Source organism: Lygodium microphyllum, chromosome 5 (assembly GCF_053477565.2).
Source record: "Lygodium microphyllum isolate KBCC chromosome 5, Lygodium_microphyllum_v1.1.10, whole genome shotgun sequence".
NCBI lineage: Eukaryota > Viridiplantae > Streptophyta > Polypodiopsida > Schizaeales > Lygodiaceae > Lygodium > Lygodium microphyllum.
The window spans coordinates 18,154,534-18,226,622 of record NC_141139.1 but is presented as its reverse complement, the minus strand read 5'-3'; the positions used below and the strand labels follow the sequence as shown (position 1 = coordinate 18,226,622).

At 38.3% G+C, this 72,089-nt stretch overlaps 1 protein-coding gene across 1 annotated transcript; it reads right to left on the bottom strand.

Annotated features, from left to right (window-relative positions):
- Window positions 1-30,920: 30,920 nt before the first annotated feature.
- Window positions 30,921-55,110, bottom strand: LOC148035553 (Glutathione S-transferase family protein). The gene is made up of 6 exons (XM_087677512.1): window positions 54,647-55,110; window positions 34,447-34,581; window positions 34,206-34,290; window positions 32,780-32,874; window positions 31,862-32,029; window positions 30,921-31,615 (listed from the first exon to the last, which is right to left on the bottom strand). The coding sequence occupies exons 1-6, from the start codon at window positions 55,092-55,094 to the stop codon at window positions 31,455-31,457; spliced, it is 1,092 nt and encodes a 363-aa protein (XP_087533638.1). The 5' UTR covers window positions 55,095-55,110; the 3' UTR covers window positions 30,921-31,454.
- Window positions 55,111-72,089: the final 16,979 nt, after the last annotated feature.

Here is a 72,089-nt window from a genome sequence, read left to right as displayed (position 1 = left end):
AAGACACACTTCATGTGACAAGAGGGTTCACACATAAGCATCATAATGGCTTTATGGCTCACACACTAAATCATGCTATATGCCCTCCTAGTTGTTACAAACTTTTCAATATTGCTTGGCAAGCATCTAAGAATAATCAATCATAGAGGCACAAATAAACCAACTTTGAGAGACTCCAAAGGTTTGCTCCAAGAATTATATGAATATCATAATCTTAATATTAGATACTAGTAAGTAGTCTAATATACTTAATAGTTGGAATAAGTATTAGTTTCAATATAAATGTTACTAATATTATTATCATATATTGTAATTTATGTTATAATCAACATACTTTATATTGACATATATTTGAAAAATAACTTAATAAGATTAATATTCATGATATTGATACTACAGTGTGAATAGCTTGATATTAAGTTTCTTATAATTTGATACTTTATTAATATTAACCAATTTAATATACTTACTCTACACACACACACACACACACAATTCCAAATAGAAACATAATATATTCATTAATGTATATAGAATATATTATGATTAACATATATTTTCAATTCACATGTAATATATATTGTGAATATATCTATATTAACATATATAATAATGTATGGCATGATGCTTACATATATTATGCAAATATAATAACATACCATTTTAATTATCAAATAACACTTAATGGTATAATTAATGTTAAAAGGTTTTATAAAACATCTTAAAATGTACACTATTCAAATGTTAGCTTTAAATTTGATTACAAAGTTCTAACTATTTTAATATTAGATTTATTATTAAATTTTTACTTAAATATTCAATATTGATAGTAATATATTTTAATTTTCTTTATAAATAGATTTAAATGTCAATATTATATTTATTGTAAATAGTTTAAGAAATGTTTTTTAAAGCATTAATAATAATGGTGAAACGTTTTGATGGTTTATACATAATACTTTGATTGAAACTTTTTAACTAATAAGTTATTTTTGAGACATTCATGATAAAGTATTTGAATTGTTAAAAAATAGTTATTAAATAATGATATAAAATTTTTAAATCATTTAAATAATAAAACATTAGATTATAATCTCTCTCTCTCTCTCTCTCTCTCTCTCTCTCTCTCTCTCTCTCTCTCTCTCTCTCTCTCTCTCTCTCTCTCTCTCTCTCTCTCTCTCTCTCTCTCTCTCTCTCTCTCTCTCTCTCTCTCTCTCTCTCTCTCTCTCTCTCTCTCTCTCTCTCTCTCTCTCTCTTTATCTACTCCTAGCAACCCACATCTATTCATAGATGCCCCATTCAGGCATTCCTACAAGATTAGATATTAGAGTTTAGAGATAGAGATAAGACATTGTAATAAAAATGATACTACAAGAAAAGATGACAACTTATAGTAAAAAATAAAAATTTCCATAATTAGGCTATACAATTGTTGTTCAAACATATACTTGGATGTGAGAGATCCATCAAAGATTGGATGTGGATTATTGTTATTTTCATGGATAAAACAATCTTCATTATTAAAACATTAACAAAGTTACAAAGGTACTTTTTTAAGACATGCAATTTCCCTATTGTTAAAAATCCGCTAATTCATCAAACTTGAGTTGGGTAGCTCGTAAGAAGTTTAGTACACTATTTTATGGAAACATCTTGCCTTATTCATTATTTGACATTGTTTTTGCACATTTTGTGATATGCATGCATGGATGGGTGAGATATTAGCTTTACGACTTCCCGTACCTTTTAATGCATTGGGTGATATGTTGAGTGTGTGTGTGTGTATCTAGGCATGTGCACATGAACATGCATGCATTCGTTCATTTGCTAAGCATTAACCAAATCTCAAGTCATACAATATCTATAGTGATAGAATATTTTGGCCTTTAAAGTCAAACTTGATCAAGTTCTCATATAGTATATCTCCTTCAAATTACATTGCTTCAAAAGTGATTTCTTAAACCTCAAGACATAGGGAATATCATTATAGCAAAAATTACAATGCCAAACATCCCTTGGATGTAATAAAAAGTAAGACATAGGGTATAGTGAGACAAAAAAATGATTAAGGGACTCCTACGCAAGGAAATAAATTGTGCATGCATTAATTATTGATCACTCTTAGAAGATCCACACTCAACTTAGTTAAATAGTATTTACTTATCCTATATTATCATACAATATAAAGCTTAGAGGATATCCTTGTGTCATAGATTTTTCCAAAGACCATGAGTAGTCAAATTATATCCTAGAATGTAGGAGGCATTGATGTCCTAGAAAATAAAATAAATGACATGTTGTAGTTTAGGGGGGTAAAGCCTAGTTGCACCATAATTTGGAGAATAAAGTCCCCAGAAACTAATTCACAACCTTTATCTATATTTATGTGAAACAATAAGATAGTTGGATTTGTATATTTGGCATATTCAATGGGTATACATTGGTAGTATTTATCCACAATTTGCCTTTGTGGAATAAAACTAGATCGTGCATGATGCAAGTGTCATGTTCAATGTGAGCTCAACAATGGCACATCAGATGGAGATGCTTATTCCTTCATGAGCTCAATATGCTAATGGAAAACTATCTCCCACACCTAATTGGATTGTACTCTAACTCCAAACCATCTAACTTCCTCTTACACTCCTCATGCAAGCAAGAAACCAAAGATTTGCATAGTGTAGTAGACTCATATAATAAGTCTCTTTCATTTTCTTATGCTTGATGCAAGTATGGTGAATGTGGGTGCATGTCTTCTTGATGGAAGTTTGGTAAATGTGGGTGCAGGGTGTCTTCTTGCACTCAAGAAAATTTAATCTTTTTGAGACCTAAGCAAGTATGAATGGTGTGGCAAATCAACTCCTTTTTGAGCACTCAACATTATTCAAGAAATTATGGGAGCTAAGGGTCTCTAAGTAGTTTGGGGATTGATTCTAGCAATTTGACTCAAGAATCTTGTATTGCTCGCTAGTAAGCATATACAAGAGTTGGCAATAGTGTCTTAATTTCTAGCAATTGTGTGCTCACTCTCGAGCAATTGTTTGCTAGCTCTCTATCAACCATATGCTACTCTATTGCTAATGGTTCTATGACCAATTAGTCAATCATGTGTGACCCAACAACAATTGTGTGCTATCTATCAATAATTGTGTGTTGATGACATGGCAATTGGAAGTAGGACAAGCACTTAAAACCTCAAAGAATCTATCAAACATTCAATCAAAAGGAGGAAAATAAGAAGTATCTCTATAGCTTGGTATATATTGGAGGAGGAGGATGGCTTGTTGACTCTCACTTCTCCTTCCCTCCAATGTGATGGGTGATGGGAGAGGTCTACTCCTTTTACATCAATGCACATCTCTCTCTCTCTCTCTCTCTCTCTCTCTCTCTCTCTCTCTCTCTCTCTCTCTCTCTCTCTCTCTCTCTCTCTCTCTCTCTCTCTCTCTCTCTCTCTCTCTCTCTCTCTCTCTCTCTCTCTCTCTCTCTCTCTCTCTCTCTCTCTCTCTCTCTCTCTCTCTCTACACACACACATACATTTACCCTAAACAATTCACCCCTTGCAAATATGTATCTTATAGCCCTATGTCTCATGGATGAGGTGAGTAGGATGTGGATGAGGATGAGGAAGGAAGCATGCTAGTTTAGATGGTTTAGGGAAAGGCACATGCTATGGTGTTGAAGTCAATGAGGAGGGTTGGGATAATGGATGCAAGGACTAACATGGTGATGAGGACAATTATGGAAAATGAGGGATGCTATAGGGTCAAGTGTGATGGTGAGATTGATGAGGAAGATGATGTCATAAAGATGCGGAGGGGGGACACCCTTTAATGAAGACAATAATGATGGTATAGTTGGTGTCAATTTGGTGGAGATGTGACCAAAAGCTAGAGGGGTGTTGATGAGGAAAATGATAGTATGAGAAGAAAGAACGTGTGATAAGGTAGGTCCTAGTGTTATAAATGCTATTGAAAATGTGACACAAGAGACTATGCATGATGCTAAGGGTATAAGAGGTATGGTGGGGATGAAGATGATGTAGTTGAGTGAGATATAAGCAAGGTTGATGGAGATAAAGGAGTTGGTTGCAACTTTTGGTGATGAAGGAGATGCACTAGTGATGCATCAAGACTACAGGGATGAATCTGAGGGGATGGTGATGGAGTGAATGGTGTTGATGTTGAGGATATGGTGATGGAGATGATGCACACGTGCATGTGGTTGAGAGGCTATTTGTGCTTACCTTCCATTATTAATATGCATACCCTTATGCTTTTTTGGCAATCTAATGCTTACTTTTAGTGCTTGCAAGATTTTGCTTTACTTGCAATCTAAGAACTCGGGAAATACACCATTGTGTGTGGTATTTCAAGTGGTGATACTTGTGTACAAAGTAATTAATCATGCAAGAGTGGTCCTATGATTGAGTAAAAGGTGATAGCACATGATAAGGCTAACTAATGCTCAAATCATGCTTGATGGGGGGCTCAAATCATGGTGGGAGTGGTGGTGAGATAAGATTGTTTCTTGCTATTATCTGGCACTGGTTGTATTGAGACTTGGATCTATTTGACAATGGTCACACACTTGTGGGGCAAACAAGGAATCTCTTTCCCACCTAAAGGTTCTTATGGCCCTCTAGGGTAGGATGTGAGTGCCCCATGTACATTGAATGACAAGGTGGTAAGTAGTTGTGAGGTGATTAGTGTTTGAATGGCAAGATGGTAATTGATTGTGTAGGAGAGGTTAGTTGGTCTAGTCATGGGGAGGGTGGCATTAGTGGCAATAGTATAAAGTAATGCATGAGTGAACAATAAATAAGGGTAATTGTGCTAGAGTTGGGGACAATCAAGCTGTGTGTGCATGATCACATGGCGTGATGGGTCATGTTAGGGCTACCAATTGTGTATTGATCTAAGTGGGATCCTAAGGTGGTTTTAAGGGGTAGGATTGTGCCTTATGGTTGATAGGATTGTGCCTTGCGGGGTGAGGGATAGAATCATGTGGTAAAGGTGATAAGAGGTGGGTTGTGCAAACTATGCAATATTGAGAAAAAAGATGGTGTAACAATGATATGTGGTTGATTGGATGAGGCTAGACGGTGAAGTGTGTGTTGGGTAAGGTAGTAGGTCTCTAAATGAAGCTAAACCATGTGAAAAAGAGATGTGATTGAAGGGTTTTCTTGTGAAGAGCATGAGTTGATGAGGGTGAAGCTAGCAATGGGTAGTGGTCATGTGCTAGATAGCTAGGTGGATTGGCAAGGTTGTTATGTCTAACGAGGATCGACTTGTGTGGAGGGCAAGGATTGCATGAGTGGTAGAGCTAATGGATCATGTGTAGATGATTCATGCTATGATCTAATGTATCGTGGATTTGTTGATGAGTGCTCTCTACTCTTGAATTGTGTGATGATGGGTGCATGAAAAGGGGTAGGCCTCTCATCCATACAATCCAACTACCTTATCCTTCTCTCAAACACACTCGAGCTCTTCAAGCCAATGAATACATGAAGCTCAATTGAGCTCAAGAAACCAATGCATCAATGCATCTTCAAGCATAATAGTTATCACACAAGATTGGGAGGTTGAAAAAAATTTGGTGCTTTTTTCAAGCTTTTTCCTTTCATGATACTTGTAATCTACTCTAATATATCCTAATCTACTTCCAATACCCAAATTGATTCCTCACAATTTGCTAGTTGTGCATATTTTAGAGTAAGTAAGGTAGGCAAGTGGGAAGTCGGTTCCTCAACATTCCATCATTCTGCACAAGCCTATTATTGATCCACATGATGAGACTAGGAGCACCTTATGTAGATTGATTCTGTCTTGGTCTTGACAATAGGACCAAAATGTTAGGCTCAATAAGAGCTCAACAATGGGATATTAAATGGATTGTCTTATTCCTTCAAGTTCTTTATATATTAATGGTCAACTATCTCTTACCTAGTTGGTTTGCACTCTAACTCTGAAACAAATGACTAAGATCAGGAAACCAAAAGGCTCAAAAAGTATAGTACACTTACCTACTTTGCCACATAGTGCAAATCTATAAAAGGTTTGTCGATGGCCTCATGATTCATGTGTTGTGCTCCAAGCTACCTCCTCTACTCCTTTGTATCTATGCTACATGTAGCTTCAATGTTGAGAAGAGGGTAGAGACGAGCAAGGAGAAGTAAAGAATGAAGAAGAGCTTCTCGTCACAATGGTCCTTAACACTCACACTTTTTCCTCACAAGCTACCTCTCACTTCACTCCTTACTTTTCAAGTTATAAAAGTAAGAGGGGAAGAAGAAATGGAAAGCAAGAGGTGAAGATGGGCTTCACTCTCATTAGTCCCTCAAGCTCACACACACTCTCTTCCTCACTCTCAAGAAATGTGGAAGAAGAAGATAGACAAGAAGGTAGAAGAGTAAAGACTCAAAATTAGCATAGACAAGAATGATCTTTCTATTCAATTTTACTTATTATATAGTTTATGGTTAAGGTTAAGATTTTCCATTTAAGTTGGGCACCCTCTATCTTTTTACTACTATACATTCCTTTTTTGCATCTATCTTTCCTTTGTGGATATGAATTAGATACAAATTAATAGGGATCTCTTGTGTTTAATTGTATTTCTATATTTAACCCCAAGAACACACTCTACCTTTGTGGTAAGACAATGCCATTCATGTTTACAAATGAGAATCCATGAGATTGCACCAACATATAAGATAAAGACACATATTGTGGTTGACTTTCTATCACCAAAATTCCCTACTTAGTCTACATCTATGTCCCAAAGTATGCCATTGTTGCTTCTCCCAAAACATATGCACATATCTTTTGCACCACTCAAGTATCTCAAGTTGTCCTTTAATGCTTTTTGACATGTATCTCCCACAACAACAAATGCAATGTCCAAGTGAGTAGCAATCATGGCACATATGAGACTTCCACACATGATGCATAAGGAACCTTTGCTATTTCAATCTTTTCCACATTAGATTTGAGACAATAATCAACATTAAGTTTTACATATGGAGGCATGAGAGTACTTATTTCCTTTTACTATTCCATATTGAAACATTGCAACCAAATCCTTCATCTTAAACATGCTATCATTATATTTTCTAGTATATAAGCAGTGATTTGTCTCATTTCTTTTGTATCCACTAGAGTGCATAAAGAGATCAAGATTATTATACCACCAAACTTATTATACCATTCCTATTGGGCTTGTTTCAAGCTATAAACACTCTTCTTTAGATTGGCAAAAAGTTTTTCTTTGCCACTTTTCACAAATCCCTATGGCTATTGCATGTATATGTCATCATGAAGGTCACCATGTAAGAATGCCATCTTTACATTCAATTGCATAAGATCCACATCATCTTTAGCCACCAAAGCAAGCATAGTATGAAGAGTAGTCATTTTCGCCACAAATGAAATCTCTAATCAAAGTCCACACCTTTCATGCTTGAAGATTTTGGCTACCAAATATGCATTGTACTTTGGCTTAGCATTATCAACCATAACCTTCAATTTGTAAATCCACTTACCTGGCAAAGTATTATTTTCCCTTTGGCAAATGAACTAATTTCCAAGTTTATTTCCTCATTATAGAAATAATTTTTGACTGCATAGCTAGTGTCCACCTATGTCTATCATACAGATCATGGCCATTTTATAGCAAGATGGCTCCCCACAATGTATCAACACCGCATAGTCAACCCCAAGCTAAAGTCTCTTATTGAGATGAGAGATACAAGTAGATTTGTGTAGCAAAATGGGCTAAATTGGAGTAGGAATTTTAGCCTCTACTCTTTCTTAATGAGGCACCATAGGGCTCTCAGCCCAGTACTCAATAGATCTCCCTGCTCGCATGCTCAATAGCATCACATGCCCTCTTTCTACATACTTGGCAAGCTAGTAGTTGTCCTACATGGTAAAAATATAGGTGGCGATATATCTAGAAAGTAACCTTTCTTATTTCCACTTCCTTAAGAGACTACTTATGCATCGTCTTCTTAGCGAAGTTCATGTCATTACTACGAATAATATTTCTACATTTTGGATCCCAAAGGTGATACTTCATCTTGCCACTCTATGCATAGCCCAAAAAGATGAATTTAGTGGATTTCGTTTCTAACTTGTTACACCTTTCCTTTGGTGCATACACATAAGCTTCATAGCCAAATACTCTTAAGTGATCACAAGAGGGCTTCTTGCCCAACTATGCCTCTTTAGAATGCCACTATCCATAGTACCATTTATCAAATCTATAGTTGTTGCCATAGTCATAGCCTAAAATCCTTGAGTAAGACTAGCATTAGATAGCATATTCAATATCCATTCATTTATCATTATATTTTTACACTTTGCAATACTATACTAGGCAAGATTACATAGTGAGTTTCCTTTTTATCCCACATGCTTCACAAAAATTTATAAACTCATAACAGACATATTCTCCACCGTTATCAATTTTGAGAATTTAATTTCTTGTTGAACTGGTTTTTTGCAAGTGCTAGGAGTTTTTAAAAATAAGACAAAGCTTCATCTTTCCTATCCATAATGCATGCTACACTTTCCTAGTTATATCCTCTATGAATATGACTTTGTAGGCATAGATCCACATATATCCTTGTGTACTAAGTTAAGCATCTTAGTTTAAAAAGAAAAAGGTTTTTCTTATGCGCTTAACTCCAAATATATCATGCTCACAAAAATAGAAAGGTCTAAAAAATCAAGAAAAAGCAAGCAATTCAAATGAGATAGAATTTCTATTCCTTTTTTGGACATATGTCCAACCTAATGGTGCTATAAAGATATATTTGGCTACTCAGTTTATTGTAATCACATGATTTTTAATACAATATACATGAAGGGGATATAAAGTGCATGCCACATTTGGCTCCTTAGCAATAAGAAATGGTTCCTTGTGGGCTTTCCATAACTAACTCCCAAAACTAGTAGAGTATCCCTAATCATCCAATTGACTAGTAGATATTGAGCTCTTAGTAAGCTTGGGTACATGGTGTACATTCCAAAGAGCAAAGGTAGATCCCTTCTGAAAAGTAAACTACATATCACCTATACCAACCATGTCATATAGTCATTACCAAGATGGACTATCCATGCATAATATAACCACTCATTATGAGGAGTCACATGAAAAGATGTGCTAGAATTAAATATCCAAGTGTCGATCTACCACAACTAGTATATGTGAAAGAAGAGTAGAAATAAGGAGTACTTCACCATCATCATTATGTATAATTGCTATATTTATTTATTTAATCTTCACCTTTTCTTTACCATCTTTTTTTATCAGCTTCCTTATCCTCCTTATATTTTTACTCTCTCTTCCATTTACAATCGTCCTTCTTGATATGGGATATTTTACCATAATGGAAGCATTCAATATCCTTCTTGGATCTAGATTTGTTGTATGACTATTCATGGACTTGATCCTTGTCTTTATACTATTTTTGGTCTCTTTCTTTCTAAGTTTCCAATGCCTAACTATTTCTATCTTGGTCCATGGATTCCCTTATCTCTTTAGCCAATAAATTGCCCACAATGTCAATTAACCTTTAGTTCACCATTTGGAGCTGAGTCACTAATGTCTATCCTAAATATGACCCACGATGCAAACAAGGAGTAAACAAAAGGATCACCTTAACTTCATCTTCAAATTTTAACTTCTAAGCTTGCATCTAATTGAATATGATGTTGAATTCATCAAGCTGGGAGATGTTAGTAGTACCCTCCTTTTCATGTAACTCTAACAACTTTTTCATGAGATACACTTTAATAAATGTAGTTTCCTTCTCATATGTCTCACATAGCTTTTTTCATAAATCATATGCAGTGGTCTCATTTTCAACGACAAAATACATACCTCTAATAAGTTTAGCCTAATATGGATTTTGCCAATGTATCAAGCTCTAATCAATCCTCTTTGCATATACCCATTGGTTTTACATATATGCTTCTTATGAGCCAATGCTTAACAATGCTACATATATTACTATTCAAATGCTGTGAAAGTCATTTTGCATAGTCAAAGCATTGCAGTAATTCATCACAAATATAGTAACATAACATCATCTAGCTGTTTAGAAGTACATTAGTAGACTGATCTCCTTGAAACCACTATAGTTGATCAAAGAACAATATTTTTGCTCATTCATGAGAAAATATATATGGATAATATTTTGTAGCTATGATAATATACATCTCAAGAATTGCTACAACATATACACCAATCTTTCTACTCTAATTATATTTGTTGTATATAATAGTAGAGCCAACAAACTCCAAAACTATGAAATCTACAAACTACAACATTGCAACTTGAAACACTCTATCATTGGTTCACATGAGACCTACTGGAGGTATCATGAATATAGCATCTCCTTGTGTGTATGTGTGTGTGCAATCTCCATTCTCCTTGTAGTTCCATCAATTGGTATTAGAGCAAGTGGGATTCTCCAACTAGCACCTCCCACTAAAATCTTCATGATCTCCATTTTGGATGAGATTCGACTTGCATTATGAGGTTAACAAATTCTCGAGGATTGCCTAAAAGGATTTAGTCTACTCCTTTTTTTTAATGAGGCTATTTCAAGGTCCATTTTTGGCTTAAAAGTGTTGCACATGCTATTTTGTCTTTTTCTCCAACCCTACACAAGCTAACACAAAATATGTAAAACATGTTACGGCTTACAATATTCATTGTATAGATATCGTATATAGGTTAACAATATATCCTTGATTCTTTTTGTATGTAGGCCCTCTACTCTAATGAAAGCCCTTATTCAAGCTACCTTGTTCTAGGTTAGAATCACTAGCTATGGTATCATATAATTTCTTGTGCTGGATATCATTAATGAAGTCCCTCTACACATACTTTTTAGTAAGTTGTACAATTCTAGATATCTTCCAAAGTCGCATCAAAATCTAGACATATAATCTTGGTTTGACTATTCATTTCCTACTTTATTTAAATGAGTTTGACTCTAAGGTTCTTCCCAAAGCAAGCTCGCAAAGGATGTTTGATAAAAGAGGTATTTCATTGTAGATAACCCTCCATAAGTGCACCTCAAAGATGTATGTGTACCACATTGTGCATGGGATTTATGAATGTGCACAAGATAGCATGGTGCTTGATTTTACGATGAATACTCACAACAATATGTGGAATTCAAAAATGATAAATAATAATAAATAAGCTCATGGTAGAAGTTGTGCTTCATGCATAGTGAAATGACACATATACTTCTTTTTCCTCATTTAATGAGCATGTTGAGCTTTTCTTTTTCCTTGGCACCTTTCCTTCATGTAGCTTCTCTTATGCAACTTCTTGTTTTGTTTTCTTTTGTTTGCCTAGTGTGAGAGAGTGGTAGAAGTACACTTTGAAGTGTATAATAAGGATTTATAGGAATTTAGAATGCATTGTTCAAGCTTTGATAGAGGTGGCGATTGTTGGTCAATTAGGGTTTGGTTGTGATTGGTGCTTGAGAAATAGAAAATATGAATCTTACTAGATTTGGAAGTTTGATTTTACTACCTTACTACCATAATCAATGCATATCAAGTTTGTCTCTACTTTGTTAATGTAACACTTCTATCTTTAATACTATTTACATTTACATTTAGAATGAATGTAAAGTTAATAATCATATTTCTCATATGACATGGCATGAATGACTAAACCTGCACATGTCAATATTCGAAAGCATGTACATATCCTTGTATATGAACCTTACATTATATATTCTAGGTTATAGAATTATTTTTTGAGTGTCATAAGGGTTGGTAACCTCAAACATTAGAACACGTCAAGAAATCTAATGAAAACTTAAAAGAATATGCTTTTACTTTTCATTGGTGAAGGCCATGGAGTCATTATAAAAAGGTATAGGAGGGTGGGGAGGGTGGGGAGTTGATTTTTAGAGAGTAGCCTTTAAAAAGAGGATTAAGAGAGAAAATACATACATGATCTCAACCTATTCACCATTGATATTAGAAAGATTCTAAACCTTTGAAACCACCACACCCTCCTCCAATATCTATTTTTCACCATGTTATGGTAGTATATCAATGTTTTTCATACTCTTAGGAGGGTGGGGAGTTGATTTTAGCCTTCAAAAAGAGGATTAAGAGGGAAAATCCATCCATGATTGCAACATCATTGATATTAGAATGATTCTAGACCTTTGAAACTACCACACCTTCCTCCAATATATATTTCCTACCATGTGATGGTAGTATATCGATGTTGTTAAGGCTCTCTTCAAATTCTCAAAACTAAATTTTGTGAAATTAAGACATGTATTGTCTTAATCAGCTACCTCAAGGTATTGAACTTTAATGTAATGAAGGGAAAATAGGCATGCATATTTGATAATATTCATAAAATACTTGGAGCCACATTGGCTTGGGTACATGAAGATGTAAGAGACTCGTTTCATCTTACCACATGAGGATACAAAAAAATCTCTTTATCATATGATTAATTTAGTCTATACTCAATATTTACAAGGGCCCATTTACTATTTTCAGTTGTATAAAACTCAAAATTTGTTAGATAGAAGTGAATCTAGTTATTTTCAATTTGGTAACATATTATCGTTAACTACAACTAGTCATGCCATTCATTGGTATAAACTACATGTTTAATGAAATCTTTGCCCAATCTTTGAAAAGGGCAATGGAATCCTTGCCCAATATTTGAAAAGGGCAATGTATTATTTTTCATTTGTTTAAAAAAACCAAAACTCGATTTCTAAATTTCTTTTGACTGGTCTAAATACATTGAAACATGGTAAAGCTTGCATTTGTTTCACTATGCCACCTAAGTATGGATAGTTGATAGCTTATTACCTCTCATGAGATAATGATCATAGATGGTACTTAGCTTAATCTTATGGCTATGCCTATTCACTCATGAATCTCCTTCAATCAATAACTCATAAGTCTCTTGCCAACTAGTTATGCTTTTCTTCTCTCTTAGGCCTTGGACAATGATGGTTCATGATGGGATGGTTCCATGAAAATGGTTCAACCTATGTGAATTCTTAAGCCCTCTTAGTAAATAATGACATGCACTAAATAGTAATCTATTGTAAGTTAATAGTTACCCCAAGTATTTCTCTCCTTTCCCCCAAACTAATGAAATCCTTGCCTCTTAAACCTCAACCCTTTTTGTCCTCTCCTTGATAAATGGTTTCCATATCATAATTTTTAATAAAATATTATTAATCTAAGCATCCTTACTTTCATTATTTGCTAGTTAGTAATTAAGGTAACTTGCACGTGCCTTGGGAAGTTTTTGCCCAAGATTTAAATATCCTGATTTCCCCTTACTACTCATATATGCTTGTAGCATAATCCTATTCCTTTTATGATTTTGTGGTACCCACCATAGCATCATCTTATGATTAATATTATCTTTGCACCAACTTGGCAAAGTGTTCACTTTGATTCCTTAATGGGCTGCTAGTCATGGCTCAATGGAAAATCCACTTTATACCCACTCCAGTTTAACTTAACCCATCCAAGTGCAATGGGTGTTTCCCTCTATGTGGAAAGTAATATCTATTGGTCTTCAACCAAAAGTATCATCCCATCTCGGCATAGTTCAAAGAAATACCATCTCTAGAAAACCCTATTTCCCATATACTATGACCCTATATATGCTTTCTCCTCATGGCCTCCAGCACACAAGAACATCATCAATCATTCATTCCTTAACATACCTCAAGTTCAAAGGATGACCGTTCCTTATCTTTGGCCTTTGTAGCCTGATGAACGTGAACAAGGTAAACCTATTCTATGGGGGTGATAGGGATGGTAATTGTGTATTGCCACTGACACTTGCAACACATGTCAATTTATCTAGTTCTTACTAATAAGCTACATGTTTGATTTTATAGGTAATAGATGATACCCTTCCTTCTTGAACGTGTTATTATTCATTATGATTCGACTACATCATGCTATTTGAGTTTCCCATATGGTGCCTTTTTGGCCCTTTGTAATGTTGTTAATGAGTAAGTTGGTCTAAACATAATAGAATATGTATCAAATTTTTTATATAACTACAACTGTTGATCTATTCGAATGCTTTGTTGCAACACAAATGTGGGCAGCAGTTTTGTTATACATGATGTATGTCATGTACCTCCTTTGACACGCAGTCGCATGTCAGTTGGACAGCTTGATGACGCAGGTTATCATGTATCTTTTGGATACTTTGCATGGAAGATCACTTGTGGCAGACTTGTGATTGCGAGAGGTGCCAAGGTTGGCAGTCTCTACCCCTTGATTGTATCAGTTTCTTCCCTTGACCATGTTTTGTCTGTGGGTTCTATCCCACATGTATCTCTTTGGCATGCCCGTTTGGGCCATATGTCTTTGAAGGGAATCAAAATGCTTTCTAGTTTGCAGTACTTACCACCCCTTGATTATGCATGTTTTGATTCATGTGAGCATTGTCGACAGGCAGACTAGTTCTACGCATAAGAAGTCTGGTAGGCCACGCATGAGTGAGCCCTTGGCATTGGTACATTCGGATGTCTGTGGGCCCATGCCTTGTCAGTCTACACAAACAAGATGGTATACACATATACTCTATCATTCCAATGTTGTAGCTTATAATGGGGACAACATTAGATGATGTGTGCCTCTAAAATATTTGGACATATGATTCTCACCCAATTGCACAAACTTACAGGTTCAAAGGATCCTTATCCAACTAGGGGCTCATTTTTACTAGCTTCATGGGTGGCAACTATAGCCTTTGACATATATGCTTCAATCTATGGAAAATGACATTTTCTCTTGTGGGGCATTGATATGGGGGGTTGCTCTCTAGTCTCCTCATCCTTCAAAGGAGCATTTGTATCCTGATTTATAGCGACACTAGTAGCACCCCTTCAATATGTTACTGGTTGTGGGAGTGAGCATCTTTTGGAAGGTGTAAAGGATCCCCTTCTACTTCTTCTCTTCCTGATGCATGGCATTGCCACAATGGACGCAAATTTGTGTTCTTATGTTGTTCAACATAGAATTATGTTCTTGCAAATGTAGATAGTTGTCTTGAAGAACACTCTTGGTTAGAAAAGTTTCAAGAATACCAACACATAGATCAGAAATTGCATAAGAAATCCATCCATTAGAAGTGATAAGTAACCTTTAATGAAATATAGATACTAATTTGGCAAATCAGTGTAAGCGCAATAGCCTACTGGCTCAAGTCAATGCATAGGCATAATCAATGCAACAAAACGTCTTCCTTTCTTGAAGTGAATTATGGAAATTATTTGTCTTCTTGATGCTTGGTATGGGAGATTGGTATTCTTTCATTCTCTTTAGGCTTTTGGGGGGTGAATGCACATGATTGTCTTCTTAGTTGATTGTTTTGCTTCAATGGAGGGGGGCTCGATGAGACTTGGATGTCTTAAAGCAATTGTGATTGTATCTTCTTGTCTGAAAGTGTTGCTTTCCTACAAGTTTGGGAGTATGGAAACTAATTGTATACTTGGAGTGTTGACCAAAGGGCCACGCTTGGAAGATTGAGGAGTAGTAAGCTTGGTGGAGCATAAAAAGGCAGGCTTCACATGAATACCCCCACAGTGGTAGATCCTTCCTCCTTTCATGTCTAACCTTGGTGCAAAGAATGTGAGCAATAGAAGGGTGCCTTGCAAAGATGCAACGCTTGCACTCCTAGAGAGGAGGTGTGGCATTCATAACTAAGATGAAGAAGAAGGATAAGAGGAGAGTTGTTAGAGGTAGATTGGAATAGAACTCCTTGTGTGGTTGGCTTCTTGAAATAAAACAAGTTGAAGGGGGAGAGATGAGTGTTGATTGGTTGCTAATGTTTAAAAATACATCAATTTCTAATTTCAAAGTAGCTGCAAATTGATTGGTTTCTCTACAAAAAACTTGGATTGATTAATTTAATGGTGGCTTGATCTTATAACAATAAGCTATTATTGTGTTTTTGTTATGTGGATATAAAGAGACTTGAGAAGAAGAGGTTGTGGGCACTCATTCTGATGCAGATTTGTGTTTATGGTGAATATATACAAGTGTAAAAGAGAAGGAAACAAACTAGTAGAATTGCAAGTGGATGTCAGTAATAATGACCCACAAGCTAAGCAAATGAGGTGGCAAGGTCTAGAAATAGAGCAGCTAGAAAGTGACATCTTCTAGGGGCCCATGGCCTAGATCACCAACAACCAAACTCACATAGATAACAACATCAATGTTTTGTAAATTTGACTACCTATTTGCAATCTCAAGTCACATCTTCGATGTTTTGTAAATCCAACTACCTATTTGTAGTCTCAAGTCACATCTTCATTATTGATAGTGAGGTGATTATCCATAGGTCTTGACACACACACACACATCCATATGTGCATGCATACATCATCAACATATGAAAGTGATGCAATGTCAAAGAATATGAGAAGTGAAGACTCCTATACACAATAGTTTATTCAAATCCTTAAGAAGAAGTATCCAACAAAAATGAACAAAAATTTGGATGAATTCATGGATGTTTAAGCAAGGAAATTGAGTATTCTATACATTATATGTGTCTTAGCTTGCACAAAGATGCCTTTTGCAAGACCTTTTCAATGTTTTATCATTTTGAACATTGTTTTTATAAGGGGAGTCTATCATAATCAACATAAATTCATGAAGGCTTTTGAGGTTTTGAACATCCAAGTACATATTTGAACTAAGATTGTATTAGTAAAACATGGCAAGCTTGATTTTGCTACCATGAATTGTTGTTTTTTATTTTAGTATGCTTTTACTTGTCCTACAACTTATCCTTATGGAAAGCTTAATTTGTTACCATGAATTTCTATTTTGCTCTTTCGATATCCTTTTACTTGTTCTACAGGTTATCCTTAAGAACGGACACATGCTTCAAAAAATAAGTTGGCAGATTACTAAGGCATGCAACTTGCATTAAAAGAATGACCTTTTAACTAAATTTATCAAGAGTCACTATATTTAAGTGGTCGAGTAGACAACCAATAGAGCAAGCTTATATACACTTGTTATGACATTGAAAATTCAAGAGACTAATTATACCAACAATAACATGTGAGAATAGTAAAATTAAAATATGATTACATATTTTGATGACAAGTAAAACTTTGTTTAGCAATGATATGCCAACTTTCACAAATGGAAATAAGGGAAACTGGCCACATTGAACCCTCCAACTTTTTAAGAGCTTCTTCTTAGATAATTGTAACTTCAAGTAGGTAAAAGTAGTAGGAAGGTCATTAAACTTGCCACATTGAACCCTCCAACTTTTTAAGGGCTTCTTCTTAGATAATTGTAACTTCAAGTAGGCAAAAGTAGTAGGAAGGTCATTAAACACTTACCAAAGGATTCATATACTTTATATTATAAATTATTTTATCAATATTAATAACTTTTTACAATTACAAATGAGCATAGGAAAGAGAATTGAACATTTGATCACAAATGCTTGAGCATGCTTTAAAGCCTTGTACTATCTTCCTTACAGTAAAAATTTAACATTTAAGTCATTCAACCTAATGTCTTATGAATGAAAGGGTTTTTGAGGTTCATCTTGATAAAGATAGTTTACTTTTTGAATCTACTTCCTTATGTCTATCATTGCTTTAATGCAAGGACCTTCACATGAGAAAGCACATACTAGAGACAATGATGATGGATTCAAACTTACATGGGATGGAGATAGATTTGTTGTATGCTTGTTTGCAATCAACATTTAAAGCCCATCTATGCAAGCAAGGTTTTTGGCCCCAACATACTTCTAAAGTATCTTTCAAAGTGGTGGTTGTAGGCATGCATCGTAAGGTCAAATACAAAGCACACATTGTGTGGATTGAGCTCCACATTTTGAGTGGGCCACTCTTATGCCAAATTGGTCGTTTGTACATCTCAAGCATATGTGGTGAGGAACAAACTTTATTTCACATACAAAGAGTACAAAAAGCATTGGAGAATTTGTACGAAGTTAAACACTATAAGGCATTAAAAATTTAGAAGTGTAACATTTTTAATGTGAGTTTAAAAGGCATTGAAAATGTACACGGTCTATATAGTAATGGTCATGAAAACATCAATAATCGATTAAAGACCTTCAATTCAAAAAAATTGTAGGTGGCTCTAGGTAATCTGCCTCAAGAGTATAACTTTTATAATCTTGATGTTTTTTATTTTCAAAATCTCATCTCTAAAGTTGTGAGGTTTTATTTTTTCAATCGTTGCAATTATGTTATATGAAACCTTAGTTGTCATAGTCACCAATACCATGGTACATATTTATGTACATCATTTGATGAAAGCCAATGTTAAGAATATCTTGTGCAACATATGATGAAAGCCAATGCTAACAATATATGGTGCATTAGTGCAACATCATGGCACATCATCAAAACTCAAAATTTGAGTGATAATATTTGAATACAAAGATTAAGTTTACTCTAAGGTGATATCTTGCATATTAGTGAGAGAGTTGATATTGTTGTTTTCTTGTGACACAATTCTCAAATTTGGGACCACTAACAAGATAATTTTTTAGGGTATATGAATTATCACATTCAAACAACATATTTGGCTTTTGGAAGTTTTTCTTTTATTGTACTTCTTAATTTCTCTTCTCTTTTTTTCGAAGGCATGCCTATATAGGTTATTAAAGGTTTAGGTTGTCAAAGCTTGTCACATTTTCTTGTTTATAGGTTTTTCTACTATTTAAGACTTGAAAAGGGAAAAAATGTTTTTGAGTAAGAAAATATTAACATGTGGCAGACAACAAAGGAGTGGGAATTGGAAGTGAGCGGAATGTTTGATGAAGGCAAGTATAAGGAGTTCTAAGTATGTACAAGGTGGAGCTTCTCCTCTACTTGCATATTGGCATGGGAAGAGGCAAGGGAAAAGGAGTGAATACAAGAGAGTAGTGGTTTTCCTAAGATACTAAAGGCTATAAATGTGATGGAGTAGTGACCTTAGAACTTATGCATCTCCGACACAAAGAATAAGTAATTTGATGTTCAGGTAGTGGCTAGAGAAATGGTGACATGCCTATAGAGAACTAGAAACTCAAGGAGGCAAGCTCTACTAGCAACTCCTAAGAGGAGTTATAAGGCTAGCCAAAGCTCTATATTCTAGCTTTCATGATTTCAGTACTACATGGATATTCTTCAACTTTATCAGGCAAGCCTCCAGTAAGGATAAATTTGCAAGATGGTTTGAAAGAACTTTTTAGTTACAAGGTAAAATTAATAGGAATAGGCTATAATAAACTCAATGCTATGCAAATAACCTTGTAAATAGGCTTCTCCAAGCTACTAGATTCTCTCTCAAGGATGCCATCTATAAGTGCCTTGATTAGGTCATTTCCTAGTCTACATTCTCTATTCAAAGCAAAATTTAGATGCATTAACGCCACATTGGGAAAAGCATTGTATGCCTCTCCTTTGCCTTCAAATCTTAAAGGTGAAAGGAGGGTGTACATAATGTGTGATCATAGTGTGTAGCCTTTGGAGGCTCTCAAGGGGTGCATGCATGATAAGGTGGTACACTAGCTACCAAGTTTTTGGGTGCAAAGTAGCCACACTTGCTATAGTTGATATTCCAAGTGGTGGTGGGGACATAAATATTTTGCATGCAAGAATGTGATAGAATTTTTTATTTCTATTATGCCACATTGTTTCATCGTTGCATGTCATGGGCGGATGGGCCCTTTTTCCTTTTAGTTTCTCATCATCTATTTACTAGTATCTGTCTCCCACCATCTAGAAAGATAAAAATGGTTGTAAACAATTCAATGTCATTGAGGACACAAGAGAGGAGATGATAGAGGAAATAAAGGAAGGAAGATATGTTCCCAAAGAAGGGAAGCTTTGATCCCTTCTCTATCAATCCCACAACCTTAGGTGAGCACACCAACTTTTGTAAAGAAGATGTCTACATGGTAGCCTCCACGTGTAGCCTTCAATAGAAAAAGTGTTTTTTGCATGACAAAGGAGCAAGACCATGACATCTACAACCTCAAAAATACTAGTAGAGATCCCATGACACTTACTTGTCATATCAGTGAGTGGTGGTTATGCCTAGTAGCTTCCAATTTTAGTAAAATTGATAGCAACAAGTACAAGTATATTGGTAGCTGGCAATAAAACTAGTAGCTAACTGGTAGATACCAATTATACTATCAATACAATTGGTATTTATACAACAGGTACAGCCCATCAAGTTGCTAGTATCTTGCTAGCAACTTGTACAACTAGTATGTACTAGTGTAAGTGGAAGCTACCAATGGTACTAGGGTCTACTAGAATATTAGGACTATAATGATTGTGACTTGTCAATAAACTATTTGTAAACTAATCAATATTTAACATATTGTCACTTACTTGTAGACAGCACACCTCAAAAGGAGGTGAAAGAATAAAAAACATCTTCAAAATCAAATTTTTGAAATGGTAATGTCTACCTACTTGAAATAATATATCCACCATTTGAAGTAGCAAGTATTGTATATTGTCATGCTTAGTGTTTTGTTTCTTATGCACAGAATCTACATCTAGAAAGGAGGCTAAGGACCACTAGAACCCACCAATAGTCTCATACTTGAAGATTGGTAACACTCATTTTTTGAGGACATAATTAGCATTAATTACTAATTATAAATTTCTTTCATTGGTATCATATGGTTTTGTATCCTTGCTCATAGATGTAGATGCAAAGGAAGATTCAAAGAATGTGGGAGAAGGCCAAGATGATGAAAAAGAAGTGACTCCTATGAGCATAGAAATGGGTGCACCAAAGAGCCCTTCCCTTGCCCAAGCATTTGGATTGTTAAAGGGATTGAGAAAAGAAGCAAGAAAGAAGTGCAAAAACCTAAATGTAGTTGTCGACTTAATTGAAGTTTCTCGGTAAATGAGAGGTTTCGTCACTACCAAAGCCAAAAGAAATTTGACTTGGTGACTAGTGTATTGTAAACTATAGTGTAACTTTATTGAAACAACTAGCCATCACTTTCTAGGAATTTGATGCCTTTGTATTGCTCTCCTATGCATCACTCCACTTTGAGATATCTATAAGCTAGCCACCATTGCTTCCCCCTACTTCGTCTTCAAGTGATATTGCTACTTCCTCCTTGCCTCATACTCCTTGATAAGAGATTTAACCCACACTCACATATGGCATCATTGTCATGTGCATTGCTCTTGGCTATGCTGAAATCAATGATTGGCACATCCACATAGATTGTTGTTCCATTTTGATTGACTGATTGATTGATTGATTGAGAGAGAGAGAGAGAGAGAGAGAGAGAGAGAGAGAGAGAGAGAGAGAGAGAGAGAGAGAGAGAGAGAGAGAGAGAGAGAGAGAGAGAGAGAGAGAGAGAGAGAGAGAGAGAGAGCATATTTCTTATGCTGGGATGAGCTACACTGAGAGAGAGAGAGGGGGAGGCAAGTAGAGTGAGAATGCTTGGTTCAACCTGAGGGGGGGGAGGGGGGAGAGAGTGAGGGACAAATTTTGAGAGAGAGAGAGAGGGGGGGGGGTTCTCATATTCAAAGAGAGAGCATCCAAGCCGGAGGAGAAATCCAATAGGAGGGAAAGCCATTATTTTGAAGAACATATTCTGGTGGATTCAAAAATAAAAGAGAACCTTTAAAAAACCCATTTTTTGGCACTCCATGCCAATGAGCTATTAGGTTGCCATTAGTGTCTCAGATGTAGGTATTAAACCACCTTTTCATGCATATACCTCAAGCTACATGATAATAGGAGGCTAGAGATTGTATCTGAGGTCAAATATGCACAATTTCCAAATTCATGATACCTCTATCGGGAGACTAATCATTTTTGTATATATTTCCCTAGGAAAATACAAAAGTAGGAAGAGAATAAATATTTTGAAGAAACTAATGAGCTAGAGAGAGCTAAGCTAGAGTCTCAATGCAAACCAATGCTTCTCCATCTCTTGATGATTCTATTAATGTTGATGTTAGGAAAGCCAATAAGGTGTTTAAGTCCATACATATCAAAGATAAAGTGGATATGACTATATGTGTCTCAAATTTGGCCATTTTTGGCATTATTCTAGCCTTAAAGAGAATGTGATCCCGCACTAATAGGTTACTAGCTAGAGAATAAGAATAGCCTCACGACCTGTGATGAGGGCGGTTTCTTTTTTTAATTGTAATTACATATTCTATTTATTTATTTCAACAATGGGGGAATCCATTTGAGCATGCATGTTAGGAGGAGGGGGGCACATGTTGGTAGGGGGTGGCAACCCATAAAAAAATTGCCACCCCTCTCTTATTAACCTCCCCATATTGCTAACATTTTCTATTTTTAGAAAAAAAATATGTATTATTAACTAGTTACTAACTTAACCTAATTTAGTTGACTATTTTAACTAGTTTAGGTACTAACTATTACAGCTAACATTTGTGGGCATGCTCAACTCACATTGTCTATGATTCAAGTTGATTAATTTTTTCTTTTCCTTGTATAGAACAAGGTGTGTTATATGTTACAATCTAAAGAAAACATAGATCATCATCATCATCATTGTCCTCAGAAAATATAGATTGTCTTCTAATAATCATATAGGGTTTCAAAAAGTGAGGATCATGACACTACTTGATGCATTTTTTGGAAAATGAAATCTTTAAGTTTTTGTGATATGATCACAAAGGCCTACCAAGGAAAGAGGGATAATGTTCAAAACTTATGTAAGCTTGGAAATGGTCTAATCATAAACAAAATATAGTGATGTTACTTATGGTTGAAGACTTACTTGGGGTGGGAAATATTAAAGCTAGAATAAAGATATCTTATAATGTTACTATAAAGTTATATTGCTACAAAATTATTCCATAACTAGAGTTAGAGGAATCAGAATTAGAGTTTTATGAAAGTTACTGTTTAAAAGTGGTATGGATTATAAAATATAATGTTTTATATAAAGTTAACTTGAGTAGAGTTAAAGTTAGAGTAAATCAGATTCATAAGAAAGGAAGTTGAGTCGAAAGCTTTGAGCACCATAATCTTCTCCTTTTCAAAAGCTCTTATTTGAAGCCTCCCCTTTTCAAAATTTAGGAGCAAGATTTTAAAAAGGGGAGGCTCTAAGCTTTTCATAAGTGACATGATTTCAAGGGCTTCCCAAATAAAGAAAGAGTATATGTAACATTCAAAAAATTCTTATTACACCACATTACTATATAAAAATAGTATAATTAAATATTTTTATTTATACTATAGTATAATAATTATATACTAAGCCATTATACCATATGAACATAATATACAATACATAGTATATAGTATATAGTGCATAGTATATGATATGGTATATTGTATATAATATATACTATATGGCATATAATATATAGTATATGGTATATGGTATATGGTATATAGTATATAGTATATAGTATATAGTATTGGTATATAGGATATACTATACATAGTATACACCTACATACATAATCTACACGTGGTATACACATATAAGTTAAAGAGAGAAAGAACAATTAATAATTTCTACATTAATAAGTGTTATTACATTAAGTACATTAATAAGTTCTCATTGATATGCAAGTTGCACAATGTTCAAATGGAGAGAGAGAACGGTTGTGTGCGTGTGTGCGTGCGTGCGTGTGTGTGTGTGTGTGTGTGATAAAGGAAAGGGAGAGTTAATAGTTGGTAAAGGAAGTGACTTGTAAGAACATAACATTGACTTTTTTAAAAACATAAAATTGACTTAAAAAGAGAAATAACTTACTTTCTTACATGTGTGAAAAGCATATTGCGAGTTGCAATTTTCCTTCCTTCAAACCTTCTATAATGTGGTCACCCCTCATCTATTAGTCATGAAAAAGTAGTATACCACTAGAGAAAGCAACAACCGATCAATAATTTATAGTATCTATACCAATTGTCACTTATTTTGCATGTTAGTGAGTTCCCACATGACCTACTAGGGAATTTTCGATAGTCAACGGGATTTCTTGAGTCACCTTAGAGATTGAATAATCTAAAATCAATGGCTAGCCATGCTCACATGTGCTCTCTCTCTCTCTCTCTCTCTCTCTCTCTCTCTCTCTCTCTCTCTCTCTCTCTCTCTCTCTCTCTCTCTCTCTCTCTCTCTCTCTCTCTCTCTCTCTCTCTCTCTCTCTCTCTCTCTCTCTCTCTCTCTCTCTCTCTCTCTCTCTCTCTCTCTCTCTCATGCAACATATGATATATTTTGGAAGCAAGAACTAGATCTTTATCCATGCCATTTTCTCTATGCACATTTTTTAATATGTAGACAATGAGAGAATCATATATGTGACATATCCACCCCTATTCACATCAGGATAGAGAATGTTTGATCATTTCCTAGATATATTTCCTGAGGTACACCATTTGGACCCCTTAGGTTACACAAACTTTGCTGATGAAGAGACTTCCAAATCTACCTCGCAGCAAAATGTCACAGCCTTGAACCACTAGGACAAGACCCGAGGGACCTATGACTTATTGGTCTCTATCAAACTAGCACCTGGCTAAGAAGGATCACTTTGCAACCAATCAAGACTAAGAGTGGACTATCACCACACTTCGATGAAAGTGAGAGACAAAGGGGAGACAATCCCAACTCATCTACATCAACATAATCTCACTCTCACCCCCTAAAATAATGCTACTCAAGATCCATGACATGACCCTAGGTTTGGTCTTGTTCTTATAATTTTTTGTAAGAAAGCACCCAACTAACCAAGTCCATCCACTTGTAGGACAACTTCATCCATGACACCATCCACTTGCTTTCCATTGAACACACCCATAATTCCTAATTATTTAATTAGAGTCCTACCACTTTATAAGAACACATAAAAATAACTTTCTTAGTTATCTTGGTTATCTTGTTACATGAGGTTCATTAAACACCTTTACTCACAACTCAAAAGCATTTGAATCCAATATTTTCTAAACAATAATTAGGAAATTATTTGATTGAATTAATTTAGCTAGTCAAATCAAAGAGTGAAGGGATACTTCAACCCATCCCCATTTCCAACCTCAATCAAATAGCTAGTATCCCATCATTTGATATTCTAACCTTATTCTAGATCTACCTCACCCTTATCCCTCCTTTTTTATTTGGAATCTCGCTCGTGCCCATCTTCTCGCATTGTGCATGTTGAGGATTCCTTTTCATATCATAGGACTAGGTTGTTGGACCATCATTTATATGACCAGAGCCCCCATTTGGCCCCATGTTGCCATAAGAGGGAGTTGTCCCTGCACATTTGACCTCATTGTCTAGGTGACGATCTCACACTCGAGCAAGAAATATTTGGCTAGGTGGTAAGCCATCTATATTACTCATAGAGAGTATAATGCTAGTCTTAATTCCAGAATAATTTGATCACAATCTAACGCTATGTGCCAATCTAGCTATGATAGTTCTCTTTAATAACATCCACAAATAGCCATCCAATACACAAGCATCTCCACCAAACAATAATACCATCATAACAACCAACTTTAAATTTTAACAACGCTTTCATCTCTACACAAGAATAACACTCATTAACATTGCAAGTCCTAATCTTTCATGACATCACATCCTTACACACATGAGGTTGATATCTACAATTTGTTACCATTTTTTTATCCCTATCTTAGATAACTACATGTCCATATAAGCACAACATTCAATTCAAGTAGATATTATATCTTTTAGGCACCATTGCATGATCCCTATTTTTAACAACAACATCTCTACACAAGGTTTGATTTGGGAGACATAAGATCTTTATGTCTCATCATGTCTCTACTATCTTGGCACATGTATGGTATAATTTGTATTGTCATATAGACTACAACTACACATACACTAGTGCTAATTAAGATGGTTGCCATTTCATTTATAGTCTTTTTGTTTCCATTATCCCCATGATTTGGGAAATTGAGCATACTTCTTAAGCTATATTTATGTATGCTTATCCTAATAATATAATATTTCCTATTTAGTACCATGGAACTTCACCTTAGTGTTTTCCTTGCACAATTGAGTCTCCACTCTAGAAGTGCATTCTAAGTTCCTCCTTAAACTATATGTGTATCTTCTAACCCCTTTATTTTCTTTCAAGCCTAATTTTTACAACTCCCCCTCTACCAACCTTTGCAATTGGCTATGACCCAAAAAGAAGACATTGGATACAACACTATTTGGAAATAGACTCGTTTTCTATGTTATGTTTTGTATATGAAACGATTGCCCTCTTGAATAGCACTAGTGTATGTGTAATTGTAGTCTATACATGAGTGACTCAACTATGAGCTAGAATCCTTTTAATTGCAAACTTGGTATCCTATAGATCACTCTCTACTATGATCTCTTGTGATGCATCAAGAAACATTGGCTCTAGTTGGAGTGATTGTGATGGACCCTTGAAATTATGTCGTCCTATTTCTTTTCTTTGAGTCTAGTTCTAAGCTTACATACTCATGTTCATGAGTGGCATTAGCTCACTATCCTCTTGCAACAATTGCTCTTGTATTTTTCTACCCCTTCTTTATTGTCATCTCTAGAATCTAGCTCCGAATGCAATTGAGAGTGCCACATTGCAATCTACCTCTACATTGTCACTTGTAGAATCTAGCTCTTCATGCAATGGAGAGTGCCACATTGCAACCTCCTCAACCACCCTTGCTTATTGCTATTAGTATTGGAATAATTTCCTTATTGCACCCACACTTGAATCCTTAAGCTCTAGAGAGAAGAGAATATAGAGTAAAAGATCATCATAGTTTCTCAGAGAACACTCACGAGAGGGGTTATATGTCCACCTTGTCCAAGCTTATAAGTGGCATTAACCCATTATGATCACATTACCATATCTCTTACATTTTCCTACCCATGTTACATTGCCATTTGTAAAATTGTGAAGTAGTTGCTTGTCAAATCCCTAGTGGATGTTTTAGTCTATGAAGATGTGAAGCAAAGATATGAACATGAAGTATGCAAAGTTGTGAAGCTCTCTACTTACTTGCAGCAAACTAATAGGGAATATTCGCAGTAGAAAAAAGGGGATATAGTGGAGAAACAATCTATGTAGGGGAAAATTTATTCAAATTGTTTAAACAATGGATTGAGAAGTTAGAACAGAAAGTTTAGAGGAGTATGTGTTGCTAGTACAATAGAATGTTGAATTAATGGTCAAGGTCCGAATGCTTCAAAGTCATTGCTGGCATTGTTGATCAACAAGAGATGCACAACTACGTTTTGAATGGAGCTAAGCAAGCGTGATGTGCAATTATAGCCAAGATGGGTGCTACGATTGCTTGTATGAAGTTTTGCAATGATTCTTTTTATCTGAGGATGTTGAGAAATCGCTAAAGGTCAATGAAAATACTTTACACACATCGAGGAGTTATAGAATGATGATGTATTGCTGAAAGAGGAGTTGGGAAAATCCTTGTAGGTAAAGCATGTAGCAAAAGCACTAATTGTTGCCAACATGAAAGAAAAATGCGGGTTTTGTAGAATGATGGAAGGGAGCATTGGATTCTAAAGATGCTCAAATGAAGAAATTCAATTTGTGCAATAAGGTAGGGAGCTTAGGGAATGCAAATTTCTGAAAGTCTAACTTGTTGTTTCCCTAAAGGTGTCCACAAACAAAAAATGTCCATTGTTATTAATGTTAGGTACAAGAAGTTGAACATCTTCATACTATAGAATACACAGATAGTGATATGCATGTTGATTGGGAGCAACCAAAGGTGAAGGCTAATTATGAAGATCCCATTGCAAAGCAGCAGGAGGCTACTAAAAATAGTAATCCACTTAACATCCATCTGCATCTACAATGCATGAAGGAAATACCAATGCATGATTACCATATTGATGATAATACACTTAAGTAATATAAGGTATATTTCCATGAGTCTTTGGACCAATTTGCAATTATCCCATGGGCTTTTAATTCCTTTATGCAAATTAATCAAGAGGATCAAGGGTCACACCTTATTATTTTCTAGTATGTAAAAGTATTCATTGCTCTAATCAACTCCAAGGTTTTGTTCTAGAGAGATTTCTAGAGGATCAATATACTCATAGCACATATGCACACCAATGCAACTTCTAGTCTTGAAGTGCTCCTCAATCCAATGGAAGCCTTATTAAGGAAATTATGCTTCTGGTCTAAGCCAATTATATGCACGGTCCTATCCTTTAGACTAGTGATTCCATTTCCACATCCCATGTATTTCTCAAAGACTCACCTTGGATCTTGAGAGTCCTTTGAACTTTTAGGGTAGCGAGAGAAAAGGAAAATGTGAATGAGGGTAGACTACAAACAAAAAATGAATTTGGCCCAACAAGAGGATACAGATGTGGTTGAGAAAAAAAACACATGCTCCTCTTTCATTTCCTCTCCCTCATATTCTTTCTTCTCCTCTCTAACTTTCTTCTTTTTCTTCTCTCCTCTCTCTCTTTACATTCTCTCTCTTCTCACATTTTCTCTCCTCTCTTCACATTCTTTCTTCTTTTTCTTCCTCTTCTTCCATCTCTCTCTCTCTCTCTCTCTCTCTCTCTCTCTCTCTCTCTCTCTCTCTCGACAGGTGCATGGAGTGGACAGGCAAGAGAGACAAGGTTATGCAAGCTGTGTGGACTACAGAGTGTAGAATCAAAGGAGTACATGATTATCGCATGCCCAGCATATGCACACATACGGGCTAACTTTGATATCCCTTTACAGGGGCCACTTCATCATTTTCTGACCATTACTCCTATATCGAAGTTAGGGGCTCTCATCACCCGCATGTTACGCTTTCAAAAGAACCACGTTGCATAGATCGTTCTTTCACCTTAGCTACCCTTTCCTACCAGGGGGGAGGGAAATCATTGTATATCTGGAAAGGTTCCATGGGTCATAATTTGACCTTCTGTAGTGGACAATAATAAACTACTCTACGCTATTCTTCTCTCTCTCTCTCTCTCTCTCTCTCTCTCTCTCTCTCTCAATTGTGTGTGCATGCGCAACAAGGATGGCTCATCAAATTAAATAAGAAAACAACTAGCATGTCCTTTGCACCAATTGAGGTATCTAGTCAACTATCAAACCAAGTATAAGGTGTCCCATTGGCTTAGTGGTGGATCAACTCAATTATATCCCTCACTAGGGTGATGTGATCATAAGTTACAATGGCCCATGCCTATGTAGTAACACTTGCTCTTGAAGTGCCAATGGCCTCGTCAGAATAGCTAGCGAGTTCAAATTCCTACTCAAAGATTAGTAAAATGTTGAACACATAGCAAGCATGAGAGTCAAGATTGATCTCGCTAATCACTCCGTGTGAAGGTATTTTGTCTTTACTTGTCCTAATGGCCCATGGTAGGCCCTTATCTACCAACAACTACACCACTCAATTGGCTTTTTTGCATGTTTGGCCCAAGGGTTAGCTTCCTATAACACATTAAGCACTAGATTTAAGGTAGCCTAGATGCAAAAGAATTTTTAGTCAAGGGGTGCCAACTCTACAATACCAACTCAATGTGCGGGGTCCAATTACAAAATGCATATCGATGACCAAGTGGAGCCATAACTTCTTTTATACATTGTACAAGGTGCCATCAAACTGACACTTGTCCATTGACATTGACAATTTAAAATTGGAGTTTATAGTGATGTATTAGGTGTGTTTCAAGGAAATTCCTTTTTATATCATTAAGATGACATACCCCTTATTTAGGGGCAAGCCCTATGCATGTAAAACAATCCATCCATCCACATGCACACAAAACCAATAGTTAATAATAAAAACTATGTCAACCAATTAGTTTATCTTCACAAAGGAAAATCACCTTGCTATCCAAACATTTCCAAACCAAGGCCATACAACTATGATGCATTACACATTTGAGTAATCCTAATCCCAACCACTCATCTCATACAAGAACTATGACCACCGACTAGCTAATCATGCCTAAAGAAAAACTAATATACAAGCTACATACTTTAGTATATCATTTCCAATCTAAAGACAAATCATAACTTTGCATTAGACAAGGTGTCCTAGTTATTTTCTTCTTTGTGGGTTATATAGATGCATTAGTGCTATGGATGTACCATGACTCATCCTGATTCTTTTCATTTCGTTGTCTATGTACGTTGTGGCTATTGAGGTACCACCAGGACGTGTGCCAATGAGAGAGTTGTTTTATGTCAATTGCAAGCATAGAGGCTGCATCTAAGTTTGATTATCACTGTGGTAGTTAGCTTTGGTGACATGAATTATTGAAGCAAAGTCTACTTAGACCACTCCCCTAGTCCACATCCAATTAGGGAACAGGTGAAAGATAAGATATTCATACCTACTCACATGACAACTTTCTATGGTTGGCTATTATTGATGCCGGATCAAATGGTTATGATCATCTTGAGAGCTTGGTGATGACCAAGTATGGATGGGTACACTATGCTCTTTGTTGAGCAAAAGAACTATGATTTTTCCTAACCTAAAGAAACAGTAATCATTCTTATAGGCATTCTTTTCAACGGTAAGTTTTCATCACAAAAAACAATCCACAAGAAAATGATAGATATCACTTGATCAATTGCTGTAAACAAGGCCGATGATGGTTAATGGCGATTACTGGTGATAAGAGAGCTTTCAAAGAACGATCCAAGATGACTCTTCTTACAGATTTTCTGTCAACCGACTCTTTATTTTAATTCTTTGTCAATCTATGCGCTAAGGGCAATTGTCACCCAAACTGCTCGCTACAGCATAGGACAAGCCAAAAATAAATCAGCTTTTCAATATGGGGGAATATAAGATAACTTCCAACTAGTCATGTTATTTACCAAAGGGCCCAGTGCTCCTTAAAGAAAGGTTTGAAGAGTGTGCTTATTAAGAACACACCCTCACTGGCATATAGTCCTTACGCGAAGTACAAAATTCCAAGGAGCCATCCTATACTTCAACCTTACCTCCGTTACCACGTCGGGCATCTCTTTTTATTTCTAATGCTGTACAGCGTTATTTTATTTTTAAAAAGGATTGCCCAACCAAAAAAAAAGCCCAAGTATGCTCACAAATTTAGCACACTGCAAAAGAAGCTACAAAAACGGTGTGAACATACATATGCCTGGAATGTGATGGACCTTATTCAAGCTAAAACATTTGCAGACTCCTAATTTATCTGTAAAACCACCGGTAGCCTCAATTAGGCAAAACTTGAGACTTTGAAACTAGTTGACTGATATAAATGGTAACTCTCATAGCCAGGATTGACCAGCTCACTCAACTATAGTTGGCAGACTCCTGAATTATATCTTTAAGTCTGCTCGGACCCTCAATCAGGCAAACAGTGGAGGAAATTAATGCTAGAAAAAGTAAAATGATATGTCCTCTTCTCTAGTTCCAGCTTTATTCCTGTAACCTTGCAGATTCACCAACTGCTGCTTCCATTCGTGTATACCAAGGTCCAATGCTAGTATTATGTACCATATCTTGGCCAGCTTTGAGATTCCTTATAGGCCTTAGCACCCCAAAGACCGCAAGGTCAGCTAAATTGGGTTTCCTTCCTCCTGCAAACACAGATTTACATCTAGTTACAAAACTTTTCTCCTTACAATCTTCAATCATGGGTAGTAATGCAGTATGAAAGACTGAGATCAAGGAAGTTAGAAGGAAGTAAGAAAGACACTAGCCATGAGCTGGGAGTATCAAGCTACCAGTTCTCAGTTCCAACATTGAGGCACTCGACATACAAAATCAAAAAGATGTGTTAACAGAGACTGAAATGACCAATAAAAAGGTCCACATATACATACCCATGAATGACCGGTCATCAAGGGCCTTGACCCAGTGGTCTGCTGCTTCATATAAGGCAGCGCGCTCATCATCTATATTGTGTCTCTTTTTAAGCCGCTTTGCAATAAAATACATGGCTGCAGCTCCCACATATTTTCCCATCCATCTCTCCATGGTTGTAAAATTGCCTAGAGAAAATAAAGAAACCACCACTGACATTACAAAATAAAGTAAAACTGCGGCCTGCCTTGAAAAACTAAAATCAATGAAGCATTACAAAATTAAATGTTAGTTTTTCAAGCCAGTGATACTTATAATATGCAAGGCTTCAGGTCATTAAAGCTTGCCCCCTAATCAATCTAGACCTTGTGCATCCAGCTTCATTGCTAGGATCCTCCTCTTACTGCAAACTAGCTAAAAGGGTAGCATACAGGGCGTCCCCTTCCAAATTCTTTGCATTAATCTAACCTACACATAAGCATACATATTTATAATACTGAACGATTTTAATCAAGCCAAAACAAAATCAAACAGCTATAAATGTTGTTCTAGTTAACCACAACACAGAAGTACCCTAAGCCCAGCTTGCTCTGTGCAGTTGTTCTGAAAAACTTCTCTTTCCCCACTTGGAATGATAAGAAAAGAAGGCAAGCTAGAAGCAGCCCCAATTCCCTGCATGCACAAGGCAACTTGAATCTAATGACTACCTTGATCAGCCTTGCTCCTGAGCAGGCTCAGAACGATTCTACTTGGGTTTTCTTTACAGATAGTAACACATCTGTTGCAACTTGTAGATTTTCACCTCACATAAATGTGCTACAACTTACTGCTATACCACCAATGTAGCATGGATTACAGACATTCACTTTTTAATTTCAACAGAGTTTACACGGATGTCAAACTTTGTTTTAAATTTGTGCGAGTAATCCTGATCTCACCATGAGTTGTGATGTAATCAAAAGACTCCAACGCCTCTGATGGATTTCGATATATATTAGGAGACAAAACATGTACCAAATGCTCATCAACCCACCTGCAAAAGTACAGGTGACTCAACTTACACCAAAACCTAGAAACTGGAAAGTTTACTCCCACATGTATAAGGTCTGCATATTTATATTGACTTCAAACCATGCACATAGGTCGCAGCATGATTCTGGACAGAACCTTCAGGACGAAGCATAAATTCAGACAAAGCAATCCTCGAGGAATATTATATTATGCACTAATGAGCTAAAACACAGACATAATACCTGTACCATATTAATATTAGATTAAAGAAGAAAGAAGTTGCACATTAACAGCACCACACCAACAAAACTTCATAAGTATGTTTGCCGTTGATGTTGAGATACTGAAATATGCATCAGATTTCTACCAGTTCAAATATCCAGATGCTCAAAGGAAACATATTCTAAGCTTTCTCAGGCATCTGTTCCAAAGCTGCTTTACATGCTATTAAGTCACTAGAGGGACAGCACCCTCTTTCAACCAGAAAACTTGAGCTTGAGTGAGCATCAATTTAGATATCATTTAGTCTTCTCTTAGCTAAAGATGGTTCTATGCAACTTTGTGTAGACCATTGTGCTCAGAAACAAGTCAAAAACAAAAATTACGAGGCCTAGTACTTTTCAAAACTTCAGATTGTCATTCCTATGCACTACAAGGTGAAATTATAACTAGTTGTTTGATGGATAGCCTTCCAAACCAAGCATGGTCACAATGCTTATGGCTGCCTTCAAATTTTTGATTGCATGACTAGAGTGACCTACTGTGCACCTTAAAAGTTCAAATATTGCCGAAAGTCTTTAGTCAATGCACAGTTTGAGAAGAAATGCCTACAAACTTGGCCCAAGTAATGTAACAGATGCCCCCATTCTAGCAGATGGATCCAATGCCAAGCAAGTCTTACAAGTGTTGCATATGTGACAAGGAGTAATCCTACACCTTGCCACATGAAATGTAAAAAGTTATTAGTGACAATTGTGGGTTTAAGTAGACGGCAAACTCTGATCAGAGGAGCATCTATCCTACAAACTTAGCTAAGTAAAGTAAGAGAAGCCCCGTTTCTAGCAGAAGGACCTGACACTATAAGCTTCAGTATAGCCCCGGTCATGTTATGCAAGTCTTGCAGGTTTACCTAGACAACACACTCAATCAGAGAAAGTATTATTTTGAACCTTAAAAGGTACAGCAAAAGTCAGAAAAAAGTATATAGCAACTAAGCATGCCTTGGCAAAGTCAAATGTGACTACATTCAGAAAGGGTTGATCTAAGACCTTGAAGGTGCAAAAAAAAAAGAGGAAAAGAGAAGGTTTTGTGTGTGTGTGTGTTTTTGTTTTTGGGGGGGGAGCAAACCAGCACCTGCGCCATGTCTCCTCTTCCTTTTTTCCTTCTGGACTTAATTGTGATCCTGGGTTGAGTCTCTCATTTAGAGCAGTGATTATTGCTGCAGATACAAAGAGCATATTTAGTTCAGCCCCACAAGCACATCAGCTTAAACAGTTTTTACTAGCCATTACATGCTCTCCTCATACAAGGCATGAGACTAACATAGAAATCAAACCCAAGCAGCATCAGAAAGGGATGAGGGTCACAAGCATGCCCGTAGAATCATTCATTTGTTGGCCATCGACCATCAAGATTGGAACTTTTTTGTAATCCGACCACTTCAGCTCTTTCTTGCCCAAAGGGTTCACCTCCACTACCTTGTAAGGAATGTCATAGTAGTCCAAAAAAGCTAGAAGTTCACCAAAAAAAAAAAAAGTAACATTAAGCCAAAAGTTATTTTTTAATTGCAATTTTAGTGCATGAAATGCCAAATTTCAGTATTAATCCAAAGGCAACAATATGAATGGCGGTGAGAAAATGTTGTAACAACAACAAATTTGCAAGAGAACCCATGTTAAATAACTTGTTACAAAAAGGTAAAGCATGAATGCATTATCTACACCTACGAGTGGATGATGCACATAAATTTACAAATTACAAGAAAGAAGCCAATTAACCAAAAGAACTAAAACGACTTTTTTTTTTTTGCACATTATGTCAAATTTACAAGAGGACATATATCGGATAACAAAAGGATAAATCACAAATGGTTTATGTACAACGAAGAATGGACGTCACGCATTAAATCATAGAAAATGTAGATTGTAAAGGAATTAAGTAATTGAATGTTCTATGGATGGTAATTATTAAGAGTATGCAAAAGTCAGTACACAATCATGATAGCCCAAAAGATCAAAAGACTTGTCCATCCCAGTATAGGATAAAACTCAATGATTCAGAGCACAGATCTACAACTCAACTATTGCTGCCTCAAATAGGATTAGGACTTCAAACCATCGGTGTTAGGCCATCCCATCAACCCACCATAATGTTACTATATTTCTGCATGTCTTATGACCACACACATGACATCATTCTGTGGACTTGCCATGTTGCAAGAGATACTACAGGAAAAAGAGGCATCTCTCACTTCAAGCTAGCATGTTAAGCAGCCTCAGATTTACCCCTAGAGCTCATCTCAAATTACAAGCTGATTTCCCTTGCTCCTCGTATAGGCCCAAAACACACTCTCAATCGAACTTATTAAAATACAAAACTTGAGACTTTTGGGTAGGACAAGTGGCTCAAATAGTTCTTTAAAGGGGGACCATGGGCAGGTCCATTCTTCTAAAGTGAATCCTTAATCATACCTGCCATCCCTTGCGTTTGCCTTCAGCATCCGTGACCCCTACCTTTCAACCTCTTACCCTACATTCAGCCACCAACAGTGTCTGCCCTGACCCAACAACATCGTCTATCAGTTGGCAACTTGATTGCTGCTGCTGATGTCATCTCCTGATGCCGGTAACATCATCAGCCTGTTGGTAACATCATCAGCCTGTTGGCAACAGCATCACGGCCCACATTTTCAGCTGCTGACCTGCTTTTTCAGCCATAGCATTGCTAGTTCAGCCAGCTTCTCCACTAAGTGCTCCTTTTGCTGCCTCAACCTCTGTGACACCTACTCAGCCTGGACTGCTGTGTTTGGCCTCCTTTATTGGCATCATCGCTACCAGGACAGCCCACACCAAAATCGGTGTCGAGTTTCAGTAGTTTGCTGTATTTGGAGCCCACTCCAAAGGGTAAACTATGTCTCGAATTGCTCATCGCAAGAAAGCCTGATTTGTTGGCTCGGGTTTTAATGACTTACATGAGATGGATCATGTGACATTATTCTAACTGTGGCCAACTATTCTGAAACATCCATTGCCTAACAATCTCACATTGTGCCAAGAAAATGGGCCAACTGTCATCATCTCCTTTCAATAGCAAACATATGTTTTGCATAGTTCCCACAAGTTTCGGAAATGAGGAAACCAAAACCCAATTCAAAGTCACTAGACACAGAGCTTCAGGCCAAGGCCAAAACAAGAAACAGAATTTATGTTGATACTAATAATAAGCATACATTAAGGGACCAGAGGTAATACCAGTTGCAACTTGAACCTCTGCACCAAAAACACTTAAATTCTTGAATAGTATAAATTATACATGCAACATTATAAGAGGTGCTCCTCTGCACAGTTGGCATCATTTTGTCTCTTGTTTGCACTACCCGCTCATCACGGTTGGCCAATCTATCAAATGGATGTCAAAAGTGCCTTTTTGAACGGTTTTTTAGAGGAGGAAGTCTGTGTAGAGCAACCACCCGGATTTTAATTTGCTAACCAGAAAGATAAGGTCTTTCGCTTACAAAAAGACCTTTATGGGCTAAAACAAGCTCCAAATCTTGGTTCCAAAGGATGGATGAGTTCCTTCAAACTCACAGATACCATTCTACCCATTAGAACCCAAACTTATATGTCCATATCACTTCAAAGAGGATCAACTATATCTCACTATATCTTGATAATTTACTCATCATTGCCTCAAATTCTACCACCATAGCGGAAATTAAGGCCCAGCTCTATGCTACATTTGAGATGACAGACCTCAACCTGTTGTCTATGTCACAATAGAGATACACTCTTTGGTTGGCGGAAAAATATTGTACAAATCAAACACAACCTGTAGCCACACCTCTCGATCCAATTGTCGCCTTATCTAAGGATACCCTTGAGCAACCCTTCAATGAGAATACCTATAGATCTATTGCAGAGAAACTTCCTTGGTTGATTTATATTAGGCCAAATTTAACATACTCAATTAGCTTGCTCCATCAATATTTCATAGCACCTAGGATATCACATTGAATTGCATCCCTTTGTGTTTTCAAATATTTGATGTGCACTTATTCCTCTAGTCTAACATATGATTCTAATTTACATTTGCAAGGGTACACTTATTCTCATTGGGTAGGAGATCCCAACATCCGGCATTCCCACAACCGCTATCTCTTTACCTTGGGCACAACTCCCATTTCTTGGTCTAGCTCTAAGCAAGGCAGTGGCAACTTCCATAGTCAAGGTTGAGTATAAGACTCTCTTTGATGGCAGCACTAACACCTTGAAACTCACAATCCCATATGTTGCACCGGCTATTATCTATTGTGACAACGAGCGTGCAATTGTACTAGCTAATAATGATAGAAACATTGAAGGGAGGACAAGGACGGCCAAAACCAAGGAACGGAAACCTCGAGGGGGAGGGGAGGGGACATTTAAAAAATGAATTTTTATATATAAAACAATTTTGAGCTCATCATATTAGACTTTATTGTACTAAAATACATAAAGAACAGACTTTAGCCTTTAAAAATATTAGTTTTCATTGTATTTATTAGCATTTCACATAATCAACACAAGATAAGCAAATGACAAATGATGAACCATATGGACAAACTTTAAATATCGACGTATTACAAAGGAAAATCTTTTCATTGCCATGTCACATGATTCATATGACATGAAAACTCAAGAGTCCAAACTAAAAATAAATTTTAAAGGGCAAAGTCAACTCGGTTGGCACATTCAGCTAAGTAAAGGTGTATAAAGTTACATATGTTCCATATGCAATTCTTGCATGTTTGTTATGTAGCAGTTTTACCGATAGTGTTTAGACATGTGACGTGCTTTAAAGTGAAGTACCTTTGTAGATAAGATTTAGGGTTCATTAAATACATGGAGAATCTTAAAAGGAGAATATGTACACTTATATAGTTCAAGTCAATGATTGCGAGTTTCAAGGTCTATTATTGGTTTCAGATCATCACGTGAGGCATACAAAAATCCATACTTGCATTTACAATGGCCGTTACTTTTGCCTGTGTAGCAAGCATGACGGCACCTATGAATTTGCTTTGCTATGACGAGGGCTCTTAGTTTTCTTGTCAAACTGCACTGATCATTGTTGGATGGAATGTACACGCATATCTCGTCTTTCGCATTTGCAACGTCTACCTCATGTAACCATAGGATCACATGTGCATGTAAGGAGCCCCTATGTTGGATCTCATACCTAATGACATGGTGTTGGACGCACCCAATGCAAGCACAGCTCTGCCAAGAATGTATTGGTTGAAGAAAAGGTGAAACCTGGTGTGGAAGAGGATGGCACACTCGATGGGACGATCTTTCCATGAGAATTCAAGATTGAACTCCTTTGCAATGCATTCCAACTTGTTGATCTCGGCCCACCTTATACTAGTGACCTTGTCTACAGTGAACATAAGGAAGAAATGAGGCAAGCCCCATACGTCGACCATTGTGATAAGGTCCTTCAAGTTACATCGATGCCAAGATGGGGATCTCGGTATTGAAGTAGGAACACTATAGCGAAGGATGTGCCTAACGACCTCATTGGAGTTGTTCTTGTTTGCACGCCTATAGTTGTCGATATCCCTTTGAAGGCAAGTTGTGCTTGTGTTGTTCACAATAAAGACAACCTGTTTTAGCTGGTATAGAATTAGGATGTAAGGCTTGTGTAAGGTGTACACATAGGATAGGGTTGATGCCCGCACCTTGATGTATTCACTAAGATATTGCCATCGTAGCCGCCATGGCCAAGTGGGAATAGGAATGGAAACACTGCATTTTCCAAGGTGATATCTAGGCAAGGCGAGCTTCTTGTAGGCAAGCCGTAAGTCCTAAACATTGATCTTCTTTATATGAGACGATTATTATTCCATAGTATGATGCATGCAAACTCGTGTTGATCAGTTCCTTGAAATGCCTGTCATCAACTTGCCTCAACTATATTGTCAAGCCAACTATAACCTCTTTCATTCCCATGTTCTTCTTGGAGCACTGGGTCAAACGGAGAGCTTTCACAATGGAGCTCTACAATCCTTTCGATGGATTGCATGGTGAGGATGCAAAGCCCTTTCCTTGGATATGGATGTTTTGCTATAGCCATGTACTTCTAGATCAGTGGGCTATATAGCATGTTGAAAGCAAGCACATCCACAATATTAGATGTAGTCAAGTCAATTCTAGTAGATGGCTACAAAAGCAATGCATCATTCCAAGGGACTAGAGAGTTATCATGAATTGGTCAACGATCCAAGGTTTTGTTCACAATTGATATTGTCGTTTTGGAGACCAAGATGGATGTATCAATGATGCTCAAGTGTTGAAACTGTATCGGCTTTGCATTGAGAACTCATTTTGTATAGTTTGGTAACAATGAGACCACATATTTGTTTCTGTCTTTGTTCGCATTTCATTATCATCATGTTGCCTGTGTTGTTGGCATACAAGGATGAGAATCGTGCTTAACTAAGCCATTGCTAATTGTATTTCTTTTGTAGATGTATCGTTTTTTTGCGAGATGACAACATGATGTTGCATTTTGACTATGCCACAAGATACACACATTATTAGTGTTTCAATGATACTTTAATATTCTGTTGTCCAAGACAATTCGAATTTGTCTATGTCGTACTAAGTTGCAGTAAAGGGTTTTAATAATATTTTTCTACAAGCCATAGCTTTTCTTTTTCTAGAAATCCTGAAGGATGCCTTGTGACTATTTTTTTGCGTAGCGTCTATTGATGCTAATGAGACCAATACATCTTTATCATTCAACTACACTACACTTGTGCATGAAATCAATATACTATACTTCGTAATTGCATATTTTTAAAAAAATAAAAAAGTTATTTTATATCTTTTATGTGCGAGAGTGATGATTTTTAATTCTTTCACTTAATAGTAATTGAAATAAATAAATAAAATCAACAAATATTAAACTGAATAAACATTAACAATACTTTCCAAAATAAATGAAATGAAAAAACATGCTATATAGCATACCAAAGAGTTGGTATATGTCTCTGCGTATTTAAATAATTATGAGAAAAGGTGACATCTTCCCGTCCATTCAAAATATGCCATTTGTTCAAAAGAAATACAATTTCATTTTTTCTGATACATTTAAAAGATCATTATGCTTTCATTTTTTCCATATGTTCAAAAGATCGTTTTCTTTTCCTTTCATTTCACTACTAATTAACTATTAACTATTATAAATACTATTGATACTACATAAGTTTAAGTAATTAACTAATAATACTACACCTACTAATACTACTAATAAGCCTAACCAACATAAGTCTAACTACTAATATTACAACTAATAATTAACTACTAACTACTACAAATACTACTAATACTACATAAGTCTAACTACTAATATTACAATTAATAATTAACTACTAACTACTACTAATACTACATAAGTCTAACTAATTAATTTATAGTACTACTACTAATAAAATTACTCATAAGTAACTAATTAACTCCTACTAATAAATAAGTCCTAACTACTTTGCCCAGTAACGTTACTAATTACTATGTTTATTAGTTGACCTAAACTAACATTTATTAATTAATAACTAGGTAATAGTACTAATTTCTACGTTTATTAATTGACGTGAACTAACATAATGTTAACTAATTAGTATGTTTATTACATTGATATTAGTACGATTATTACATTGACGTGATCAATTCATTGAATATCGACAAGACACTATGAAGTGACGAGACGAATGACGGAATCAATGAGACGAGAAATGGCAATATGAACGTAACGTACATCGACAAGGCATGTTCACTAACCTAGATGAAGAGTTGATGCATGATGGACGGTAGCACATGGAGCAAAGCACCATGGAGCGCATCAAAAGCCACGAAACAACACCTTGTGAGATCCTAAAGGATATTATATAAGCAAGAAAGAAGTCAATAAACCAAGGAGCAATATGTATTTCACAAGTGCCCGTCCATGAAGAAGGCCGTCATCCATGGAGCACACCACACAAAGAAGGACACCATAGAGCATGTGCCGTAGAGCACGGAAAGCAACAAGATGACCAAGAACAAGCTGCAGAACACTGTCCTTGACCCTTGGCGTAGGATTAGTATTGAGGCCGCGGACTAATAGCCCACAAAAGCACAGAGGTACGCTAAACGAAGTGAAGGCAAAAATGCAAAAACAAAAAACGAGAATGAAAAAGCGCGAAGCGAAAGCAAATATAAAAAACAAGAAACGAAAAAGCGGATTGAAGGGGGGAAAAAAAACGAGAACCAAAACGCATGAAGTGAAACAAAAATAAGGAACGAAAAAACAAGAACAAAAAAGAGGATTGAAGGAAAAAAGGAGTAAAGAAAATATGATGTTAAGCTAACCGTGTAAAAATGCTTTTGGTTTCTCCAAAAGGTCAAAGTTCACTATTTGCCTTGAGCACAAGTATCAATGTTCTCTAGGTAAATAAACTAGTAATTGAGCTTGGCCCTTCCATACAAGTCTCCAATGACTTTCTCGACCATCATCCATGAGTGAGACTCGAGAGTCACTACATTATCAAGTTAAACCAAGGCAATGCATTCTTAGAATGACTAGGTTCTTAAAAAACTGCAGTTCTGGCTTATATGCAGACAAACACTATATTGACAAAGGCAATGCATACTTACAATGGTAAGATTCTGATCAATATCTATGGCCACTTCATGAGTCCTTATTTGCTCTCCTTGCCCATGAAGGGTTAGGAGATTTTTGGCAGCATTCCCTTTAATGTCTTCAGCCACTCTTAAGACAATTTTGAAGCTTATTGGTGGTCTCCTCTGACTTCTATAACCCATAACCTTCAAGCTCCTTAGTGCTCCAATACTCAAGGTCCTAAGTTTGAAACTAACTATCATCATATGTGATCCAAGCATTGAAGTTCTTCGTGGCACTCTCGCTATTGAGCAATTCATCTCATCCTTGAAGCTATGCCTTGTTCTCCATTAGCTCCCCACTACCACCACTTGGCTTCAAATTGCGATTCCCATTAATGTGACCATTGGTCTTGAATGCATTGTGGCTACTTTCCTTGATCCGATGAGCCTGGTTCATACCACCTTCGATCAACTTAGCCTGGTTCGCTCCTACATCTTTGCTTTTCCGTGCAATCTTCAATGTCGCATCTCCAATTCCAGAAACAAGTTCTTGAATTGGTGTCTGTTACTTTAAGCACATGCACCATGCTCTTCTCCTCTCTCGTCCTTCACTAAGGCTCCATGTCTAGGATTTCTGCCAGCAAACCAGAAGTTATCATCCTCATCGTTATTGAATGGATTTTTGGCATCGAGCACAAGCATCTCCTTGCACTAACAAGAGGCCAGAGATCTATGATCATCTAGTTGTCATCCCGTCGATGATGTGGCCGGACCAATGGTTTCTACAGCATCATCATCAAAAGGATTGTTGTAGGCACGAGAGGCACTCTTGGCAGGGCTGCTTCCAACAACATCGTCTTCAGAATCAAAGGGGTTAAGGCTCGCAAAAGAGTGCCTACGGCAGTCGAAGAAGCCAAAGAAAGGAAACAAAAAGAAAGACAAAAGGTTTTCCAATTGAATATGGATGCGTTTCAGGATCAATGTGGGAGAAAGAGAATTGACAATATCCGATGCAAGATTAAAGCGGGTAATGCAGAGATGAGTAGTTTGTGGCTACACAAACACAAATACAAAAAAGGGGGGGGGGGGGGGAGAGAGAGAGAGAGAGAGAGAGAGAGAGAGAGAGAGAGAGAGAAGAGAGGAGAGAAGAGAAGAGGATATGAAGACCCTGTCTCTTGGCTATGGCAGATATGGAGGTCCTTCACAAAAAGAAGAGAGAGAGAGAGAGAGAGAGAGAGAGAGAGAGAGAGAGGATAATGGAGGCCCAATCTCTTGGCTATGGCCTTGCTTTTTTTTTTCTTTTGATTTTAGTTTTTCTCGATTTTTAAAAACCAAGTAAAAAGACAAGGAAAAAGATAAAAGAAAAACGGCATATAGCTGAACGTGTAAAAAGACTAAACAATACAAGTAACTACTAACTACAGATCATGACATCTAACATCACATAGGCAAATAAGTCATGTTTGTGAGGCTATAACCAACCATGAAGCAACATACAAAAGGAGATATCAGCAAGGATCAAACCCAAATCTAGAGGGAATCATCATCATCAATAGCAAAATGAGCATCTACAACTCTCGAAGTGCTAGCCTCATTATCATGGGTGCCACGTACAGTCTCCATAAAACAAGCATGCTCCTCCTCCTGCTCCATCACCCACTAGGTAAATGGGTCAACCTGTGATGTAACACATTTGCAAAGCATCCAAATTAGCACTCACGAAGACCAAGTCATTTGCCTTTTCCACTACAAGATGATTCCTTTTCTTTGAAGTAATATGATTGCAGGTGCTCCATGATTGCTCCAAGCAAGAGGAGCTTACTATCTAACTTAAGATGCGGACAGCCAACTTTTGCAACTCCAGTCCACCTGATCCAAAGTCCTCCCACCCAAAGGTGCCCAATCATGCAACAGTCAAACTGAGTTATCACAACCATAGGAGTCTCGTCTTCTCCTATACATGGCAAGTTGATCTCTGATATTACACCTAATATCCACATCAAGCACCATGTGCTCTAGAATAAGCCTCCAATGTAGATTCACCACAGAATCATTTTCTTGATCCTTGCCCTAAAACTTAAGGTCCACAACAAAGGCAATTGAATGCTAAGGTAAACTATAGACATTCCACCTTCCAATACATAAATCATGTATCTCCTCATATTTCTCTACATCAAGTACCAAATCTTTTTAACTTCTCGATCATCCTATTGTTAGAGATTGTCATCCCCTAAACAAGCATTCTTAAGAGAGAGGTTGTGTATATATGCATTTCCTATCAGTCGGGAATTTGAACGATTGTGTGTGTTGTGGTTGACACGAGGCAATTTCATATATCCGTAGATGTGCCAACGCCGGTCAGATCACCACATCAACAATGCAGCCAACAACATATTTTCACCATTTTCTTTTCAAGTTATTTATTGCCTATTTTCAGCACACAATTAGACATTCTCTGATCACAGGTTTCCAGATTTCTGATCTTGGAGACTGCTATACATACTTCGAGGTTCACAAAGATCTTCAAGGTGGAGATATACACAAGCATATACTCTGCACCGGTGTACTTATATGCTTCCTTATACAGCATTCTTCATTGCAAAATTTATGTGTTCCATTCTCTTTCTCTCTCTCTTCTCTCTCTGTTCACTCGCAATCTCAATCATACACTTCAATCTCACATGGTATCACAGGGTGGACGTACCTGAAGAGGAGATTTCAAAGCAACACAAGGTTGTGTTTTCAGCGTTCAAAAGCAAGTAGGAGGGCTGCCATCAAAACAAGGCTGAGGTGAGTGTGGATGTATGAGAAAGGAGCAAAGTTGCTGAAGCTACTGCTGATTTTTGCTATTTGAGAAGAAAGAAAGCTGCCTTTCAAATCTTTGAGGACTCGATGAAGTTCCCCCTTGAATAGGCTGCATCAAACTACTGAATGAAAGTCAAAAGCTTTTAGCCTATCTTGTGTACCGCTGAGGGACTTCAACTTCACTACTTTTCCACCCTCATCACAATCTTTTGCTGCCCCTCTGGGTGTCAGGTTGTCACACACTAGCTACTGCAAAAAAGGTGCATTTGCTGAATTTACATCAAAACCAACGCCAAACAGAGCATTTATATGACCAGTATTCATTCCTTGCGCCCCATAAGCATTCAAGGGTGCAGACGCAATACCAAGCATGCTACTTTGTGCCCCAGGCATCAAGCCAATACTGCCAAACATAGAGTTTTGCATATTTCCAACCATACCCGAATACATTGGACCTTGCACACCGTGCATTGGTTGTTGCATACCATAGGGACTTCAGTCATACCTTCCCGTATACAATCCTTGTCCAACCATAGCATGAAAAATCGTGCTTTCACCAAAATATCTTGGTTGCCCCATCATAGCATGCATGCTCAGCTATCCAAAATCCATTGGATTGGCACTTCTGTGATGGTCTTGCATTTGCATTCCTTGCTCCATAGGTACCAACCTTTTTGTTTCATTGCCATCTTTGCGAGCTTCAAATAAAGGGTTTGGTATTATCTTAGATGCATTTTGCTGCCCTGAAGGTATAGAAGACTTATTCTTCTTCTTGCCTTTGATGTCCTTCTTTGGAGCATTCAAACATCGGGTAAATTGAGGATCCTTTGCCAATTCAGCAAAGAGATTTGCTGTTGTCCTTATCCGATTCTTGGACTAGTTGTCAAATTCCTCTTCACCTTGCTAGTCATCAACCTCCTCGCCCTGAAGGCCATGAATCTTGCCCAATAGCAACATTTTCAGCTTGCTGTGGCCGGCAAGAGGTAGTGCGAGCAGGAATCGCTGGCGGGCAACAGTCAAACAAAACGGGCAGTAGCAAGTGACAGGCCGCAACTAGTCGGGGGCCCAGTCGAGCTGCGTGACAGGTGACGAGCTGCAGCAAGTCGGGGGCCGCAGCTGGTCGGGGGGCCCAATCGAGCTGTGTGACAGGCTGCATGATGGGGGCTCCATGCGAACTATCGACCTACAGAACGACAAGGGGTTGCACAACCGGGGCTCCACAATTGACTCACGAACGAGCGACGGGGGCGACTGCACAACGACCAGCTGACGCGGCATTTTTCTGACAGGCGATCTGACAACGCGACGCGTGACGGGCGACAGGTAAGGGACACACATAATTTCTGACAAAATCAATTTCTTCTTGAAATTCCTTTTGCCCACTGAGATATTCACCGTGGAGGCACAACTTCCAAATTTTGTGTTTTTCCCAAATTTGGGGAATTTGATGCAGGACAAGCAAATCTATCTCAGAAATTGCATGAATTTGTGACATTTTGTCCCTAACATTTGGGGCTTTTAATGTACATGCGCAAATTGGGCTGAAATTAACCCAATTTCTCGACATTGAGACACATAAGACCCCGTGCAATTTGGGGCTTCTGCAGTTTGGGCAAAATTTGTGCAGCATTTGGTCATTTTATGTATACGCAGGACCCGAGTTGAATTCCGCGCAATTTGGACATCAACACTTGGTAAAATTTGGGGGTTTTGCTGAAACTGCTTTATTTTGGCAAAATTGGACTGTCCTATGCATGACAAAGGAAATGCAAATGTGTGTTTGACGCTTTGAGCACAAAATTTTGGGACTTTTGACCGTTTGTGTCAAATTTTATGCTCGTGGGTACATGTACAACAGAAATTGCAGCTGAAATTTTGGGATTTCTCATGTAATGTGATGCACATGCCCTTGGAACAGCTGTAATCAGTTGGATAATGCTGTAGCACTTGGTTTGGTGCTTCTGAAAACTTAATTACAGATCTGAAATCTGTACTTCTGCGTGGTCATTTATTGCTAATTGGTACTTGTTTATACCTTGGTCACTTGGCTGACAGTTTGGGCCTGCATTTGCTGGTTTTTTTGTCACATTTGGGCTGAAAATCATGGCTGGCAGGAATGACAGCACTAATCTGATGCACATCAAGAAGCTTGAAGGCGCATATAATTTTGCAATGTGGCAAAAACAATGCTAAAATATCCTGTTACAAAAGAAGCAAGCAAAGCCAATCAAAACCAAAGGGGAACATGGATCAAGACGATTGGGATGAGTTGAACAAGCTTGCACGCTCAACCATAGAGCTATCGATTTCTGATGCCTTGCTCTTCAACATTAAAGGTTTGGATTCTGCATATGCTATATGGACTAGACTAGAAGAACTGTGTGCACAGAAAAGTGCTGCAAGCAAAGTGTATTGGCTGAAAAAGCTTATGGATTTGCGTATGAAAGAAGGTACAGCAATGTCTACTCACTTGAGTGAGTTTAACTCGATTTTCAGCCAACTAGTTGCCTTGAAGTTCATGATTGATGAGGAATTTAAGGCTACTTTCTTGCTTTGCACTCTACCAAAGAGTTGGGATACATTCAGGACTGCTATGAGCAATTCTAATGTGATCATTTTGTATGCTGATGTAGAGAGTGCTCTACTTATGGAAGAGATGAATCGACAGAACAATGCATCCAGTAAGTCTTCCAGTGCTTTGCATACAAGCGGCAAATCATAGCAAAAGGGCAAATATGATGGCAAGGGACGCAATAAATCACGTGGCAAAGATGTTGAATGCCATCATTGTGGCAAGAAGGGTCACTTTACGCGTGACTGCTACAAATGGAAGAAAGAGAAAGGAAAAGGCAAGAAGACAGATGATAGCAAGGAAGAGAGGAAAGACAGTCAGCCTAAGAAGAGCAGTGTAAAAATTGAAGAGGTGAATGTAGTTACTCATTACAGTGACAGTAGGAGCACACTTTCGCGCACATGCTTTACTTACAGATACAGATGATGACATGCATACCTGGATTCTTGATTCAAGTTCTTTCTTTCATGTCACCCCTCATCGTGAGTGGTTTTCCGCCTATACAGGGGGTCGACATGGTGTTGTCCATCTTGGGGACAACTATGCATGTGAGATTGCAAGTATTGGCAGTATGCACTTACAGTTTCAGCATGGCTCTGTCTTTACACTTCAGCATGTACGGCATGCACCTCAACTCAACAAGAGCTTGATTAGCACAGGGCAGCTAGATAATGATGGTTTTCATACCACCTTTGGTGATGGAAAATGAAAGATCTGTAAGGGATCTAGGGTTATTGCCAGAGGTTGCAAGAGTGATACTTTGTATCCACTTCATGTATCTAGTGTGCGTAACCATGTTGTTGCCGTGACCAAGCAGCCAAGTGTTTCTTTGTGGCATGGCCGGTTGGGACCCATGAGTCACACAGGAATGAAAGTGCTTTCCGTTTGGGTTACTTGCCTTGTCTTCGTTGTGCTGATTTAGCGCATAAGGCTGAAATGGCCAAGATACCATATGCTTCAGCAACGCATCATGCTTCATTTCCTTAAGGTGGATCTATACGTGCTGATCAAAAATTCTAGCTTGTGCATAGTGATGTTTGTGGACCTACGTGTGTCAAATCCATTGAAGTATACTTGTACTTTGTTACCGTCATTGATGACATGACCTGTCCTTGTTAGGTATATGCTTAAGAGGCACAAAGCCAATGAATTTGCATGCTTTAAAACCTTCTTGGCCTTGGCAAAAAATGACAGTGGATGCAAGCTGATATTACACTCCGTACAAAAGATCACCAACACAGGGGGAGTTGTTGAAGGGGAGCAAGAGTGCCCAAGTGGTGTGCGCAAAGAAAATGAGGTGTGTTCAGCAGTAGAGACTACGGAGAGAGTGGATACTCCAATTGGGTGTGTACCAATGTGGTACACACAAAGAATAAGAGAATGTATTTATACTTAAGGTTCAGTACACTCACACCCGCAAGGGTGCGGTCACATGTACAAGTAAATTTATACACGGGAGTAGCAAAGGGCCTTTACACCCAAGAACCTCCCACTTAAAGATCCTTGGAGAACCTTTAACCAATTCCCACTAGCCAAATGCAATGCTCATGTTGAGCCTTTGCAAGACTTTTAGTAAGAACATCTACAGGATTGTCTTGTGTTCTGATCTTAGTGTGACTAGACCATCATCCAGAGCATGTATGATAAAGTGATACCACACATCAATATGTTTGGTACGTACGTGAAACATGGCATTCTTAGCCAAGCATACAACACTCTCGCTATCACATCCAAGTACATGTGTTTTGGTGGGTAGCCCAAACGACCAAGCCAAACAGCTTCTTTCAAAGCTTCAATGACTAAAATATATTCAACCTTAGTGGTAGAGCGCTATTATCTTTTGTAATCTAGGGCACTAAGAAATGGTCCCACCAGTTAAGGTAAATATGTATCCCCTAGTAGACTTGCGAGTATCCAAGTCACCTTCCATGTCTGCATCACAATATCCTTGCAGATCTAACGTACCCTTTCCATAGCAAATACATTTTCTTTGTGTGCCTTTAAGGTACCGGAAGATGCATTTCACTGCCTCCCAATGTGCTTTGCCAAGATTTGACATAAACGTACTCACAACTCCTACTACATGACCAATGTCAAGTCTAGTGGCAACCATAGCATACATGAGTGACCCACAAGCTGAAGCATAAGGAACACACTTCATAGAGCTAGCTCCCTTATCATCTTTTGGGCAATCTGCTTTGTTAAGCTTAAGGTATAGTGGTAAAGGAACACCAAGTGGCTTAGCATCTACCATAGCAAAACGATCAAGTACTTTGCTGATGTACTTTTCTTGTAAGAGAAAGAAAATTTGTTGCTCTCTATCTCTTGTCACACGCATGCCCAAAATGTGCACCCAAGTCCTTCATTAACCTGACTTTTATGCTTACCAACAATAAGTATATCATCCACATAAAGCACGAGGATTATAAGGCTTCCATCATCAGCCTCCTATATATATAAGCAATGATCTATATTGCTTTTTTTAAACCCGTATGAGAGTATGAAGGCATCAAACTTTTTATACCACTATCTAGGAGCCTGTTTTAAACCATACAAGCTTCTCTTAAGCCTACACACCAAATGCTCCTTGCCTAGCATAACAAAGCCCTCTGGATGTTTCATGTACAGCTCTTCTTCTAAATCACTGCGTAAGAATACAATTCTAATATCCATTTGATCAAGTTCAAGATCCATAAATGCTACTATAGCAAACAACACTCGAAAAGTGGTCATTTTGGCAACAAGTGAAAAAATTTCTTAAAAGTCAATCCCCTTTCTGTGTATAACCCTTAGCCACAAGCTTGGCTTTGTATTTGGGTTTGCTATCCACACACTTGATTTTACGAACCCATTTGTTAGAAATAGCTTTTCTATCTTTGCGCAATGGAATACAAAGATTTCATTTCTTCCCACACAGCTAGCTCTCACTTTTTATTTAACTCACATGATAATGCCTCTTTATATGTAAGGGGCTCACTCTCATCCATGAGTAAAATGCAGTCCAAAGAGGGATCAAGCCTCCCTATACGTCTTCTGACACATGTAGACCTTCTCATCCAATGATCTATGGTATTAGGCAATGAATCCACATCCAAAGGAATGCCAATGACCTCATTATTTGGCTGCTGAACTGCATTTTCAGGTTGCTGTAATACATTTTCAAGCTGTTGATTTCATTTTCAGCATGCTGATTTTGTTGCCCAAGCTGATTTTTAGTATCCATTTGCTGCCCATTTTCATTTGACTTAATAATGATACGCTGATTATCAAAACCAGCATCAAGCAAAGCTGAATTTTCAATGGTGGCTGATGGCAATTCAAGTGGCTGATATACTGAGATTTCACTTTCTTTTTGTCTAGATCACTAGATCTAGCATTTTTCAGCAACTTTGACTCATTAAATACCACATATCAGCTACATAGTACCTTTTTCATCTTTGGGACCCAAACTCTATAACCCATTTCACCTTCATCTCCATAACCCATGAGGATGCCTCTGTGGAAATTCATGTCAAGTTTGGTTCTGCTATCAACACGTACATGTACATAGCATTCGAAACCAAAGACCCTCAAGTGGTCATATGAAGCAAGTTTGCCAGACCAAATCTCTTCAGGGATGCCACTTTCAAGTGCATGATGTGGAGATCGGTTGCAAATACATCCCAAGTCCAAATTTCTCCCACTCGGTAGTGAATCTGTTGTAATTTCGTTGTCAAAGCACAAATCAGCTCAAAATGCATCACCAAGGAGAAAAGCCCCAAAACTTTTGCAATAAATCTACCCATTAATACATCATCCAGAGTGTCAAATACGGGTAAATGTTGCAGAAATTTCACAAATTTTGCAAAGCCCCCAAATTTTCGAGTCCAATTGTGCACAAATTTTAGTGAATTTAACTCTGAACTGATGACACATTGTATGCTTTCACACAATAAGCTGTCCCCAAAATTTTGGATTGATGCTAATGTGTACAATATATACGCTTAATCTCAGCCCCACTAAAGCATTGGCTGAATATATGCCTTATGAGTCTTGGATGAATATATGCCTTATGAGTCTTGGAATGGCCAAAAATAACTAGTGTCACAATTTCGTGTCTTTGGTTGTTTAGCATATGCTTTGGTACACAACCACAAGGATATAAATTGCAAGACGAGGATGCCAAATGCATTTTCATTAGTTATAGCACAGAAAGTAAAGGACAATGCCACTACCAAACCTCCACAAGCAAGATTTTTGTTAGTAGAGATGTAGTGTTTGTTGAGGATGCCAATTAGCCATTCATGGACTGCAAAAATCAGCCCAATGTTGGGCCTATGGATATGTTTGTTGATTTGTTACCATTGTTTCAACAAAGTGCACCCGATTTTGGTCAATTTCAGTAACCTACTGAGGGCTTACATTAGCAAAATCAATAACAAACGCATGTTGAACAACAGCCTGACTTTTGGCCCATTGATCAAGGAATTGCTTATGATGAAGTAACCAATGAGAGGGTCGCTATTCGAGAAGCTAAAACAAGCCCTAGATGGTTGTCGGATACATTGCGAGGTAACAAACAATCCATTCCACTTCCCAATAAAGCTAAAGCAGCAACTCACCTCACACAACGTAACTCGGTTGCACATGCACTAGCAGCTACTGCATGCAACAAGAAACTCGTTTATTTACATGATGCTTTAGAGGATAAGCATTGGATGGCAGCTATCAGTTAGAGATGGACTCTATTCATAAAAATGGCACAAGTTATGTCACTTGCCTAATGGTAATCGTGCTATAGGCACAAAGTAGATTTGCAAATTAAAAGAAAGATTTGATGGTAGCATTGATTGCCACAAGGAACATCTTGTTGCCAAAAGATATGCCTAATAGCATGGGATTGACTATAATGAGACGTTTGCACCCACTTCACATATGACTACTATTCATAGTGTCATTGCTTTGGCTGCCCATTTTGATTGGCATGTGCATCAACTAAATGTGAAGACTACTTTTTTGAATGCTAATCTTCATGAAGAGATTTATGTCACACCATCTCTTGGCTTTGTTTAAAGGCCTGGAGAGTAAAGTGTGCCCGTTGCATAAGGCCCTCCATGGTTTGAAGCGTGCACCTAGGGCATGATATGAAAAGATACAAGCAACATATTTGATTGCTCTTTGATATAGTAATCCACAAATTGAGAGCACACTTTATGTCCACAAAGATAGGCATAACCTCTTGATCCACATTCATTATGTGGATGAGATGATGCTAGCAAACATTATGAGACATAGATTGCAGCCTTAAAAGCTGAATTGCAACATACTTCTAGTGTCACAGATCTTTTTTGCTCACTATTATCTTAGCATACAGTTTGTTGCAATTGAGGACCTTATTTTGAGACAATCTAAGTACATAAGGCAGTTCCTTGAGCATTTTCACATGCAAGACTGCAAGCATGCCTCTACTCCACTTGAGACACGCCACAAGATTACACTTCAGAATATAGGAGGTCCATTTGATGCTTCTCTTTATCAGCAAGCCATTGGCCGTCCATTTTATTTTTGTAACACACAGCCAAATATTCAATTTAGGGTCTCTCATGTTTGTTAAGTACAAAAAGTACAATATGGTACAATACAATTAAATACGATACTAAATGATACCATAAGATTTTTTTAAAATATGGTACAATAGAAATGCATTACTATATCCTAAAAGCAACTTAAAACTTTTTTTTAAAATACAAAATAAGGTAGAGAAATTGTTTAAATCTCAAATAACCTAATTCCACAAGGGAATCGTATCAATGTAAGGAGCATTTAGCTCATCCCAAAGTGTAGTTTGGATGGGAAAAAAGATATCCACTAAGTTGATACCTTATGGTACTAATACATAAGATATGGTACCTAAAGTACAGTATAATATGAACCCTTCGTAAATGGTACTACTACAACTATGGGATCTCCCAATTGCCATGCTTTATGCACTATGCACGGTGCTAATACTAAACCTTGGCGGGCAATTAAATGTATCTTTCACTTATCTTGAAGGCACTCAAACACGGGGCCTTTTCTATCCTAAAGGCACTTCTCTTTGCTTGCATGCATTCACAAACAGTAATTGGACTGGTTGTTTCGACACACAAGTATCCACTAGTGGTAATTGTTTCATGCTTGGTGATTCATGTATTTCTTGGCTAAGCAAGAAGCAATCTACAATGGACACATCTAGCTATGAAGCTAGATACATAACTATATTTAGAGCTACATTGGAATGTGTATGGCTCAAAACAACTTTTGGTCAACCATAGTGTTGGATAGCAATCACCCACATACCAACAATCAATGCCACGGTAGTTGTATGAAATCTAATATTTTATGCACACACTAAGCACATTGAGATGTGTTATCATTATATCAAAGAGAAACTCCATGCAAGGGAGATTAACTTGGTCTATGTCCCTACACAGGACAACTTGGTAGATGTGTGAATAAAAGCTCTCTAGAGAGAAGTTTGAAGCCATTTGCAATACTCTAGGCTTGATCCTATTTGGGATTGATCTACCTATTCCCTATATATGTTCATATCATTCACTCAAGGGGATTTTGTAACTTGTTACACCTCATGTTTCTCTGTAGTTTTGGTGTTAACACTCCCTTATCCACTAGCACTTTTTATCTTCTAGTTAGGAAGGGATTTTTACCCGTGTGAACGCCCATCAATGGGTGCAGTACTTAGTATCCAACACTCTGTTTTCTCTTGTTGCTCACTTGTTCACTACGAGTGTGTGTGTGTGCATGTGTGTTACTGAATCCTAACCTAATAATGTGAATGTACAATCTCTATCATATCTACTGTAATTGCTTTCCAACACCTACTCTACTCTTTGGGCTTCTATTTAATGGGCATGGCACATGCACTTCGAGGTGGCTAAGAAACCCAAATGAATGTTGTAAATTAGGGTTTTGAAAGCATATACACCACTGTGCACCTTCAAACAGTTGAGCAAAACTAAGAATGGCTAAGATTCAATGACACACTTCTCGACACAACTTATAAATGTAATTACGCAATGTCTACGTTTTTAGTCTTTCTATCTCCTACAAGCTGTCATACCTACGTTTTTAGTCTTTCTCTCACCTGCTGTCTGCGTTTTTTATTTTTCTCTCTCCTCGCCTATGTTTTTCTACTGGTTGCAACCTCTTACTACTCCTCCTCCCACTAGCAGCTTACTTCCAGCCCTTCCACTACCCTCCCACCCCTTGAGGCGGACATTGCAGTTCGTGCTTCACATTGCCCTCATACCCAACTAAGGAGTTCACTAAAAAAAAATATTGAAAGATTTAATAAATGTTTTGTTGATTGCCACTCCATCACATATAGTGTAGTTGACATAAAACTAATAAGGTGCTCGTTAAATCTCGACATTATTATTCTCAACCATGCTTTTGGCATTCCTTCTTGCCTCCGTATACAGGATACTGTGCATACACTATAAAGCGTGTCTTCCGTGACAGTTCCAAAGTTTATCACATAAAGCCATACCTTGAGAAGGAAGCAGAAATTTACGTACCTTTCACCTTGTTGCAGAAAGGGCATGCCTCGTACTGGTAAAGGACGACGTCTTTGGGGATGTGATCGGCAATAGGCCTTTCCTTGGCGGCAACAACACTGTAATTTGAAGCAGCAAATGAGATAGAGATGGCACCAGCAGCGATGAGGGGAGCGATCGAGAGATGTGGTTTTACGCCGTCGTCTCCGTTTGAGTCGGAGGAAGACCTCCATGAAGGGGCATGGCAGGTGATCGAGGAGACCCCGCCGTAGGCCAAAGATTGGCAGAACCTGCCTCCACCCGGATAGAAAGCAGAAGCTCGCCGTAGCAGCTGAGGCCTCATCTCTCGATCACAGCGTTCACTCGCGGGCAAACGGCAGTAGAACAACCCTAAGCTAAGATGTCTTACAACCAGCAAATAACTTACTTGCCTTGCACGTTTTAGCTCGCGAACGTGGCTCGGGTGCATTCACACAAGCCTTGACAGAATTCATGCTTACAAGTAATGCCACGAAAGACATATTGCGAATGTCAATGTGTGATGACAATGTCGTGTTCATGAAAACCATTATTGGTATTAGGTTGAGTTAGTGTCCCTATTGTAAGAGAACCAGGTGAATTTGACCCATTGTTCATGTTGCTTGTCATCAATGGAGTTAGTGTCCCTATTGTAGAAGCTAGCGAGAACCATGTTATTGTAGCACGAGTTTGACCCATCGTTCATGTTCATGTTGCTTGTTATACGCTTGAAGATAACTAGCCCACATAAAATGTATGTTTTAAATGTGTGTATTGGATGAAAAGCACTTATTGTCTAATGAAGCTAAAATGTTTTGAGCACATTCCCCTCTCATAGCCTATGGTGTCCTCTTCGTGAACACTAAGTACCTTGCAAAAGACAAAACAAAGAAACAAGAAACTTGCTCGAAGTCTATAAGCCAACGGCTTTGAATATCCTAGTATATTTCCACAACAATCACATTGCAACTTTGTTAGAGCACAATCTTAGTGAGAACTATGTTATTGCAGAACGAGTTTGACCCATTGTTCATGTTCATGTTCATGTTGCTTGTTATACACTTGAAGATAACTAGCCCACATAAAATGTATGTTTTAAAGGTGTGTATTGGATGAAAAGCACTTACTGTCTAATGAAGCTAAAACGTTTTGAGGGCATTCCCCTCCCATGGCTTATGATGTCCTCTTCATGAATAGTAAGCTCCTTGCAAAAGACAAAACAAAAAAAACAAGAAACTTGCTCAAAACCTATAAGCCACAAGGGCTTTGAATATCCTAGTATATTGCCACAGCAATCACTTTGCAACTTTGTTAGAGCACAATGTTATATTTAGGCACACAACCATGCTACTTCAGTAGCATAGCAAAGTGGGGGAAAGTGCAATTCCCAAGTATCCATTTGGGAAAGATATGTACTATTCTACATTGTTCAATATTGTTTTGTACTATTCCATTCTATTCATTGTTATGAGGATGAGTTTTAAAAATAAGTCTTGAAAGTAGGTTCTAACGTTTGGCTAAGATTGTGTTTGTTCTTTGGTAGAGTCAAGGCTATAACTTCAAAGTCCCTTAGGTTTAGGGGAAAATATATCCTAAACTTAATTTCTTGCAAAGCAAGAATGTCAAGGATCATTCTTCTAATCAACTCACATCACCATTTCCTTGGGATTAGCTCAAAAACCCTAACATTCAAAGCCATGATTGATAGAATTTTCATCCAAATTTTAAGTATTAAGGTCTGGGCTCTCCTCAAGGGCATAAACATTAACAAAGGCTACCTTTCCTAGCCAATGTTTTAAGCAAAATGCTGTCATCAATAGTGAACTTGGATTTCACGACTTTTGATTGTTGTGAATTGCTAGCCCCATTTTACTATGGCGAGATATTCTTTTTGCCTCTAATGGCAACTTTTGACCTTCTAAGTGTTGTCCTACATGTTGTTTATGTGCTTTGTTGTCCACCTTTTGCTCTTGAGCATATGCTAGCGATGTGGTCATTGTAAAAACCCCAATCACTAGAGGCTTTGTAGCCTTCTGATCTTCTTTCTTCTTCTCCACAATATGCAACGTCTTGCCGAAATGTTTTCAACAATTTCTTGTGAAGTGGCCATTCTCCCTACATACATAGATCTAGGAAGGGAGAGAACTTCAAAATACAAACAATTTCATAGCTATGGAATCCACCAATTCAAGGGCTTCTAGCAACTTTACCTACCTATCCCATAGTATGCACACTTTCCTATCACCTCAGAGGAAACATGAATCACCTCATTGAGAGAAGCAGCAATTGACTTAACTTCTTTCTCGGAGAGAGTATGCAACTCATAGAAAGAAATCTAGATATGGCATTCTCATTGGAGCACCCCTTCAATAGAAAACCTTGTAGTCCATGCTATGTACCAAGTGACCTCGTAATCCTATTGGGCAAGACAACATTCATTCTCTTTCCTTGGAAAATCCAACCAAACCCTAGTAGAAACCTCTATCGACAAAACACTACTACAATAGATTGTGTCTTGCTTGAAAAACCCCCAAAAAACACTTGAGAAAGTTGTCCTTAAACAATACTGCAATAAATTTCATCTTGCTTGAAAAACCCCCAAAAACTACTCGAGGGAGTTGTACTCAAAGTGTACTTTCCCCATGAAAAACATAAAAAGAACAAAACTTGCATAATTGTAGTACCAATTGCATAGAGATTCCATAAGTTGCAAAAACCCTTCCTTTATGGACCTACTTAAATTATTACCCAAGCTTTGTCTACACACAACATTGACCTTATGGAGGTCTGATACCATGGCTTTGAAGATTGTATTTGTATCATATGCATGGTGTTTCACAAGTTGAGTGTAGGCATTTCATTTCAACATTATTTCTTGATTTATGCACTTTTCTTGGACTTTTGGGATTCTCCAAGTTGGTCGATAGGCCTCTCCCCTACATGTAACCAAGGGGCGAGGAAGGACACATAACAGTGTTTTGGGAGAAAGGTTCCACGACAAAGCAAGCTTCCTAATTCAAATGGCTACTCTTGCCAAGCCTCACACTAATCAATAAGTTCTCAACTTAACTCTTGTTAGGAGTCCTTGCAAGGGACATCATATCTAGTAGGACTTTGTCCATGCTATATTTACTTTTCAATTGTTTTAGTGTTTGCAAATTGGAAAAGAAATAAGCTAATACTTTATGTGAGAAAAACAAATTGAGGAAAAATAAAAACTATTAACTTCACTATTGGGAATTTTTAGATCATTTTATACAGCCATGAATTTGGTTGGTTACCTTACTGAAAAAATTCAAGACTGCATCTACCTACCTACCTAAGGAGTAGCCAAATACTTGGAGCTACAGTCATGATCTTATGTGGGACTATGAAGAATATTGTTTCTCACTTAATGGAGCATCCACCTACTAAAAGGTTGCTTGAGATTTGCTCTTAATAGAAAGTTATATCAACTATTTTGAGCAATCAAATTGCAATTTAGTACAACATTCGCATAGTCTTAGCGAGCACTATCCCAAACTATGAGAGCGATAGTAAACAACATACACCATAGAGGTGTACCATTAAGAGAAAGAATAGTGCAAAGTGTAGTCCATGATGTCAATCATTATATCAAAGCATATTGAACTCTCAACTATTAGTATTGGTTTTAGATATTAGCCCATCACTTGTACTTGGCAGCTAATCTGTTTTGAATAAGCAATTTCTTAGTATTGTCAACCTTGTGTTCTCTATCCATTTGATTCCAAATATAAAGATTTATATGTCTTACTCACATCTCAACACATTTCACTACTTTTTTCACTAACTAATTGACTAAGTCAAAAGTGCTTTTGTAATTGGAAAAGCACTTTTGTATCTATGTAAATTCTATTTTGTCTATTGAAAATTTACTTTTTCACAATATTGCTATTATTACTTTGAGCCTATTTTATTCTCCTATTTCATGTCCCCTTTTCACATGGTATCATAGCATGTATTATAGATTTCACCAAGTGCAAGCTTTGTTTGTGTGAAAATCCCCACTTATTGTATTGTTTGCTTCAAGATGAAATCACATCTAGTTTACACATTCTACATTTAAAGGGAACTGAAAGGCTCAAAGGCACCAATTATGTCACTTGGAAAGTGATGATGGAGTGAATCCTCTTCTTTTGAGATCGTTGGGAGAGCTTGTCTCAATGGATAGACCAAGCAAGACTAATTGAGGCTAATGGATAAAATTTGACCAAATGGGACAAGAAGGCCATATTTGTTGTCCACATGATGAAGTTGAGTATCAAGGATTCTTGGCCATCTAATGGATATGAACGCTCCTAAGAAAGCTTGGGAGACCTTGAAGGACATATATGAATCAAAAAGTACAGAAACACAAATAGCCTTGAGACCTGAGCTAATCAATACAAAGAGAAATGAAGGAGAGATTGCCATAGATCTCATCAAAAGAAGATCTACATCAATAAATGATTGCAATGGGAGATAAAATGATAGACAATGAGTTGTCTACCATCATAATTCACTGTTTGAAGCAAGGATAAGGCTATACAAAGCATCATCATTTTGAGGCAAAAACCCTCGCTTGATGAGATAAAATAGATTCTTAGAGATGAAGCTCAAAGTCAAGTAGCTATGAAGAACATTCATGTTGGTAGCTCTACAAGTGCCTCTATGAGCATAATTAATAAAACTCTCTTTTCAACAAGAGGAGGAGAGGAAGATTCAACACCCAAAGAGGAAGAGGAATAAAAAAATCAAACCAACCCTGCCACAACAATAATTAACTATAGCAAGAAGGTAATTGGTCTTCTTATGGAAGAGGATGCCATTCCTCTAGAGGTAGGGGAAGAGATAGAGATAGAGGCTATCATAACTCAATTCAATGTCTTTACTACTCAAAATGTGGTCATTTGAACAAAATTGTAGTAAAAAAAACAAGATGATTGTAAGGGAAAAGCAACTAGCTTTATTGATGGAGAAGGAAGCTCTCGATGATTCTCTAAAGACAACTCTTTACTCTCTATTGAGGAGAGTACACAAGCTAATAGTGTATAATGCTGAATCAAAGAAGAAGTATAGTGGATAAATAGTGGGGCAAGCTTCCACATGATTTCTCATGTCGAAATTTTCTCTTAATTGGATTCTAATCACAATGACAATATAGATATTGAAGATAGTACTCCTGATACGATTGCAAATAAAGGAGATATACCTATCCAACTGAGCATAGGGCTAAAGACGACACTTGAGATGTTCTCTTAGTACCATCATTGACTAAAAACTTACTCTATATTGGGAGGCATGACAAAGAAAGACTTCAAAGTGAAGTTTGAAGGCCAACAATGCCTCATCAAAGATAAAAAGGATCATTGCACTAACAAAAGAAGCATGGGAAACTCTTTAAACTTGATGGATCACCCTTACTATTTGCAACAAAAAAATATGAATAGAGAAACCCCTCTTTCTCCTACTGAACTATGGCACGAATAGTATGGACACTTGAATTTTAGAACCATGTGTAGAAGTCTTAAGGTATGATTTTGGGCATACCATCGCTACAAAGGATTAGCAAAGTTTGTGAATCATGTTGCATTAGGAAGCAAACAAGAACTAGATTCTCAAGGAGTACAAATAGGTTAGAGGGAGTCGTTGACCTCATTCATGCAAATATATGTGAATCAACCCATAAACATTCAATAGGTAGACATACATAGTATGCTAGTATTATTGATTATTTTTATAGGTATACTTGGGTATTCTTCATGAAATGAAAGACTAAAGTATTTTAGTACGTGCGAGAAGCGAGCTTTTTGAGTGAGCTTTTCTGGGCAACCTCCATTTCTTGTTCTACATAGTCCACTTATTTATCCTCTTCTCTTGTGCACATATCAAGCACCACCACTACCCCCTACAGCCACCACCATCACCACTACCACCGCCACCACCATCACCACCTCTACCGTCGCCTCCACTGCCGCTATCACTACTACCACCACCGTGCCCTCCCATGTTTCTCCCTCCATGTTAATTACTTCAAGTACGGGTCTCTCTCTCTCTCTCTCTCTCTCTCTCTCTCTCTCTCTCTCTCTCTCTCTCTCTCAAAACAACTTCTCGCTTTCTCCCTCTCTTACACTCACCTTCTCTCTCTCCTTATGTTGCTCACAAATACATACACATACACGCACACACTCTCTCTTCCTCTCTCCTTTCCTCCTTTCTCTCTCATTATCTCCCTCTCTCTCTCTCTCTCTCTCTCTCTCTCTCTCTCTCTCAATTAGCAACTTTTCGCTTTCTCCCTCTCCTACACTCACTCACTCGCTCGCTCACTCACACACACACACACACACACACTCTCTCTCTCTCTCTCTCTCTCTCTCTCTCTCTCTCTCTCTCTCTCTCTCTCTCTCTCTCTCTCTCTCTCAATTAGCAACTTTTCGCTTTCTCCCTCTCCTACACTCACTCACTCGCTCGCTCACTCACACACACACACACACACACACACACACACTCTCTCTCTCTCTCTCTCTCTCTCTCTCTCTCTCTCTCTCTCTCAATTAGCAACTTTTCGCTTTCTCCCTCTCCTACACTCACTCGCTCGCTCGCTCGCTCTCTCACTCACACACACACACACACTCACTCTCTCTCTCTCTCTCTCTCTCTCTCTCTCTCTCTCTCTCTCTCTCTCTCTCTCTCTCTCTCTCTCTCTCTCTCTCTCTCTCTCTCTCTCTCTCTATCCCCTTGTGCGCTCACAAAGACACACATACTCTCTATCTCTCCCCCTCTCTCTCTCTTTCCTTGTGCGCTCACAAAGGCACACACACACACACACACTCTCTCTCTCTCTCTCTCTCAATTAGCAACTTCTCTCTCTCTCCCCCTCTCTCTCTCTTTCCTTGTGCGCTCACAAAGGCACACACACACACACACACACTCTCTCTCTCTCTCTCTCAATTAGCAACTTCTCTCTCTCTCCCCCTCTTAGTTTTGCAAGGGTCATCCATGTGTTTTTCATAACCCTCTTATTTTTGCAAGGATCAAGGGTTTGCATGCAGTCCATTGTCTTAGACACTTTTAGTTGTTAATATCAGGACAAAAAGAATATCACATTGTTACTTCCACATGCATATATACATTCACGTACCTCTTGCTTTTATGTGCATAATTTGATATTATATCCTAATATATCACTTCCATTGTACACACATAAGTGAAACTACATCGTCATGTTTTCACAGCGTTGTTTGTGAACATACTACAAGAGGATAGGGTATCAAACAGTTTGTTACACTCACTGCAATAATGTTTAATATCTATTATTTTTCACTTTGTTCGAATAGTTAATATCGGGACAACAATATTACTTCATTGTTACTCAATCCACTGGGCACATATACATTCACATGCGTGCATGTTTCTACACTCCACCCTTCCCTAGATATTTTGCATGTGCTTTATTTACATATCTTGTAGTATTGCAATTGAGTGAATGCCTATACACAATCTCCTTCACTTTCACATTCCTCTATCTTTCTCCTCTTCCCTCTCATCCTCATTTCATTGCACTTGTAAAAAAACACAATCTAATAATTCTAAAAGTACATATTCATCATGCACATCAAATATCAATCAAGTTCCATTGCTGGGGGGTGGAATTGGTGATCCCTAACAAAGTCTAGGATTGAACCATCGAAGCACGCTAGCTCAGTCAAGTAGGGAAGCACGTGCTCCGGAAGGATATTGTCCATGGGGTTTCCCTCAAATGGGGGTGGGTATATAAAGGCATTGGGTGGGTTCATCTGCATCTTCTCCATGCCATCATCTACAAATAGTGTGTTGTTGTTGGGTTGAAGTGCAACCAATCAATGTCATCAAAACATTTCATGAAAAGGGGCTTTGTGTAACTCCTTTTGGCAGAAGTTGTTGTGGGAGTTGCTCTACGCTTGCCTTGTCCATATTGAAATACAAAGGTTGGTGCTTGCTTTGACAACTTTGCACATTCACTTCTAACCAATTGGAGTAGCTCACTTAAGTTATCTTCCTTCATTGAGCTCCAGATGGCAACGTTAAACAATGTAGATATTTCCTTCAAAAACCTTGCAAGCCTTGGCCGCAAAATCACCCAATACCTACCCACTTCCAAGGGCTTCACCGGTAACAATACATTCTGCTTTGGCCACCTGTGTAGAAGCACCGCATTGATATTGAACATGATTAATTTTTGGGTTGTGGGAGTTAGCTATACATGTGCACGTGGAAGGGTGAGCACCCATGTATTAATATGACAAAAAAGAACACTACATTATAGTCAAATATTGTGCAAGTCTATATAAACACGTTACCTTTGCTCTTAGATATCTTCCATCTTTAGCAAAATGATATAGACATGCAATCAGTCTATTGAAATTAAGCGCTACTAATGCAAAGTCAATGGTGTCCCCTTCTTTTGTTTACGTTTGCAAGAACAAGTTCCAAAAAGTCCTGCCACGTTGCATGTCAGGTATTGTATGTGGTATTCATATAACAAATTAGAAATCTACTAAATGTCTACAAAACATTTCTACATTAGTTTAACAACATTGGATCTCATACTGACCTCTCAGTGGGGATCTTGATGTATCTCGCACCTACTCATTCGCAAAAATGTCATCTTTTGTGAAATCCGAAGGGATGATTCCATTGTAAGCAATATCTAAACGCATACATGCTTGAATATATATCACATGTACGTGCATTTATAGCTTGAAATACTAATTTTAGAAATTGCACTTGCTAAACAGAGCCAACAAGTGTGATACATAAATATTATTCAGCATGACCATATCATGACTTTAAAGTCATGACCATATCATGACTTTAAAACTCTCGTCTCTCTACCTCCGATGACACAGACATGAATCTCACAATGAACAACATGTGCCATGCATAAGGCCCAACACTTCTGCCTTGACTCTATCTGTCGATGTCCATCCTCCACAACCTGCTCGACAAGCTCTACCATGGAGTGTGTTGTAGCAAGGAAAAGTAACATCCCTGTGTCCTTGAGAACACGATCAGCTAGATACATGGCATCGATTGACTTTGCCTCAATATGGGAGTTCCATGATGGAATTCCATTCCCCAATCCATGCATGACGCTATCTTCAGGGAGACGAACCACCATGATATCACATGTTGTGTTTATGGTTTCTTCATCAACCTCGACCATCTTGTGTTGGTTGACCTCCTCCAATGCCTCTACCAATCGAGAGAATGCCTCACTTGACTGATCATTTCACAATGCATTTCATGTCTCAAATGGGTTGCACAGAACAATACACCACTCCACCATCGCCATCATAGCAGCATGGGAGACAGCGACTTGTAAGGGGTCTTCCATGGGGCTTTCAATGTGGACCTCTGCACATTGACTCCTTGATTAGTAACATATTCTTCTTACTGAATGTTACTATAGATAATATTCTTGATACACGTTTGTTTACCTATACGTGTGGTCGGTACATCTTGCACCATTGTAGCCTCGTGGGAGACAATGTCTTATAAGGTTGTTGGTAGGACACAGACAACTTGATCTACACCACCCTTGGGATGTACTACCACCCTAGGTGGCGGGTTATTCGGTTAGTTTCCATTAGAGCATTGGGACTTCCACGTGACTTTCGATATGGGCCTCTGTACGATAAATTCACAATTAGCAATATATTATTCCTTCAAAATGTTATTGTATATAGTATTCTTGAGGCACATTAGTTCACTAGTATCTGTTGGGGGGATGGCACATCCTCCAACATTATAGGTTGATAATAAAAAACTGTATCCCTCTCTGCAAAAATACAAACCATTCTTATTGACATTGTATTGTTAGGAAAAAAAACCACGAGTCACACTTGTTTACCAATAGCTGCCACATCCCCTAGCATGGCTAGTCTGTGTTCTTGCATTCTTTCCTTCCCTACATAGGGACACATATCACTATTAACATCGTATAATGATAGAATATTTTAACGCTCTGACATCATCCAATCATGATATGTGTGAAATTCACGAGCATCATTTCTTTACCTCTTTGCGCACGAGCCACGTCTGATGTGATCTCAAATCCAAGACACTTAGTTCTTCCACCCTCTTCATGGTTAAAAATATTCTTGTTGTTACTTTGGTGATGAACAAGAATTACGTGCCTTTACATAATGAGTTTTGTGTAAAAGCAATCTTACCATCTTGGTGCTCTATAATACGTGTGTCAATTCGATGTGATGCCTCATCGCTTCTCATTGTTTTTATGCATCTCTCTATAGTGGTGTGTAAGGTAACACTCTCTCCACCGCAAGATCTAGAAGAACTTGTTGTATCCTTCTATACATGCCAATGACACGAACCTCCTCGGTGGTGCCTTCCATTGCGATCTCCTTTTCATTGGTATCAATCAAGAGGCCTACATGGTTTGGTGGTTACGATTCATATTTAAATAAATATTTTCACTACAGGGACACAAGAGATGTCTTAGCTATAGTACTTCAAAACATCAAACCTTTTGGGTGTGGAGAAGTCAAATTTATTGGTGATGAGGGCCGAAACGATATTAGATGTGCACTTGCTCTTTTGTTTTCTTTTTTTAGTAAATGCACTGCTAGTATCCGTTTCCTGTGAACCCATCATAGTCTCTTTATTAAAAGACAACAAAGTGCAATATACTCCTAAGAATGTAACTCATTTTACTTACCATGCCTCTAGATCCTTGTGTCTCTTGTGGGAAGGGGGTGTATGTAAAAAGTGGGGGGTGGGGGGTGTGTAATGCACTTGCACTCGTTCACTCACTCAACACGGCGATATGTGAGAGCAAGGTATACTCTTACATTATTCAATGAAAGAAGCATACAACATAAGCACATCCGAGGACTACACCCTTGTGATGCCTTACATATCAGGGTTCACCACTAGGTACAAGGAATCACACGTAGACTGGAAACCAAGCAAGGCTTAGAGTCACTACTACTCCCTATATGGGTGTTTCTGGTAGCAACGCCATGGTATAGCTACAAAGCCCTTACACTCACCCCCGCTTACTAGATTGTTGTCCTCAACAATCTAAGGGTAGAGGTTATTTGACTCATCCGTGGTCTTAACTCAGCTTCTTTTAACAAGCTGGCTAGTATATGCCAGTCCAGGACTTGATACATTAGCGGGGTCTTAATGTAGCCTTTACTATTAGACTAGTCAGTGTCTGCCCCGCTAAGACTTGGGGGTCTTAACATAGCTTTTCCTATCAAGCTGGACAATGTCTGCCCATCTAGACTGTTTAGGTGCTTTGGTTTATTCTGGCTACCATGCAAGTCCACCCTCGACTCAATTACATATGAGGAGTGGAGGCATTACTGGGCCTATGATAAGTTTCTTGGATGACTCAAGGATCATTGGAAAAATTGGTGGGATTCTCCTTGAGCCAAGTGGTGAAGGCCTATTTGCCATGTTTGCGCACCTCTACTTCCGAAATCCAAGTGGCTTCCTTGAGAGGGTGTCCTTTTCACTTGATGAGGTACTCAGGGTACCCTTTGTGTTCTTGGCGCCGAAAAGGAATGCTTCTACTTCGAAGGGACCATTGGAGTGAAGCAGTGGTACGTGCCACCCCCATTAGTTGTCGAGATAGAATTTGTGCAAAAGATGGGCATGAAATGCATTATGGACATAAATACTTTCTAGCAGGTCGAACTTGTATGTGACTTCGTTCAACACTTAAGTGATGCAGTAAGGTCCATAGTAGTGGTGATTGAATTTGGGGCTCATATTCTTTGGGAGGGACATATGCTTGGAGCTGATGAGGATCATGTCTCCCTTGGTAAAGAGTACTACCTTTCGCTTCTTGTTGGACTGCTCTATTGTGGTGGTTTTGCCCTATTCTAGACTCTATTTAGTTGCGGCATTGCGATCTCTCCATTTCTTCAAGGATTCTTCTGCATTCTGAGCTTTAGCTTTGGCAACTCCTGAGGCTAAGGCAAGGGGTGTGATGACTTCTTTTCCGATAGCTAACTCAAAGGGTGCATAGCCTGTGGCGGAATGGATTGAGCCATTGTAGTGAAACTCGAGCACATCGAGGTACAAGGCCTAGTCTTTTTGGTCCACTCGGGTGTAGCTACTAAGATAGTCTTCAATGCCTTGGTTGACTCTCTCTATTTTCCCATCTATCTCGGGGTGGAAGGAGGATAAGAATCTCAACTGTGTTTCCAGAGACTTAAAAAGTTCCTTCCACATATCACTCATTAATCTTCCATCTCTATTTTGACACTATGGCTAAGGGTAGGCCATGCAACTTGAAAACATGCGTGAAGAAGAGGCGGGCTACCTCCTTGGCATTCAACGGTGGCTTAGCAGGTGTGAAGTGAGCTTGCTTTGAGAAATAGTCCACCACTACAAAAATGATGGTGTAACCATGGGATTCAGGGAGCTCCACAATGAAATCCATGCTAATTACATCCCATGGTCGGCTAGGTACTGGCATTAGTTGAAGTAAGCCTATTGGCTTGGAGTGTGGTGCCTTCACAAGTTGGCAAGTAGGATATGTCTTGATGTAGTCTATGACTTCTTCCTTCATGTTTGGCCAAAAGAACTACTTTCTGAGTACTTCAAGTGTTTTTCTTTGTCCCTTATGCCCACCTAATTTCCATCATGCACTTCATGTAAAATGACCTTCTTCAGTTCCATGCTATTGGGAATGTACAATCTCTTCCCTACAAACAGAATGCCCTCCTCTAGGGTGTACATGCCATGCAGTGTCTTTTCAGCTTTCACCTCTTCTATAATCTTGTGCATGTCTTAGTCATGTTCCAAAGCCTCCTTCACTAACTCGAGGAAGTTACTACTGAACACATTGATGGCTTTCAAATCATCTTTGAGACTTAGAGCATTTGCTACTATCATGTTGGTGGATCCTAGCTTGTGTTTGATCTCCAAGTCAAATTTTGCTAGGAAGTCGAGCCATCGAGCTTGTTTGGCAGATAGCTTTGGTTGGGACTGGTAGTATTTGAGGGATATGTTGTTTGTAAGGTGACTCTGTGTTTGTCCTCAACATAATGCTTCCATTTTCTAAGGTAGTGAATTACTACTAAAATCTCCTTCTCCTGTGTGCTCCATTTGCTTTCGGCATTTGTGAACTTCTTAGATTCATAAGCTATGGGGTGGCCATCTTGCACCAGCACTCCTCCAATGCCATAATCTAATGCATTTGTGGAGATCTCGAAGGGCGTGGTGAAGTTTGGTACTTTGAGGACAAAGGTTTGACTTATACATTTCATCATTAGCTCAAAACAGCCTGTTGCTTGCTTCCCCATGCGAAAGTGTTATCTCCTTTGGAGAGATGGAATATTGGTGTGGTGATGAGGCTATAATCCTTGATGATTCTTCTACAAAACACGGTGAAGCCTAAGAACTCTAGCACTTTGCTCACGGTCCTCAACATAGGCCAATTCTTTTTACGACTTCTATTTTCTTGGGGTCCACTTTGATGTTGGCCTTGCCTACAATGAACCCTAGGAACTCTAATTCCTTCGTTGCAAACTGACATTTTTTAGGCTTGGCATATAGTTTGTGTTGTCTCAGTTTCTAAAAAACTAGATGTAAGTGTCTTTTATGTTCCTCTAGAGTTTTGCTATATACTAGGAGATCATCGATGTAGATAATGATGAAGATATCTATTTTAGGTTGAAAGACTCCATCCATTAGGCCACAAAAGGTGCCTGGTCCATTACTCAATCCAAACCTTAAGACTAGCCATTCAAAGTTGCCATATCGGGTATGAAAGGATGTTTTGGGAATATCTCTTCTGCTATGCAAATCTGATGGTACCCTGACCTAAGGTCTATGTGGCTAAAGCATTTGGCTCCATGTAGCCGATCTAAGTGATATTCAACTAGGGGAATGGGATACTTGTTCTTTATAATGATCTTGTTAAGGGCCCTATAGTCTACACATAGTCGGAGTCCCCCATCCTTCTTCTTGACAAACAACACTGGGGCACCGAAAGGGGGATTTGCTAGGTCGGATGAAACCTTGCTCTTCCAATTCATGTAGCTGTTTCTTCAACTCCATGAGTTCAGTGTGATTCATATGATAAGGGGCTCTAACCGGTGGGATGGCCCCTGGAATGAGCTCGATCTTGTGGTCCACATCTCTCTTAGGTGGTGATAGGCCCTTGGGTAGTTCTAATGGCATCACATCCTTAAACTCCTCAAGTATTTCTGCCACTTCTGTATTACCAACTTGGAGTTTGGGTTTCTTGTTGACCTCCCGCTCAATGGGTTGAATCATGCATAAATACACCATGTCCCCCTGCTTTATCGACTTTTCCACTTGTTTGGCATTGAAAGACATGATGCGAGGCCTAATATGGTTAACTTGGCAAGGTGGTGCTTGGGTTGGTGCTCCTGGTTGGCTTGTACTTGGTTTCGCCGTTTGGCATGAGACTCCAGGCTTGTTCTCCTTCATTTGCACTTTGATTGATGTTCTACTTGACAATTGCATTCTTTCACATGGTACTCTAACGCCTTCTCCTTGCATGTCCAACATCATCTCATTAACTCCCTTCCCAAACATTGCAATGACATACTTATCATAGAATTCTAGACCTAAGATGACTTCAAAATTGTCCATGGGAATGGCTAAGAAGTTGAGTTTGGCTTTTCATTTTCTTACTTCTACTTGCACTGCAAAGACCTATTTAACCTCCTTGGCTTCTCCTTGTGCAAAAGTTAATGTTAATGCTTTTGGAGCCTTAGAAAATTTGAGCCCATATTTGGCCACAAAGTCTTGGGTAATGAAGTTGTGGGTAGCTCTTGTGCCTACCATGATGGCTTGATCCCCTTCACTCACTCTTCCCTTGATGTATAAGTGTTGGATTGCTACTACACGAGCCGCCATGCATTGGGGATGAGCACTGACTGTCCCCACCCTTGGATGGTCTAGGCTCTTGTCACTTCCACTAGGATTTTCCTGGATGCATAGGGGCTGTGGTTCCTCTCCTCCATATGCACTAATGGCCGCCACTCTAGGCCCACTTGATTAGGCTGTGTCATCCATGGGGCCTCGATTTTGATAGTGGGCCCCCCTCACACTTGAAACATCTAATCGTTGTGGTTGAACCTTGGGGTCTCCACCATGATGTATTTGATCCCACATGGGCCCATATGGTGCATTCGGAGTTGGTCTGTAGTGGTTGATCCCCCATCGGCCAACTACTCCTCTCGGTACTAAGGCAGATTGTGACGTGGTTGGGTACTCCATGCCTCTAGGAATGGGCCTCTAGGGGTATTGGGTCTCGGGGTCCAAGAGTTGTTGTTGGGGTTGGTGTTGAATCTGGTTTGACTCCCTCGAGCTGTTCTCCTCCCTTTTAGATCAACTAATCTTTTAGCCATTCTCATGGCCTTAGTTAAACTTGTTGGCTCCTATCTCTCTACATCTCTTATGGCCCATTCTTGCATGCCAAATAGGAATCCATGTAGCTTAGTGCCAGTGTCCATATTGGGTAGCTGCAGCATGAGCTGCCTATATTTGCTAACATACTCCTTCATCTTCCCTCGTGTTCATTTGAGGTTTCTCCATTCATCTCTAACTTTGAAATTTTCCATCTTGGGGATGAAATAGTCTTTGAGTTCCTCTTGGAGTTCTTCCCATGAAAAGATGGTGCATCCTTGCTCCTATTCCAACAGGTACCAACTAGCAGCGTCTTCCTCTAAGTAGATAGTTGCCACTTCTCCCTTCCTATCTTCCATGACCTTGGCATACTTTAGGTACCTGTCTACTTTTGGGATCCATTTCTTCAAGACCAACTCGTCTCTCTCTCCTTTGTACTTGGTGGGTTGGGGCATTTTGAACTTGCCATAGTCGTCTTTTGAATTGTTGCTCTCCTTCTCTTCCCTATGGTAGTGTCTTTTGTCCTTTTTCTTGTTGCTTGCTTCCACTACCTTCCCCTTGTCTTTTCTTGTATCTTATGCTCTCCTAGAGGTCTTCTCTCTTCCTAACCTATCCATCTCCTCTTGCAGTTTGTGTCTTCTCTCTTCTTCTTGCTGTTGTAACGCCAAGTCTCTGTAACCCTACTCCAATTCCAATTTTCTTCTCCTCTCCTCTTCCTTCTCTTTCATTTGCATGTTCCTTCAAATTGAGTCCAACAATCCTAACATGCCCTCCAACTACCTCTCTAGTTCGGCTACTTTATCCTGTTGAGCTACTCTCCATTCTTGCCCTTTCCTCTTCTTCCTCTCTTCCATTGTTGGGATGGGTGCATTCTCTTTGTCATCCTCCATGTGGTCGTGGAAAGCCGTGCCTCGACTTTTGGTATTGTCGACACAGGGAAGCTGCTTTTCACCTCGGGTGGTGGTGTTGTTGACACGGGAAAGCCATGTTTCGTCTTCGGATAGTGGTGTTGTTAACACGAGGAAGCCTCGTTTTGCCTTCGACTAGTGGTTGCCACAAGGAAGTTGTGTTTCGCCTTCAAAAGGTGGTTACCGCAAGGAAGCCACGTCATGTCTTCATATATTGGCGGGTGTTAGGGTCGTCGTGTCAGGGGTCATTGCGATGGGGGTTGAGGTGACGTGGGGCGATACGACATGGGGCATCACAATGTGGGACGTTACGATGTGGGTCACCTTGGCATGATTTCTTTGGGGCACTGGATCTCCTTCTTGCTTCTGTGAGCACTCCTTCACTCCGAGCAAGAGCCAAGTGCGATGCACCTACACTCGTTCACTCACTCAACACGGCATAGAAAGGTAATACAATATGTGAGAGCACACCAATTGTGATGCACCTACACTCGTTCACTCACTCAACACGACATAGAAAGGTAATACAATATATGAGAGCAAGGTTACTCTTGTATTATTCAATGAAAGAAATGGTACAACATAAGCATATCCAAGGACTACACCCTCGTGACGTCGCACACATGAGGGTCCACCATTGGGTATAGGGAATCACATGTAGAGTGGAAACCAAGGAGGGCTCAGAGTCACTACTACTTCCTATATAGATGTTTCTGGTAGCAACACCATGATATAGCTTCAAAGCTCTTACAAGGTTTTGGGCGGGAGGGGCGGGGGGGGGGGGGGGGGGAGAGAGTATTTTGGCATTGGAAGGGGACATTAGCCCCCCCTTGTTGGGGCAACCATACTTGAGCTTGCACCCACATCGTCTTGTGCTCGTTCACCCCACCCACACGCCGCGTCTACCACTATCCTCCCGCTTGCACTCAGCCGCTCCATCCACCCACCTGGCCCACGCCTGCACGCGTCTCTCTCTCTCCACATATAAATCCATATATACATTTATATCTATATCTATATATAAAAAGCAAAAATCACTTTCTGTTTTTCTAAATTAATTAATTAATTAACTAACTAATAAAAATTAAGTAATAACTTCTTTAAGTTAACTAATTAATTAATACTTTTAAAATTAGTTA

Excerpts from the sequence above, each read along its gene's own strand:
- LOC148035553 (XM_087677512.1), bottom strand. The coding sequence starts at position 55,094 with ATGCACCCGAGCCACGTTCGCGAGCTAAAACGTGCAAGGCAAGTAAGT. Across the intron at positions 32,030-32,779 it reads TGATTACATCACAACTCATG|GCAATTTTACAACCATGGAG; the intron begins GTGAGATCAGGA and ends TATTTTCTCTAG. Across the intron at positions 31,616-31,861 it reads TGATGACCGGTCATTCATGG|GAGGAAGGAAACCCAATTTA; the intron begins GTATGTATATGT and ends CTGTGTTTGCAG.